General features: G+C 37.6%; 1 protein-coding gene and 1 non-coding gene across 3 annotated transcripts; both read right to left on the bottom strand.

Moving 5' to 3' along the window:
- Positions 1 to 15,220: 15,220 nt before the first annotated feature.
- Positions 15,221 to 46,975, bottom strand: Rlim (ring finger protein, LIM domain interacting). Of its 2 annotated transcripts, XM_077106975.1 has the most exons (5): positions 46,807 to 46,975; positions 44,943 to 45,006; positions 24,588 to 24,780; positions 23,269 to 23,352; positions 15,221 to 22,079 (listed from the first exon to the last, which is right to left on the bottom strand). In XM_077106975.1, exons 3-5 carry the CDS (start codon positions 24,754 to 24,756, stop codon positions 20,497 to 20,499), a joined length of 1,836 nt encoding a protein of 611 aa, XP_076963090.1. In that variant the 5' UTR covers positions 24,757 to 24,780; positions 44,943 to 45,006; positions 46,807 to 46,975; the 3' UTR covers positions 15,221 to 20,496. The 2 variants fall into 2 exon arrangements, with proteins under 2 accessions (XP_076963090.1, XP_076963089.1); XM_077106974.1 differs by lacking the exon at positions 44,943 to 45,006.
- A 7,948-nt stretch (positions 46,976 to 54,923) lies between these two features.
- On the bottom strand, positions 54,924 to 55,020 carry LOC143639602 (small nucleolar RNA U13). The gene has a single exon (XR_013154746.1). It is a non-coding gene; the product is annotated as a small nucleolar RNA U13 (small nucleolar RNA).
- Positions 55,021 to 69,750: the final 14,730 nt, after the last annotated feature.

The following is a 69,750-nucleotide window of genomic DNA, read 5'->3' as shown; positions in this document are numbered from 1 at the left end:
TCCACTGTAATATGTGAAATGAAGATTATATATAGAGTTTGGGCCTCTCTTCCCTTTGAGCAGATTAAGTTTTATCATTGAAAAATGGATTCTGCTGTTAAAAATTTAGGACAACTTTGTAGCAGGGTGTGGTGGTGTATGCCTGTAATCCCAGTCCCTCAAGGCCAAGGCAGGAAGATAGCAAGTTTGTGGTCAGTCTCAGCAACTTAGAGATACCCTGTCTCAAACAAAAATTACAAAAGTTGGGGATACAGTTCAATGGTACAGTACCCCTGGGTTCAATCACTAGTATTAAAAAATTAAAACAATTTTTAAGAATTACTTCTTTTAAGACTTATGCTTCTGGAAAGACCGATTTTATGTATTTTTCTCTGTTCCTTCCATGAAGAACAGCTTAAAATGCTACGTAGTATATAAAACAAACCCGAGACTCTGAAATGTGTAGAGAAGGCTGACCAGCTAGGGAACTCAGAACTTCAAGAGCGACTCTCCTGAGGTGAGTGCTCTATGTTTTCTTTTTGCCTCATATATCCTAGAGTTGGTACTAGAGAAGCCAGAAACCCAGAAATACTAATGGGAATAAAAAGCCCAAGAAAATTTTGCTTTCTCTAGCCAAGAACCAGAAAAAGAGCAGCCCGACAAGACTGAAAACTTTCACACAATAGCCACTCTACTCTTGTCACACATTATGGAAGAAACTGGTCCCATTCTCACTCTAGCCAACAAAAGTGAAGTGGAGAGCCTAGATTTCCACCTTCATCTTACTGTGACAAAGCACCTCCCCTCTCCATCATCAGGGTGGCATCACAGAAAGCCATACAGGGAGCCCAGACTTTTACCCCTGACAGTAAGGTGACATCCCTGCCCCTCCCAGCAGACTGGGTATTCTCAGTAAAGGCCTAATAGGGTGCCTGAGCTCCCACCCCCACCAAGCAGTAATGAGGAGTCCCTCAACAGTTGGATGGCAACAGAGGTCCCATGGGAATCTGGACTTCTACTTTGATTTCGCAGTAATGAGGCAGTGCCAGGCTGTCAGAGGAGTCCTGCTACAATAGAAGATTTAAATAAGACCAACAGTATTATTACATATCACTCAAAATGTCTAGGTTTTAATAAATACTCATCATACCAGAATATCTTACTAGAATTGAGAAAATATCAACTTGTAAGAAAAAAGACAACCAATGCCAACAGTGAAATGACACAGATGTTAGAATTATCTGAAAAGGAACTTAAAGCAGCCATCATAAAAATGCTCCAATGAGTATTTATGAACATGCTTGAAATAGATTAAAAATCAGAAAATTCCAGTAAATAAATAGAAAATATAAATAGAAAAACAAATGGAAATTTTAGAACTGAAAGCTAAAATAACCAAAAAGGAGCCAGCTATGGTGAGGCACCCTTGTAATCCCAGCTACTCAGGAGGTTGAGGCAGGAGGATGGCAAGTTTGAGGCTAGCCTGAGCAACTTAAGGAGACCCTGTCTCAAAATAAAAAATAAACAGGGATGAGGATGTAGCTCAGTGGTAGAGCACCCCTCAGCTCAATCCCTGGTACTACAAAAATATTTTTAATTAATTAAATAAAATTTAAAAGAGGGGTTGGCGTTATCGCTCAGTGGTAGAACACTTGCCTAGTATGTGTGAGGTACTGGGTTTGGTCCTCAGCACCACATTAAAAAAAATTAATAGGGGCTGGGGTTATGGCTCCAGTGGTAGAGGGCTCGCCTTGCACATGCAAGGCCCTGGGTTTGATCCTCAGCGTCACATAAATAAATAAGATAAAATTATTTTAATAATTAATAAATAAAGGTATTGTGTCCATCTACAACTAAAAAAATATTTAAAAATTTTTAAAAGAAAATAGACTGGAGGGCTCAAGTGGTAGTGCGCTCGCCTGGCATGCACAGGGTGCTGGGTTCAATCCTCAACACCACATAAAAAAATAAAATAAAATAAAGATTGTGTCCACCTAAAACTAAAAAATAAATATTTTTTAAAAAAGAAAATAAACTGGAAAAAATAATAGAAGCCAGGTATGGTGGCATATGCCTGTAATCCTGGTGACTTTGGAGGCTGAGATAAGAGGATTGTAAGGCCCTGACTGGCTAGGTTAGAATGAGATAGGATAGGATAGGATAGGATAGGATAGGGCTGAGGATGTAGCTCAGTGGCAGAGCACTTGCCTAGCCTCCACAAAGCCCTGGGTTCAACTCTCAGTTCTGAAAAAATAATTAGTAGTCCCTAAGGGAACTGTGGGACCATGACAAAAGATCTAAGATTCATGTTATCACAGCTCCAGAAGGAGAGGAGAAAAAGGTAAGACTGAAAAAGTGTTCAAAGAAATAAAGGCTGAAAACTTCTTGAATTTGGCAAAAGACATAACCCTATAGATTCAAGAAGCTGAGTGAATCCCAAATGGAATGAATTCAAATAAATCTATGCTAAGACATATCATAATCAAATATCAGAAAACTAAACACAAAATGAACAAAACTATCTTGAAAGCAGTGAGAAAACTAAACCATGACACCTTATAGTTATAAAACTATTGACACCTTAGTTTTAGGGAAAAACCAATTCAAATAAAAGCGGATTTCCTATCAAAAATTGTGGAGGGCGGAGAAAGATTTCACAATTTTTTCAAGCACTGAAAGAAAAGAACTGTCAGCTCAGAATTGTATCTTTGAGGAAGGAAGAGGAAATCAAGACATCCTCAGATGATGGAAAATTAAGAATTTGTCACAGCAGGCCTATCCTAAAATATGGTTAAAGGAACTTCTTGAAACAGAAATGACAAAAGAAGGAATCTTGGAATACCAGGAAGAAAGTATTTGGAAAGCAAAAATTTTAGGAGATCACTAGGCCATAGGGCTCTGATTTCACCAATGGATTAGTGTTCTTATAAAAGTGCTTAAGGGAGGAAGTGCATTTGGTCTCTTATGCTTTCACCTTCTACCATGTGAGGACATAAAAATGGCACCATCAATGAGACCCTCACTTGACACTGAGTATGCCAGCACCTTGATACTGGACTTCCTTGCCTTCTGAACTGTTAGAAATAAATTTGTATTGTTTAAAAATTACCCAGTCTCAGGTATTTTGTTATATTTGTTATAATAACACAGAATAAGACACACAACGAATCAAAATATGTGGGACAGAGCTAAAGTATTGAAAGGGAAATTTATAAAATTTATAGCACCAAATGCCATTAGAAATTAGGAATGGTGCTGGGTGTGGTGGCACATGCCTGTAATCCCAGCCCCTCAGGAGGCTGAAACAGGAGGATCACGAATTTAAAGCCAGCCAGCCTCAGCAAAAGCAAGGCACTAAGCAACTCAGTGAGACCCTGTCTCTAAAGAAAATACAAAATAGGGCTGGGATGTGGCTCAGTGGTCAAGTGCCCCTAAGTTCAATCCCCAGTACCAAAAAAAAAAAAAAAAAGAAAAAGCAATTAGGAATGGCCTCAAATTAATAATCTACATTCCTACCTCAAGAAAGTAGAAAAAACGCAAAATGAAATCAAACAGAAGGAAGAAAATAACAAAGGGCAATCAATGGAATTGAAGAATTAAAAAATGCAGAAAATCAATGAAATAAAAAGTGGGTCTTTGAAATGAACCCAGTATTATCCTGTTATCAAAACCAGACAAAGATAATACAAAAGAGTGACAAATCCAGACAATGTCCTTTATGAATATAGGTGTAAGTTCTTCAACAAAATATTAGCAAGCCAGATCCATTAATGTAAGAATTAAATGCCATTTGGGGTTTATTTCAGGGCTGGAAGGCTGCTTTCATGTTCCAAACTCAGTGAATTCAATTTACTGTATCAATAAGCTAATGATCTAATCAATTAATGCAGAAAAAGCATTTGACCAAACCCAATACTTATTCATAATTTGAAACAACAACTACCATGGAGGTGCATGCCTATAATCCCAGCTACTTGGGAAGCTGAGGCAGGAGGATGGCCACTTCAAGGCCAGTCTGGGCAACTTATTGAAACCCTGTTTCAAAATAAAATTTAAAGGGGGGCAGAGAATGTGACTCAGTGGTAGAGATCTTGCCTAGCATGTACAAGGCCCTGAGTTCAATCCACAGTAACACACACACACACACACACACACCCCAACAACAACAATGAAAAACTCAGCAAGTTAGGAATGGAGAAGAACTACTTCAACCTGATCAAAAGCATCTACAAAAAACCCTGTAGTGAGCATCACACTATATGAGGAAATTCTTTATACTTCTAAGATGGGGAGTAAGGCCATTCTGGCCACTCTTATTTCACATAGCACTGGAAAGTTAACAAAATGAGAAAAAAAGAAGTAAAATGTGTAAAAGGGAAAAAACAAAACCATTTGCAGGTGACATGATTTTTTTACGTAGAAAATCCCAAGGAAATCTACAAAAACTGTATAGAGCTAATAAGTGAGTTCAGCAACATTGCAGTATATAAGATCAACACTCAAAAATCAACCACATTTCTATATTTTGTCAATAAATATGCAGAAACCAAAGCTCAAAAGCATTTTGAAATCATTACAAAGAAAATTAAATACTTAGATGTACACTTAATAAAATGTACATGTATGAAGAAAATTTCAAAATACTGATGAAAAAAATCAAGGAAAACCTAAGTACATGGAAAGACATGCTGAGTTCCCTTATTTTTCAGACAGGGCAACTGAGATGCCAAAAGGCACATGGCTGACAATTGTTATGCAACTGTCAGGGCAGCACTGAGATCTTGCCACCTTTATTACTGTCCTAAGATCTAATATTCTTTGGGGCTCTCAAAACTCAGTAACTTGCACCAGTGTACTTTCCAGCATTAACTTGCCTACACTACTATCACATTCCTTCATTCCAAAGTTCTAGCTCTTCTTCTTCTTCTTCTTCTTTTTTAGTTGTAGATGGACACATACCTTTATTTACTTATTTATTTTTATGTGGTGCTGAGGATCGAACCCAGGGCCTCACACCTGCAAGGCAAGCACTGTACCACTGAGCTACAGCCCCAGTACCACTCTAGCTCTTCTTGCTGGTCAGATTCCCTTCTCTCTACTGAATTTCTCCCTCTGGACGGCTCAATCATTTTTGTAGCCATATACTTAAATATATATGGCAAGGGCGGGTTTTCTGACCTCCACTCATAACTTTTAAGCTCTGACTCAGTCATGTTCAACATTTCATAGAAACTTCCTGCCTGTTTCATGATATTTTCTGTTGTGCAATGGCCTAACAGCTATTCCTAACCATCCAAGCACACTGCTGAACACCACATGGTGCCAACTACCAACATAGGAGGAGGATATCACATGAGTCTAAAGTGCCCACAGAATGTTCAGATCAAGAAGTTCAGTAAACTGGGGGAAAAAAGGTGTCTAAAGTTCCAGGGAGGGATCAAGTCTAGAAATACAGATTTATGAGACATCAGGGTAAGGGAAATATTTAAAACCGTGTGTGTGAGGGGAATTTCTTCTGTAATCAAAAGATAAATAATTTTACATAAAGGAATGATACTACAGAGATAATAAAGTCAAACAGTCTTAACTAGAAAAAGAATGAAGGATCTAGTAGTGCTTTTTTTTTTTCTCAGCTATGATCACTGATGCCTTGAACCATCTAGGCCATGTTGAAAAAGTTAGCGAGTGGGCCTGGGGCTGGGGCTCAGCAGTAGAGCACTCACCTAGCACGTGTAAGGCCCTGGACTCCATCCTCAGCACCACATAAAAAATAAATAAATAAAATAAAGGTATTGTGTCCATAACAACTAAAAGAAATATTTAAAAAAGTTAGCAGGGTGGCATTTAATGAGGGGTTTCCTCTGGTGAGTTGTCTCAATGGGTGATCTTTTTTCCCAAACTGTCTTTGATCTGGTAGTAGCTTCACTCTTTTTAGAATGAAGGAAAATTTCAGTTCATCTCAGACCTGGGGATGCTGATAATAGGACTTTAGCTATGGTGCCTAAAAGGTTGTTAAAGGATGCCTAGGGGTTGCTGTTGCTAGCAGAAAGGACACCCCAATTGGAGAAGGTGAGACGAGAGAAGTTCTAGGTAAAATTCTGGGAGTTCCTGGTTTATGACAAAACTTTTCCTTGGGCCTAAAATCTATACTTTTCAGCAGAGGCAAGATGATGGCAAGTTTGGAGTCAGCTTCAGCAACTTAGCAAGACTCTGTCTCAAAAAAATGAAAGGGCTGGGATGTAGCCCAGTAGTAAAGCACCAGTAAAGTTCAATCCTCAGTACCAAATAAATAAATAAAATACAATCTGCACTTTTCACATTTCTTTTCCTTTTCAACCTTATCCAGCTCTATCAAAGATTTTCTTATGACATCACTCAGAGTGTAGAGAATCTTCGTTGAGACACATGCAAGTTTTAAAAGAATTGTTGCAAGATGATTCTTCAGCCAATTATTCTATTTTGCCAGCAGACTTCTTGGGTTGGTTTTTAAAATATATTTATTTTTTAGTTTTAGGTGGACATAATATCTTTATTTTACATTTATGTGGTGCTGAGGATTGAACCCAGTGCCTCCTATATGCTACAGGAGCACTCTACCACTGAGCCACAACCCCAGCCCGTTTTTTTGTTTGTTTGTTTTGTACCTGGTATATCTAATTATCTGCCTATCTAGCTCCTATTGTAGCCTCTAAATAGTAGCTAGATACTGAGCAAAAAAGAGGTTGCCATAGTAACAAATGTTCAGTCATTTGATTGTTGCTTCACAGTTAAGTGTAACCCTAGTATACCTAATAAAGCAAGGCCCTGTTATTTGGATTTTCAGTTTTTTTTCCCTACTGTCTAACAATGGACAGGTATTATTCCAGAGCAACTTTGTCTGTTTCCCTGCCTTTCACCATCACACAAGCCTCATAAACTTTCTTGAGCATCCAAAGAACATTGGCCAGATGTATAGCTTCATTGAAGTTAGTACCCCAGACCATACACTAGGTCTTTTAACAAGCTCTCAAAATCAGGGCTGAGGATGTAGCTCAGCGGTAGAGCCCTTGCAGAAGGCCTTGGATTCAATCCCCAGCACTGTCCCTGCCCCCCAAAAGTCTCAAAGTACAGACTTCATAGCCATTAGAGGTTGGCCTAGCCACCTCCTCCCCTGCGGGGCAGTACTGGTTTCTCACCTTATTAATAAAAGCTCATTAGAAGTTCTCTACATTTTGTGCTAGGGGATTGACATGTATGATCTCTAAGTATCCTTCTCCCTGCTTTGCAGAAAGGAAAGCTAAGATTCAGAGAGGGTTAAGTGTCTTATCTAAAATTATACAATTTGCTGGAGATGTAGCATCCGTGCTAGTGTGGGCTCAGCATGCAAAAGGCCCTGGGTTCAATCCCCAGCACCAAAAATAAATGAAGAAAAAAAAAACCATACAGCTTGTAAAAGGCATATGAACCTAAGCATGACTGGCTTTAAATCTTTTCAATATACATTTAGATCCCCCATTTCACCTCTCCATGGGCTAATTTCTCAATAGGATAATTTTTGCACATTACTTTTAAGCCCCAGAACCCTAATATCGCCTTGTTTTGGTGTGTGTGTATGTGTGCACGTGCGCGCGCAAAGGATCAAACACATGTTAAGCACACTCTCTACCAGTGAGCTATACCACGGGTCCTATATCATCTCTTAGAGCTCCTGGGGCCATTTGTCCTTATCTAGACATTATTCTAATAATTCAATTGGATCTGCAGGTGGATAGATTCCTTAAAAGGAGGAAAGATAGAAGGAAGTTTGAGGGGGGTGGGCAGCTACTGGGAATTAACTTTCCTAGGTGAGTGTTTTGTACAGGTTCACAGTATGTTGCAAATGTTATTTTCAGAGCCCTTGGTTAAAAAAGCTGTATAGACAGGGTAAGAGCTCATAACTTTGCACATACATTGAACTAGAGTCTTGTCCCAAAACTTGTTTCTTAGCCTGAGAAGACACCTCTGTAGATGATGCAGGCTCCACATGCACACATCTACAGTCCTGAAAAATCCTTGGCCTTTGATGGAGTCCAGAGGAAATATGGCTATGAAGTCATCACCAAACCCATGCTAGCCGTCAATAGTGGCATGGAGGAGATGATGCAGGACTAAAAGGTGGACCTCCTTACCTAGACTAGAGAAGCAATGTATCCCTCCATAACAAGCTTAAAAGGAGCAAATCTCCATTTAGCTTGGCCCAATTCCTATATTGTAGACAGCTACTGCCTTTCCTTTGGCACCATAGCTTCCCCTGTACTTTTGCTCCCATACCTGAAGCCTAGAAAGTGAACTAGGAACCTAGACACCAAGGTTGGGACCTCCAATCCCCATGGCCAGATTGGGCCCCATATCCCTTTAATAACTGGAAACATTCAATCCAGAGTGTTCCTGTTTTTCAGCTATCAGTTCTCTCAGGAGGACTTGAAATGTAGACCTGCCTGAATGTAGGCAGCTGGTTTGGGTGACTGTCGATCCTAAATGCCAGATCATATGAGCTAATCTATAAAAACTGTTATTTTTACTAGAGTCATCTGAGTTTGCTGAATTTAGATTACCCATAAAATCACTAACAAGTAATTACTGAGAGGCATCCAATGAAAGGGATTTGTGTAATCAGCTAGCTCTTTAAAAATTAAAAAAAAAAAAAAAAAAAAAAAAAAAAAAAAAAATCTTAGCGGTCCCTTTGGCTCACTATCTGGGCAAGCCTGCCCCCTACAGGTTTTAGTAATGAAAAAACATTAACAAAGGCCCAATTATCAGTGAGAGTGTTTCATTTTCTTTGTGTCTTATTTGAATTGAGAATTTCCTCAGCGATGGTCATTATTTTATCAGATTAGACCAAAATAAAACAAAGAACAGTATCATTGTTTGTATGCACCCAACAAACCAAGTTTTAGGAAAACAAGGAACCCTAGAAAGAGAAGTCTAGAGCACTGCAGAGTCATCTCCATGGTACTGTCCACCCAGCTTGACTAAACTTCCATTTGGAGAAGGAAAAGAACAGACTTGGGAGAGTCTTCTTTTATAGTGGCATGCAGTAACCCTCAGGTCAGATCTGCCTCCTAGCCCTGATTGTGCCATTTTATTTAAATCAGAGCACTTGACTCCTATGATTAAGACTTTCCAATAGCTTATCTCAGAATCAAATCCTATCTCCCTTCCTTGAGCTATAAAACTTCAGGAACTAGCCCCTGCCTTGTCTCTTATCCATTTCCCTGTTCAACACTGTACCTTTTCCTCCCTCCAAATAATGAGTGGTGCTCATTTCCTGGGACTGGAATGTACTACCAACTTGTATTCATTCATAGGCCCCAGTTTGTGTCATCTGCCAGAAAGTATCCCCATCTCAGTCCCAATCAAATCACCTCATCTTATTTTCTTCACAACATTTAATCACAACCTGACTTGGTATACACAAATATATATTACCTAGCTATCCCTATTAGAATGTAGCCTCTATGAAGGTAAGGGCTATTGTCTTATTGACCCCAGGATCTTCTGTATCTGAGACAGTTCTTGGGACATAGATTCCAAGAAATATTTTTTGAATGATCAATAACAGCAGTGGGTCCTGGAGCATGTCACATAACCTCTGATTGTTTCACTTATAAAATGCAAATAGCCAATTTCTCCCCAACTGAGTGTGAAATTAAAGGACAAATGTGAAAAGGCCTGACAGCTAATAAGTATACACATTTGGGGATGTGACTTACTCATCAATCCATAACCATCTCTCCACCTCCCTCTCTGCCATAACGGCAGTTCACCTTAACTTTTCAGAGTGTAGAGTGGTGGTGATTGGAGAGTGTGGGTGCTATAAATCATAGAATGCTTTCTCATGGGCCTCATGGCACTTTGGTTCAGTTGTGGATAGATATTGAGTTCCCATGATGCTGTCAGAAATCTAACCCATTCTAGGCTCTGGTTTTTAAACTGCCATTTTAAAATTTTATATATATATAGTAGGTGAACACAATACCTTCATTTTTATGTGGTGCTGAGATTGAATCCAGTGCCTCAAATGTACAAGGCAAGAGCTCTACCACTGAGCCACAACCCCAACCCCATTAAACTGCCATTTTTGAAAAGGTAATAAGGCCTAAGGCATGCCTACTTAATATGTGCTGGAAGCCAGGCTTGGTAGTGCATGCATATAATCCCAGCAACTCAGGAGACTGACGCAGGAGGATCTCAAGTTTGAAGCCAGTCTCAGCTAATTAGCAAGGCATTAAGCAACATAGTGAGACCCTGTCTCAAAATAAAAAATAAAAATGACTGGGGATGTGGTCCAGTGGCTAAGCTCCCCAGGGTTCAATCCTCAACACCAAAAAATAAAACAAAAACATATGATGAAGATTTAACTTATAGGTATTGAAAATCAATATACCAATAGCATGAATTGAAGAGAATACCTCGAGGTAGGAAGGAAAGAAAAAGGGCTTCTCCAGCTTTATTGTTTATTTCCTGGTGGCTTTGACCTTTTCTTTTTGTGGTACTGGGGATTAAACCCAGAGGTGCTTTACCACTGAGCTATCTCTCTAGACCCTTTTATTTTGAGACAGGGTCTTGCTAAGTTGCTGAGGCTGGCCTCAAATTTGAATTTGTGATTCTTTTGCCCTCCCAAATTGCTGGGATTACAGGTGTGTGCCACCACACAGGGTACTATTCTTTAAAAAAAAAACAAAAACGGGTGTCAAGCCAGGTGTGGTGTTGCACAATGCACTGTCCTTTCTTAAAAACAACAACAACAAACAAACAAACAAACAAACAAAAAAAACAGGTCAAGCCAGGTATAGTGTCACATACCTGTAATCCCATCAACTTGAGATGCTTAGGCAGGAGGATCACAAGTTTGAGACCAGCCTCAGCAACTTAGCAAGACCCTGTCTCAAAATAAAAAAAGAAAAGGGCTGGGGATGTAATTCAGTAGTAAAGCATCCCTGGGTTCAAACTCCAGTAACACAAAAAGGGGGTGGTGGGGGTGGATGTAGCATGTAGCTCAGTGGTAGAGCACTTACCAGGCCCTGGGTTAGATTCCCAGCACAAGAGCAAAAAAGAACAATCTTACACCTTCATGCTAACACTCCTAGACACTGTTCTGTTCTTTTCCTTCTCCCAGGAAAGAGCAGAGCCAAAGCAAAACAGAATGAAGTTTTGCTTGTAGAGGGGCTACACCCAAGGTTAAAAAAAAGCTCTCTGAGCCCAAATAAACCTTTTATCTAAAAAAAAAAAGCTGGATGACGGCTTCTTACAAATAAGCAGTAAGATTCTTGTGCTAGAAAGAGATTGGAATCACACTAGAAACCGACATCCATTCACTATTACTAAATTATTTTCAGATTCTTCCGCAGAAAATGTTATATTCACTCAGAAAATACAAGTAAAGCCAAGCCAAATGAATCAGCTTTTTCTAAAATCTCAGCTCCAAAGGTTCTTTCTTCACAGGACTGTTAATATTTCACTCCCTGTTGCCAAACCAAACCAAACAAAAAGCAATGGCATCAGAGAGATTTGATGTTGGGAAATACTTGATTTCACTGGATCTTTATTCTCATATTGTATACTTTTCCTATCCCACCCCAGAAAACTCACTTAAACTATATACTATCACTGTCTGACATAAAATGGAAACGTTGTAAATCCAGATTAGCGACTTCTAACAAATGCCAGGCATATTCAAATACAGGAATTTTCAGATGAACTGCTTGGAAATGATTTGTATTATTTTAACACCTATTAGGAAACTGAATTAAGAGAATCTAAATTTTGGGGTGCTTGTTTATGCAATAAATAAATGTAACAACTGATACTGACTGCTCCATAATGCTGCAGTTGTAATGGGTTTCCCTAACTAGCTAAGGTATTGTGGTAATTAACAGAGTTCAATCATTGGCAGGGGGTGTAGTCTTTTAACCTCAAAAGAGTAGAAAGATGGTAGTTTTGTAAGCCTGGATAGGCACTTTAAGCTAATAGCTTTGGTGCACAATTAAAAGAATGAGGCTTATTTAGTTCTTGGGTAGTGTGGATGAGCAGATAAGGTGTTTATGCATATCCAAAGCTGAACTTGTAAAGCTCACCACCATTTGCATTCTACCCACTTTATTCACTCTCTCCCATATTGTTCCAGAACTTTGCCATACAATATAGTAGCTACATGTGATCAATGAGCACTTGAGATGTTGATAGTCCAAATTGAAGATTCAGCAAGAAAAAAAAATGTGATTATCTCAAAAATTTTATATGGATCACATGTTGAAATACTTACTTTATTGCATTAAATAAAACATCATTAAAATTTCTTTACAAATTACCTTTTGCAATGTGGCTATTTAAAATTACATGTGACTTTATATTCTACTGGACAGCACTAATCTAGAACATTTGGTGCATATAGAGGACTGATTGTGAATCTTTTTTAAAAGTAGTCACCAAGACCATCCAGTGAGAAACCCAGCAATATTTCAGAGGCTTTAGGTCTCCATCCTGCCAAAAACAAAGGGACGAGAACCTTTAGACTAGCCTAGGATGTAGTTGAGTACAACACATATCTATTTCTATTAGTTGAGGAAACAAACTCAAAATTCAGGCCTGTCCTTGTTCACCCAATTATTCCTTAACGCTCCACCCAAATTTGAATATCATTCTAGCTCTAGCAGTTCTGATGCATTTGAATGGAGACAATTACAGAATGTATGTCCCTTAAGGTTTTGGTAATATTATCTACAAGTCTCCCCACTGAAATACCATTTCTTGTGAGTGCGGATTGTATCCTTGTTTCAAACGTTGAATGACTTGTAATAATTCTTTTTTTTTTTTTTTTGGTACTGGGGATTGAACCCAGGGATGTGTTACCACTGAGCTACATCCGCAGTTGCTGGCCTTCAATTTGTAATCCTCCTCTCAGCCCCTCAAGTCACTGGAATCACAGGTGTTGGGAACTACATCTGGCTGTAATACTTTTCTCAAAGTACTGACCCCAGCAGTTTACTGACCCCAGAATAAGTTTCCTTATTCTAAACACTTATGTACCTATTGTTTAAAAATGCCTCATTTAAAACTGCCTTTAGAATGTACAGTACATTCCTGAATATGCTTCAGGGTGGCAAACCTCTATCCATTGAGAGAAAGATGATTCTTGGAAACAGTTAAGATTCACCTCAAGGATGGCAAATAAAGTGAACAAACTGAATAGGGCTGGTTTTCTCAATGGCTTATAAAACTATTTCTAAAAGACAAGTTCCTATTATCTTTAGAGCAAAGATAACATTCTTAGAATCCCTGTGGCTGCCCAATGGAACTTTTTTTTTTTTGGTGGTGCTGGGAATTGAACACCTTGATAATTGTTTTTTTAAAGTACTAGACTGAATCCAGGGTTACTTTACCACTGAACTATATCCCCAACCCCTTTTTTGAGACAGGACCTTGCTAAATTGCTGAGGTTTACCTAATTTGCAATTCTCCTGGCTCTGCCCCTTCTGGTTGCTGGGATTACAGGCATGTGCCACCACACCCAGCCTTTGATACCTTTTGTCCTAGAGCTGATTGAAGACTCCCATTATTTGTAATGCTTATGTGTATTTTGTAATGCCTTATGTGATTTATCAAAATTTACATTTTTTTTGTGTGTTCTAGGGATTAAACCTAGAGGCACTCCATCACTGAGTTGCACCCCCAGTAATTTTTATATTTTGAGACAGGGTGGCCTGGCACTTGGGATCCTCCTAACTCAGCCTCTGGAGCAGATGGGATTACATGCATGCACCACTATGCCCAGCACATTATAATCTTTAATCCTCCCTAGAATGATTTGCTCTTGTAAGTGTCCCTTGGACAACCAGCCCTAACTGACATTTATTTTAAGAAATCATACCTTCATGAACAATTGACCCTAGGGCTTGGAAGGAATATTGAAACACAAGGTCATATGGTAGCAGGATTAAGGGCACCAAGAAGAAAAACTCTGGAATTTAATGAGTGGAAATAACATGGGTATCTCAGCTTTCACCTATGGAACAGGGTGGTAAACTTCCACCTCACTGTGAAGGTTAAATAACTGATACAGAGTATTTAACATAAAGCCTGGTAGACCAGTTTAGCCATTTGTAATATGGCTATTAGTCATCCATCTGCAAGGTTTTATATTTAAATCTTAACCAAATTCCAAGACCTTAAAAAAAAAATCTGGACTCTAGTAAAAGAAAATTTCCATTAAGGAGCTGGGAGTACAGTTCATTGAGAGCACATGATCATTAGTATGCATAAAGCCCTGTATTCCATCCCCAGCACCCAACGAAAAAAAATAGTTTATAATACGAGAAAAAAAAAACAGTTTATAATACACCCAAATTTATCAAATTCTGTTTTAGGTGTCAGGGTCCTTTTCACCAGCTTTTCCTCAAAAAGATGCCTATGTATGGGCATCTTACATTGTTCTAGTGCAAACTTTTTTAGAATTGTGAGTTACTAAAGAAGAAACCCCAGTCACGGGGCTGGGGTTGTGGCTCAGGGTACAGCGCTCGCCTAGCATACATAAGGCACTGGATTCTATCCTCAGCACCACATAAATGTAAAATAAGGATATGTGTCCACCTAAAACTTAAACCCTAGGTCACAGGCGAAGAGCTGATAATACCAAAACTACCCTGAGGAACTGAGTTCTGATGCCAATGATAGAGAGCTCTGTAGGCACCAGAGGCTAAATGGATGCCAAGGGAAGCCTTATCCAGGTGTCTGAATATGACGACCTACTTGGAAACAAAGAAATCTTAGTGGTTTAGGCAACATGTTTAAGAGGTTGGAGACAGGGGTGGTAACAAACTGCACAAGCACTCACACACACCTAGAAAATTTTTGTATATATGAAGACAAAGCAAGGGAGATCAGAGCAATGGTGAGAATACAAGAACAGCAAAGATGCACCTACTTAAAATGTCATTTACATAAATCTTCCCAGGATTCTTGTATTGGAATATACTTTAATCTTTTATTTTACCAATGATTAAGCCATTGGACTATACAACACAGATAAAATGGAAGTCTATCATATAAACCAGTACCTGCCCATACTCATAGCAGTGAGGTTGGAATAAAAATCCAGGTTGCACTCTTATTCCACTTGATTCTAAAAATCAAGTCTATTTGACATTGGTTTGAAGCAACACAATCTTTTATCAGAGTCCCCCTTTTAAAGAAAGCCCCAAGGAGATATGATCAAGCACAAATGATCACTTCATGCATTTTATTGATAGTCTATATTTTAAATCTGCAGTATGACATCTTACATAGGGAAAAAGCTTCTTCCTAAAAGATAACTATTAATAATCAAACCAGCTTTAATATGACTGACCTTCCAAGGTCTTGTTTTGCATTAAACAAGTTAATTTTTCGCAGGTGTAAAGCACTGTACAAAAAAAATAAGAAAACTGGGTACATTCTCAAAATTTAATACAGGGCTTCCCAACCAGGAGTTTGCTGGATACATATTGGAGAAGGGTGTTATGTTCAGCTTTAAATTGAAAGAAAATGAGAAATCAGATAAAACCACCCAACCAAATTCACTTCACTTTGTGCTCCTCTCTGCTTTTTTTGAAACTCTCTCCCAGAGGTCAGGAAGCCCTGGTACAACAATCACTTTAGTCTTTACAGAACATACATTTATGTGCTTCATGTTCAAAGACATAAAGGCAGCCTTTATTAATGTTCCCCCCAAATCCCTTCAGGTTCTTATAGGTTTCAGAAAGCTTTCCAAGACTGCTGCCCAGTTCTTTATGTGAATCCAAGTAAACATCTATACCAAAGCAGCTCTTCCTGGGAGAAGATAAAACAGGCACGGGTATATAACCAGGCCCACTGCGTACCTACTCAACTTGATACCTGATCACATGGCCCTATATCTTTAAAAGCAGCACCAGGGACAAATGGAGCTTGTATCAAGAGGTAAAATCCAAACATCGAACAGTTAAAACATCAATCAGAAGAATGTTAGTAGCAGGGCACTAAATACAGAGTTAAGGCTGGGCAGCTGGTTCTTCAACCAAACCTTGGTAATGGAGTAAATCTGCAGGATGAGGAACTGATCAAGGAAACTCTTGAGTCATGAGGCACAGTGGTATGGGGCTCACTTTCACTTTCACTACATGTCTTTAAGATAGCCACCACCAGAACCAAGTGGAACTTTTAGTAAACAAATCCTCATCAAAAACAAGTATCTGATTGAAATTTTGAGTGTTGCATGGTATGACCGTTTCTTTTAGATCTGAATCCAAACACCTATATAGACATGGAAAAAACCATAAAACTGATAAACTGTTGCTTTATCCCTTGAGAGTTCTAACACCCTCATAACAATTCTATTCTATGCTGTAGACTTTGAGATACAAAGTAGATTTAAATAACATTAACTCATTGAGAATATTAGATAATATTTTAGAACTGCCCAGTTAAAGAAAAAAATCATTTCTGAATGCTAAAAATTTTAAAGGCCAGGTATACTGAACTCACAGCTGATTTTAGCTGCTTATTAAAACTGATTTAAAAATCGAATACTACTTCCTCAGACCTTGCATTTTCCAAATGAAGCATGTTTCATCAAGGTACATTTCCAAATGTTTTTTTTCAAAAGCACACAATTTACTAGTTAACTCAATGAATTACAACACTGTTATTGAATATTAAACATACTGAAGAATTACACTAAAAAGAAAAAACAGACACTTCAACATGTGCCTTTATCAACTTCTTGGATTGCTAAGGTATAGAATACTTCAGAAAGTAGCAATTAGCAAAGTCTTAGAAGACTAGTAAAAAACAAAAGTGCCCTGAAAACATGGCTTCTGTGTACATAATGCTGGTAAAAATCTGACAGGGAAGCCAGTAAAGTGAAACATTTACAAAAAAAAAAAAAATCAAATAAGGCAAATTATTTTCATTCACAAAAGAACAAAGGGGGCAGATAAAAATGTCCATCTTTAAAAATGTTAACCACCACCACAAGGTGCCTCTATACTCTAGTAAGCTGTAAAAATGGTCTTTTAAGAGGCATTTTGCTGTATTTTTCTACCACATAGGTATTTTGGGAACTGACTGAAAATCATGGCTGATGCTTGACCCATTTCACATTGTGGACCCTTGGGAAGCAGGTGATTAAATACAAAGCATATTAAGTGATAACCCTTGATAAATGAGAGACACTGACACTAGGAGAGAATACTTGGCACGGAAAGGATGTTTTCCCGGGGGGGGGGGGGGATATTGAGGTAACACTTAGAGCTAACCAGTTAGTTTCCTATCTTAAAGTTTGGATGAATTCCAATAATCATGGTCTTAAAGATTATGTGTATTACCTGCTGGAGTTAAAAGGTTTTCTTATTAACTGTACAATTATTACTTACAATCCAACACTAATGTGAACAGTTTTCTCAGTCCCCACATCCATTAACACCACTGAGTGTAACTAATATGTTCTTTTTAGAGCAAATGTTCCAAATTAACACCACCCTTTTCTAGTGCTGATACAAATTGTCTGCAAACTTTTAATCTAAACTTGTTCAGTTTTGTTTTCTGATACTAGTAAATCTCAACCTTGTCAGCTGCTTGGAGTTAAACAAAACACTGCAAATGTTTCACACTACTAAGTGAATTAAAAAAAATCTGAAATATTCAAGGAAACTCAGATTTTAGTACTTTTCCCTATGCTTTGAACAATGTGATCTCCCAACATTGTTTTTGTTCCTACTACTGCATGAAGTTCAAAGTAGGTCTTAAAGACAGGACCTTTTTGTAATAAAGAAAAAGTGCAAAGATACAAAATGAAATGTAAAGTCTTTTGCAAGAAAATGCTCTCTCAAGTATAGGTGTTTGGATGCTGGTGGTGAAAAAGGATTTTTGTTCTCCATTGTACATCTGACACCTGCAAATGACCTTGTCTTCAGTGTCCACATTAGTAAGCATATATTAGTTATGGACTTTGCAAAATAAAAAAATTAAGTAGCAAATTCCACTAAAAATACATGTATTCATTCTATGCAGTCCAATGGATAAGAGTGCTAATGAAAAAGGTGTCCACATGCACATGTCCAGTATGTGCATTCTATCGAAAGCTAAAAACTTAAAAAGTTCTATTTCCAGTGTTTATGAAGAGCTTCAACATCTACATTCATGACCAGCATTCTGCTTGAGTTACCTCTTAGTTTTAATACTTCACAAATAAGTAATACATCTTGGGAAGTTAGGGAGGTACCTGTTGCCAATAACTCTTTTATGCTTAGAACGTGCTGCAGTTGTTTGAAAAACTATTTTAAATGACCACCCCTATGTTAATGGAATATTTTATATCAAGAAGAAAATGGACTTGTTTTTAGCCAATCAGTACTACCCTGCAGATATGAAAACCACTGATTATACCCTTAAGGGAAGGAGACAAGGAGGCTCACAAATATAAAGGAATCCTTACTTTTACATGGACATTTTTTTAAAAAGATAAAATGTATTACATAAGCGCCATAAACAGTGAAATCTGCTTATATTAAAAAAAATAAGTGAAGCTTTGTTTGGACATTATTTCCTTGCAAGAGCAGTACATATCCTTAGTAAACAACTACCATATTTACACAAGTTAATTTCCTTGATACTTAGGTAGGATTGAAAGCCAGAAGAAAACATGAAAGAATGAGTTTTGAAATAATCTTTACAGCTTAGGTGATAACGGTGAAGGTAGCCAGGTAATTCCAAAAGCAGACTTGTTTATTTCATACAGTATTTGAATATTTCTGGGTAGTTAGCTAATTTTGTTTAAGGCCAAGGATGTGTTCAGTCCCTCTTCTGGCCTGCTATTCCCAGAAAAACAAGTATCTGTTCCACAGCCAGACTAATCCTAACCTCAATTGGTCTCAAAAGAGAAATTAGGCAAGTGTACCGGGGTTACTAGTAAGAAAACAACATAAAGTGCATGTCCATAGATAGTGAGCCAGCAATCTCATCTTCAGATATGGGCAGCACAATTAAAAAATTTAATTTCAAATAACCCAACATGACTCACTTTCAACAAAGGATGAAAATTCCTTAATTCTTCAACAGGTCTTTAAATGTGACATGTTAGATCTGTGCTAGAGAGATAATAATGAAATATTAACAAGTGTGTACTAGTACCTTACAGGACAAATCTTGAAAACAAGCAAATTCGAGACTTTCCTATTAGCACACACATCTGAACCAACTGCAATTCTTATGCTAAAAGTGGTTTATAGTCTCTTTCCTCCACCTTTTTATTTTTGAGGAGCAGACTTGTAAAAACATCAATTTAACTTGTGTTAGGTGGTAGTGGTTCATTTTTCATAAACCAAAGAAAGCTCTGCCAAATTTGCTGGTCTTCTGCTTCATCTATTCAAGTAGAACACAGGGACAAGCTGCTGCTGCTCTCACAGCATGTAACCAGTTTGTGTCTGCATATTACTGTCTTCATGAACACTTCAAATTCTTCAGAGCAGTTTTCTTTACTTCCATCTTTCACTTCCTGCCTAAATCCAAGTTAATATGTGATTTCCATTGGTCTTTAATGTAGTTTAATTCTGCACGGTCCTTTCCTTTTCATGTCACAGTAGCTGTTCACATACATTAAATATTATAGATATGTTCTGCTCTTGACATCTACACACTTACAAAAGCAGCTTCGTACTTTGTTTGGTGTGTTTTTTAACTACGTTGGCTCACAAAAAGCAGTTTTCTCATTTCTAAGCATGGTACTTTACAATTTTTAATGCATTAATACAACAGTGCATTGGAAAAGTACTGAGCCTCTACAAAATAGCTTTACATTTTTAAACAAATGAATGTGATTTTTTTCACTTACACAAGCATAGGCTTTTTAATATTTCCACAAGATAAATATCTCAATTAAACTATAAGCTCACTCTACAGTGTGCCACAGTGATGGGCTTAGGAGACAGTTATACACTTAGAAGATCCTAACTTTAGTGTTATTTACACTGACATGTCCAGTATCAACTAGTCTGAAAGGTGAACAAACAATATTCAGAATGTGACTGAATTTGTGTCAACTAAACTGGGAATGGTATAGCTTTAAGTAATTACTTATGAAACACATACTGTAACTTAGTCTTAACTGGGAATTTCCTTTACCCCTCTCTCCTACAGCATGGGAAATGTTAAAGGTCAACAAGAAACAGACAGGAGCCATTGCTAAGGCAGATCTTTTAAAATAACAAAGGGAAACTGACAAGTATACATGATAAATCATCAGTAACAGAAAAGCTATTGATTCAACTGGTACTGAAGTCAGATTTTTAGATCCTAAAACATTGCTTTTTAAATATCTCATTCTCAAACAGAAACTGGAAAAAGGACATGATTCCTTCAGAAAGCAATGACTCAATTCAGGTTGTTCCTTTACATTTAAGCACCACTCAAAAAGTGGACATAAAGCAAGTGATTCCTATTTGCCCATCACTATATCAGCTACATAGCTGAGAGTTCAGATCTTAATTACACAACACTTTCTCTGTTACCAGAAGCTAAGACTGCTCTGCGACAAATAGGACAGGTAGAATTCTCAGATAACCAGCGATCGATGCAGTGGACATGGTACTCATGGGAACAAGGTAGTTTACGAAGTTTGTTGCCTTCTGTATATTCTGTAATGCAAACACTACAGGTTTTTAATGCATCGTTTTCACCAAAACTTCTCATTGCCAAGTTGTCAATCTGTTCTTTTGTGAGTCCTCTAGGTTGATCATCATCATCCTCATTTAAGAGGAAAAACTGAGCCAGACTAAGGAAAGGCAAAGAGCCACTTTCATCAAAAGTGACTGGGGCCCTATGTCGGCCCTCTCGCCTGACACCTGATGAGCCTGATGAGCTTCCTTCATTACTGCCTTCAAATACCTCTGAGCTAGTTTCTGAACTTTCACCACTAGAACTGGAACTAGGGCTGGAACTTGAACTGGAACCAGAACTGCTACCACCACCAGAACCCCCTCTTCCATTCCGTGACTCTACTCTTTCCATATTTCCACTTGGGACGGAGCCACTAGGCTCTGAATCACTATCACTATACATAAAGTAGCTTAGCTCACCAAAACCTGTCATTATCTGCCTTAACATGGTCTGAATTGCAACAGATGTAGTCTCACTTAAACCGGTATTTAAGATTCTACGAATGGGAATCCTGATGGTACTGACATAGGTTCTCACACCTGCCCGCTCAGAACGTGAAAACGTGCGCCTGAAACCTCCTCGCTCACTTTCATAAGTGACCGTATTGTTTGGTGTCTGAGACCTCGACCGAGTTCTGCTAGCTATACTATCTCTCTGGCGATATTCTCCAGGACGAACTCTTCTTACTTGAAGATCAAGGACTATGGTTGGAGGTCTCTGTCCTGATCCTGTAGATTCACCAGTGCCAGCTGTATCTGAAGAACTAGCTCCTTGAGAGGCATTTCTTGTTCCAGAAGCTGCAAAAAGACCTCTACTTAGCAATTCAGGTCCAGTTATTTGCTGTCTCAATGTTACATGGTGCCGGGTTCTAGAACTTCCCTCTGTCTCATTTACTAAAGGGTGCTCAAAAGTCTGAGATGATATATTATGATGAGATCTTCTTGGAATTTCACTCATTGGATGAAGGGGTGATCTACTTCTTTCAGCTCTTGCTCTGGTTCTCCGATGGTCTGGGCTCCTGCTTCTTGCCCGTCTTTGACCTCTAGGAGGTGGAGCTTCTCCTGTTAATGCTTCAGTTGAATTTCGATCAGACCTAGATGGTCTTGCAGATGCTGATTCAGATCGTGGATTTTCCACTTGCCTTTGGCTACTGTTTTCCATATTTTCTCCACTAGAACGCCTCACAGATGGCTCATTTTCATTCTCTGGGTTTTGGCTCCCATTATTACGGTTAACATTTATCTCTAAACTGAATCTGAAATCACCACTGTTTGGATTAGTCCGGCTCACTGCTCTCCAAGACTGGTTTCCTCTTTGCCCACTTCTTGTCGTATTTCCAGTTTGTCTGACAGAGTTCAGCCAGTCTATTATAGAGTCACCATTAGACACATCATCTGAAGAGTCTCCTCCACCTGTTTAAAACAAAGGGTAGGGAGAGGGAGAAAAGGAACTACTAAAATTAGGACAATCACATAATAGTACTCTGTAACTTTGTACTAAAGAACTTAAATATTATGACCAACTTTCACATTTGTAGATTTTTATAATCTCTACCACATAGATTTGCAAGTAAAAGGCAGGAGAAATTCAATTGTATTTGAAAACAGTAAGTTAATCCCTAGAGAAATTTAGAAAATGATTTGTGTGTGTGTGTGTGTGTGTGTGTGTGTGTGTGTGTGTGGTGCGTGGTGCTGGGGATTGAATGGCTTTTGTGCATGCGAAGCAAACACTCTACCAACTGAGCTATAACCCCAACCCAGAAAATTACTTTTATCTTTAAAGGGGACCTGAAGGAAGTCTATTTTCAGTATTTCATGATACACAGAGCCTTGCATAGCACTGTGGGATTGACAGAAGGCAACATTTTCTCAGTCCACTGTCAAAACACCAATGGTAGTATTTAGATACAAATTTTATTTCTGTCAAACTTTCATCAGTCTACATGACTTCTAAGCTCTTAGCTTAAGTGTCATAATCAAATTCCCTATTTCATATTGGGAGGGAAACACCAAACCTGAGGTTACAGCAGGATTTATTGGCAGTGGCACTCCTGACATCTTAAGCCAATTAATTCTGGGAACTATACTGTGTATTATAGGATATCAGGATGTTTGGCTACATACTTGCTCATCTTTACCTGCTAGATGCTGGCAGAAACTCTCTATTGTGTCAACCAAAAATGTATCTAGACATTGCCAATACTCCCCTGAGGGGGGCAAAATTACACCTTATTGAGAACCACTGGGACAGACAATGTAGCATTTCATATTGCTTGTGAGAAAGCCATATATTTATAAATAAGAAATTAAGTAAGGAGAAATTTCAACGGCCGTGGAAAACCAAGAGGAAAAAGGAATAACATTTTAAATAGGCCATTCCTCACTGTGTCCCAATTAATGCAAACAACCCAAAGGTGAGGCAGAAAAAAAAAAACATGTTGACATTCTCACCAAATATCAAGAAAATGCCACTTCTCTTTTTATGAGCAGTTACTTAGCACCAAATTAATTTGTGCCATTTCTGGATAATCTTTGTCTGACATTTACTATTATGAAGTGCTTATCATTCCATCCCCTACCCACCTCCCAAAGCAAAATATACCTCTATTTTCATCTGAGTTTTGGGGTGGTGGGCCCTCCTTAATTTGTTGTAGTCTTCTTAGCAACTCTTCCTCAGTACTTTCACCTGAAAGTTTAAAAATATTTTCCAAATTACAACAAGCAAAACATCATAGGGCAAAAATAAGCTTAGGGGAATAAATACTTCATCAGTGCCCAATGGTGATTTGACACATGAAAATTATAAGAAAAATATTATGTTTAAAATAGTTAAGAGCATAGTTTAAAAAAAACCTATAAAATTAAAAAAAAAGAAAACTAGAGATTCTTAAATATCTGAGGTGAAAACCAGGATGTAGCTCACTGTTAGAGCCAAGTGCTCAGTATTCTCGAGGCCCTGGCTTCAATCCCCAGCATGTACATATACAAAATTTCTAATTTTTAAAATACTTTTGCATATAATATCTAATTTTTTAAAATTGCAATTTTGGGAAGTAGATATTGTTATCTGCATTTTAAAATGAAAAAACAGACTGAGAGAGTGATTGACTTGCCAGAAGACACACCAAGTAACAGCAGGGCCAGAGCTCCAACTAAGGCATTCTTGACTGAAGTCTGGTACTGTTGGCTCAAAATGCAACCCCCACAAGTCTATTTTTTGTGGTACTGGTGATCAAAACCCAGGACTTTGCACATTCTAGGAAGCATTATACAACTGAACTATGTCCTTAACCCTTTAAAAAAATTTATTATAAGACAGAGTCTCAATAAGTTGCCCAGGCTGGCCTTGAACTTGTAATCCTCCTGCTTTAGCTTCCTGAGTTAGTGAACACACTCCCTCTTAAAAATCCTGCTTAAACCCTTACCTTTCAAAACATGCAACCACCCAAAGTGTAGTAGAAATAGAAATGAGGAGGAAGAGAGATGCTTAGTTTTAGCCAGGGTCAAAAGAGAGAGAATAACCAAAAGTTCTAACTGCTATTTTACCCATGACTAACTCTATAGGATTATATCTAGGACATATTTGGAGAATTGGAGATGACAAAATAAAGGTCTGTCCCAGGAACTAAAGTTTACATTATCTATTTCACACTTGGACCCATTTATATAAGTTAAAGAAAGCTAACTAAGAACAAAGAGATTGTCCAGCTCCTTTTTTGATTCATTTTGCTAAAAATTCATAATTTATAACTTTAAAATTTCTGACAGGATTTCCAAATAGAAATGAATAAAGTAAGAAGTACAGCAGTAAATGCCATTCTATATTCCTTGTATTAATCATTTTTTCATAATGACTAAAAAAACAAGACTTTTACAACCAGCAATTTACATATATAAATCCTTAAATTACATGCAGCATACCTGGGGTGCCTAGCAAATTGTTATCTCTCATAAGCCTATAATCTTCTTCACTCAGGTTATTTACAAACTGATAGAAAGCTTCTTCTCGATCCAATCGGTCCATCTGACTTCTGCGCTGTGCTGCAGATTGATCGCCACTTCCTTTATCGTTAGAATCCGAGTTTTCCATCTTGATGAACAAGTGGAAAATTATCTAAAAGGAGAAAGGAGACCAATCTTAGAAACAGGTCATTATGTATACTATTAAGATATCTTTTTTTTTTTGGTACCAGGGATTGAAGCCAGGGGTGCTTAACCACTGAGCAACATCCCCAGCCCTTTTTATATTTTTAAATTTAGAGTCTTGCTAAGTTGCTTAGGGCCTCACTACATTGTTGAGGCTGGCTTTCAACTTGCAATCCTCCTGTGCACCACGGCACCTGGCTTAAGACACTTGCCTGTTTCTATTCCCTTGCAATCCAAGAATGGCTTTCACATTTGGTGGGAGGGGGTGCTGGGGACTGAACCTAGAGTTTTGTATGAATGCACTCTACCAATGAACTACTGATCTCCAGGTTTTATATTTTTAAAGGATTAAAAATTAGGATATTTTATAATATGTAAAAGTCATATGAAACTCACACTTCAATGTTCATAAAATTTTATTGGAACAAAGCCATATACATTCATTTACATACTGCCTATGGCTGCTTTTGGGCTGTAATGGCAGAGTTGAGTAGTTGTGACAGACTGTAAGTGGCACTCTCACTGCTTTCCACTGCTGCTTTGTGCACTGTAAGCTGCCATGATGCAGTTAAAACTTGATAGTATTTCAGCTGTCATGTGTATTGCCATAATGTGACACTTTTGAAATTACTAAATTCATTATGTCAAATGAAAGAAAAAAGGACTTTGCATGGCATGCTTAAAGGAACATCAGATTATTTTCATCACATGATAAAGACTGTATTTATTACACAGACAATATAGATGTGCTAATGTAATACAGTATACACTTGATATTATTAGATTAAACACTTGTCATACTCTCAGTTCACAGAAAAGCCAGTCTTAAAAGATCAGAAAATTGAAAAATGAACCATTTCATCCAAAATATTTCTTTATTAAAAAAATGAAAACGAACCTTCAACTAAAGTAAGTTCACAAGTGGCTCATTTTTGCCTAATCAGGTAAAGCCATTTATCAGTGATAAATGGAATTGTTTTGAGAGCAGAAGTCTGCCCAGAGAAAATTTACGAATATTAGCTTTTTAGCTGGGCATGGTGGTACATTCCTGTAATCTCAGTGACTCAGGAGGATAAGGCAGGAGGATTGCAAGTTTGAGGCCAGTCAACAACTTAGTGAAACCTTGTCTCAAAATAAAAGGGGCTGGTGTTGTAGATCAATAGTAGAGTGCTTGTGTGTTCAATTCCAAGCACCAAGAAACCCCAAACAACAACAACAACAAAAAAACCCCAAAACAAATAACAATGTATTTGCCTTTTCAGGAATGTACTTGTACAAAAAGTCAAAGATAATGGAAGTCATATCACTAATCAATTGAATATTCATGCAAATGATGAAGTGGTTTTCCTTAGCTACTGATTAGTTGACAGATATAACTGATAATATTCAGTTGCTGTTTACTCAAGGAGCCAAGTGTTGATTATTTAAGGAGTTTGAACTAAGTGCAGAAGTAATCCCTATGAATAGTCTGCATGAAACTGTGAGAATATTTTTTTAAGGAAGTTGAGAAAACAATTCAGCACAACCTGAAGCAGATCCACTAAGACATGTTACAACTGAAATGATAAAAGTATGTATGGAGTGGAAAATGACCTCGTTGGACAATTTTATAAAGCCTACAAAAATGTAAGGCATTTAAAGTATGTGGTTATTCTGCAGGTACTATGCAGAAAATATTTGAATTCATCATGTTATTGAACCAAGTGGCGTCAATGGTGAATCTCACTTCTGTGAACTTAACCATCCTCAGTTCTATGAATTTTCTGTCAGAAATCTATACTCGCTCTATCATGTGGCATTCTGGTGGCTTAACATAGGTAAACTTTCTTGATTTGTTGTACTTAGGGAAAAGACTGAATTCTTTTTCTGAATGAGAAGAAACCACTCAATTACTAATTTCAAACAATGAATGGCTTGGGAAATTAGCTTTTGCTGTGGACTTGATAATCTTTCTTAATGAATAATAAGGCAAACAATGTTTATATTAAAAACCAATACTAATCAATCCAATAATAACTAGCACTGGCAACACAAATAATGTCAAGTTGCTCTATGTACTTGTTTGGCCTGTCAGAGAAACAAGAGCTCTATTCCCATACAAATTTACAGATTTATTTTTAGAGCTCAAACTATAATTTCAGAAGTGGTGTTTGGACCTTAATGTAAATGTAAAGGAAATTTCCTTATTTCAAAATCCATTTATCCATGCAACTGAGGAGCTTCTATGTAACATTCAATTGAAAATACTAACTGTGCTGTATGAGATCCTAAAAGATGAAATTCAAAAGAAGCTATCAAAATTCTGAAAATGCCTCCTCCAAGAGATGAGCATGCTTCATTAAAATCATATGCTTATGGGGAGGGTGTCATACTCAGTGTTTGCCTCATATGTGGGAAGCTTTGGGTTCAATCATCAGTACCATAAAAAATAAAACCAATTTACAGTTCTCTTTGCCAGGCATAGTGACACACACCTGTAGTCCCAGTGACTCAGGAAGCTGAGGCAGGAGGATTAAAAGTTGGAGGCCAGCCTGTGCAAATTAGTGAGACCCTGTCTCAAAAAATAAAAACTTTGCTGGGCATGGTGGTGTACGCTTGTATCCCAGCAACTTGGGAGGCTGTGACAGGAGGACTGCAAGTTCGAGATCAGCCTCAGCAAATTAGCAAGACCCTGTCTCAAAAAATAAAAAAGTACTGGGGATGTGGCTCAGTATCTCTGGGTTATATCTCAGGGTTAAATCCCTGGTATCAAAAAGAGAATTTTTGTGAAAATTTTACTTCTGTCTCCTAAAATTCACATGCTGAAGTACTAACCCTGTGAGAATGGAACCCCCATGCATGGATTAGTGCACTTTAGAAGAGGCCCCAGAGAGCCGCCTTGCCCCTTATACCAAAGAGGATAAAAGTCAGCCCTCAAGAAAAAACAAATTTGCCACTCCCTTGATTCCGACTTTCCAGCCTCCAAAACTGTAAGAAATAAGTTTCTGTTGTTTATAAGCCACCCAGTATATGATATTGTATTACAGTAGCCCCAACAGACAAGGACAATATGAAATTTGGTTTGTGGGGAAAAGATTAAGTCTATATTGGTACTAAGATTTAACCCCCTGCATACCTACATACAATATTTGAAGTACCAGAACATTTACAAATCCATTCTAAAGAGAAAAATTCTTTAAAAACCCCTTTCCAGATATAAACATTAAGAAGCTTATCTTGTCAAACTGCCTGCTTGCTGAGCCTAAGGAAACTTTAGGCTAGACATGGGCACACCTAGATTTACATTTTATTTTCCTTAGATCATTGTTCTTGTAAATATCCTAACATTATTTAAACAAATAAAAGTATGTTGAAGAAATGGAGGGAGTAGACCATAATATTTTTGGTAAGAGTTCCCTAATCCCATAAGTAAGATTCCTTAATTTTGATTAAGACTAAACAATAGAAATTTCTGACAAATGCTATCTTTATAACTTGAAACTTTTGGGGAAGACTAGGAAAATCAGCTTAAATAAACACCCATATAAATTATGTGGCTCAAGCACTAAAAACAAAACAACAAAAGCCATTTTTTCCCCACAATTTACTAACAGGAATAGCAAAAGCAAAAGCAACTGATTTGTTTAAAGTGCAGAGAGGCACAAAGGAAAAAGAAACTCCAGCTGTAATACCTCAAACCAAAAGAAAACCACCAGTAACATTTAGTGCATGTTCTTAAAGCAATTAATATTTTGAATGCCAATAACATGACAGGACAAGACCCACTTGTGAAGGATGAGTAAATAATTCTGAAAATAATTCTAGGATTAATAGGCTTTGCTGTGCATTGAGGCACACAGCTGTAATCCCAGGAACTTGGGAGATTAAGGCAGGAGTATTGCAAGTTTGAGCTTTGTCTCAGAAATTTAGTGAGATCCTATGCCAAAATAAAAAATTAGGACTGGGCCAGGCATGGTGGTACATGCCTGTAATCCCATCGACTTGGGAGGCTGAGGCAGGAGGATCACTAGTTCAAAGCCAATCTCAGCAACAGCAAGGTGATAAGCAACTCAGTGAGACCCTGTCTCTAAATAAAATACAAATTAGGGCTGGGATTGTCGCTCAGTGGTCAAGTGCCTCTGAGTTCAATCCCCAGTACAAAAAAAAAAAAAAAAAGATGATTAATAAGCTTTTAAAAAATACAAATCTTCTAGGCTAGAGGTACAGCTCAGTACTAGAGCATTTGTCTAACATGCTGAGGCCCTGGATTCAATATCACAAAAAAATTGATTAAAAATATAAATTTTTCCAACGAAGGTAAAAACATCTGGTAAGTTCTGACACTTCAAGGACATGAACCACAGATAACAGAAAACTCATATGCCAAGGACAATTAACAACAGTGGCACTAAGCCTTAAGAATAGCATCAAGAAGATTAAAGCCCAGAAGGAATAGAAACTTTCAAACATGTGAAGAAGATTCAAAAACAGCATGTGAAACAAGAAAGGGGTCTTATACTAAGCATAGGAGGGACTGACTATACTGAGAAGATGGAAGGTAGGGCCACTCAGCTTCTATTTTTTTTCAACAAGGAGAATTACCTTCTGATTTAAAGAATGAAAAAAAAAAAAAAAAAAACCAAACTTCTCAGAGAATTCAGAGCCAAGAAGAATGCATAACTTGTGCTGGATGTGATGGTGCATGCTTGTAATCCCAGGAACTTGAAGACTGAGGCAGAAGGACCACAAGTTTAAGGTCAGCCTTGGCAACTTTAGCCAGACCCCTTCTCAAAATAAGTAAGTAAGTAAATAAATAAATAAATGGACCTGGGATATAGTTCAGTGGTAGAGCATCCCTGGTTTCTATCCCCAGCACCACAAAAACACGTATAATTCCTAACAACAAAAATCTTTACAATATCATGAAGATGGTAAAACACTAGCTTTAAAAATGTTTCAATCTTCTGGGGCTGGAATTGTAGCTCAGTGGTAGAGCGCTTGCCTCCCATGCATGAGGTACTGCGCTTGATTCTTAGCACTGCATATAAATAAATAACAATAAAAGCCCATTGACAACTAAAAAAATATATATTAAAAATGGGGGGCTGGGATTGTGGCTCAGAGGAAGAATGCTCACCTAGAATGCATGAAGCACCGGGTTCGATCCCTAGCACTGCATAAAAGTAAATAAGTGAAATAAAGGTACTGTGTCCACATACAACTAAAAAATAAATGCTAAAAAAGATTATCTAATATCTTTTAAAAAATTATTCAATCTTCATAAAAGGTAAAGTCTAGAAATGATAGCACAGTAAAATGTAACAACAAACTTAGGGGACAGCTGGGAATGCAATTCAGTGATAGAGCACTTGCCTAGTATGTGCAAGGCCTTGGGGTCAATCCCAAGAAAACACACACATACACACACACACACACACACACACACACACACACACACACGGAAAATTCTGTAACAGACTATCAGATATACTGCTAACATGTAGAAGAAAACATGTCCACCAGAGGTGGAATTCACTGCCAAATTCTTATTGGCTTTACATAGGGATAGTTCTCAACTTTGGCTTGCACATTAGAATCACCTGGGAATATTTCTCTGGGTCAGACAGACATGAGTATTTTTGAAATTCCAGTTAATTCTATAGGGTAATAATGCTAACTTACTGATTTGTTTTCTGCACAGAATATGGAGTTTCTCTTCCTATCATGATGGAAAAACATGGGCTAGCCCAGTACTTCTTAAACTTCAGCATACATGTGAAAGATCTGAAAATCTTGCTAAATAGAGATTTTGATTCAGTAGAATGAGACCTGAGAATCTGCATCACTAATAAGCCACCAGGTGATGCTGATGCTGAACCTAGAATCACACTAAAGGAAGGAGCTTGATGATAATTCAGTTTAATAGATTCACGGCTGTTAATATGCTGATGCTGAACCTAGAATCACACTGAAGGAAGGAGCTTGATGATAATTCAGTTTAATAGATTCATGGCTGTTAATATACTACCCTCAAAGATTATGGAGCAAGCCAGGCATGCATGGTGGTGCATGCCTATAATCCCGGCTACTCAGGAGGCTGAGGCAGAAGGATAACAAGCTTGAGTTTAGCCTGGGAAACTTAGTGATACCCTGTCTCAAAATAAAGAGTTGAAGATGTAGCTCTGTGGTAGAGCACTTGCCTAGCATGTGCAAGGGCCCAGGGCTCAATCCCCAGTACTAAAAATAAAAAGATCATGGAGCAGTGTTAACCTGCAAATCACCCTATAAACTTGGCATTTAAAAATGAACCATTTGAGACGGGTGCGGTGGTGCACACCTGTAATCCCAGCAGCCCGGGAACCTGAAGCTGGAGGATCATGAGTTCAAAGTCAGCCTCAGCAATGGAGAGGTGCTAAGCACCTCAGTGAGACCCTGTCTCTAAATAAAAAAATAGGGCTGGGGATGTGGCTCAGTGGTCGAGTGCCCCAGATTTCAATTCCCGGTATCTCCCTGGGCCAAAAATTTAATCACCATTTGGACGAATCAGTTCAAGACATTCTCACCAAATACAAAAACAACTCAAAGTTGGGAGTTAACAGACGTACATAAGTAATATTCTGAATTCATAGTGAACTATGGGCTAAAATAAAATGACACAGTGATGATATATGTCCCACTTTGCACACTTTTATTAAGAGTGATCAGGCTAAAATAACTCATAGCAAAAGTAAAGAGTAGGGGAAGAACCTGTCTTGGCAGTTCACATGAAAAAGAACTCAAAAGTTCTTAACTACCACAAACTCAAAAAGCCTGTTTGACCTGGCTGCTAAGTAACTAACAGAGTCACAAGTTCCTTTCATATACTGCAGTGTTCAGGTAACAGCCCCATTGAAACCTGCTGTTTAGACTACCTGTGACATTTAAAAAAATATCTCCAAAAGGAAAATGACAAACACAAGCAAGTCTAGAATGACCAAGATGGTGAAAAACCTATAAACAAAAGAAATGGCAGGTCAAGCACTGGAGTATAGGCCTGTAATCCCAGCCACTCAGGAAGCTGAGGTGGGAGGAGAACTGAGTTCAAGCCCAGCCTGGGCAACACAAGACAACTTATCCCAGTCTCAAAAAATAAAATATATAAATTGCTTAATTACCTGGAGATGATTATCCTGAAGAAAGTCTAAAAAAGGACACAATTATCTTCAACTATTGAGAGGTATAACATAAAGAGAGTACCGGCCAGACTTGGTGGCACACACCTGTAATCTCTGTTACAGAGGAGGCTGAGGCATGAAGATCATAAATTACAGGCCAGCCTAGGCAGACCCTGTCTCAAAATAAAGGGCTAGCGATGTGGCTCAGTGGTAGGGTACTTGCCTAGCATGCCCAAGGCCCTGAGTTCAATCCTCACTACAAGGAAATAAAAAAAGGACTCAGGGTCCAGGCTCAGCGGTGCATGCCTATAATCCCAGCAATTTGGGAGTCCAGGGCAGGATGATTCCAAGTTCAAGGTAAGCGATATGCTATCTCAAAATAAAGTAAAGGGCTGAGGATATAGCTAGAGATAAGAGTACTCCTTGAGTTCAATCCCTAGTGCCCCAAAAAGGGATGGCGAGTGGGAGAAACTGGGGATGTAGCTCAGTGGTAGAGCACTTGCCTGGCATACACGAGGCCTTGAATTCAATCTCTAGTACTGCAACCCTCCCCTGAGAGAAAGACAGACAAGACACACCCACACCCACCCACCCACCCGAGAGACAAGCACACAACACTGTGTCAAATTAGAAATAGATAAAAAGGGCTGGGGTGGTGGCTCAGTGGCAGAGCATTCACCTAGCTTGTGTGGGTCACTGGGTTCAGTCCTTAGCATGACATTAAAAAAATAAATAAGGGTATTGTGTCCATCTGCAACTTTCTCTCTCTCTCTCTCTCTCTCTCTCTCTCTCTCTCTCTCTATATATATATATATATATATATATATATATATATATATATAGGGCGGCGGGGAAGGAAGGGAGGGAGGGACCAGGCACTATGGTGCATGCCTGTAATCCCAGTGGCTCAGGGGGCCGAGACAGGAGGATCATGAGTTCAAGGTAAGCCTCAGCAACAGCAAGGTGCTAAGCAACTCAGTGAGACCCCGTCTCTAATACAACAGTATGACAAAACTCCAAAATGGAGATGTAACCAGCCTCCTGAAGCAAGAAAAGTTATGCATCTCTGGAAATATTCAAGAAGATGCTGAATATTAAAAAGAAATATTCCTTATCAGGTAGGAGTAAGAACAGGCTGATTTCAAAAGATCCTTTGAACTAAAATGTCATTAAGGATAGTTCAGTTTCTTGGTCTTCTGCTCTGGGTAAAGGTCTTTTAAAGTTACATACTCCAGTGACACAAAATTATAGCAATTTCTGGGAAAGACCAATCTATTTTGGGTTGCCCCACCCCTGCCCAACATACCATATCCTTTATTCTATTCCTACTTTTCTTACAGATCTTCCTTAGTCTCTACCTATTTCAGTCACTCTTTCAAAGTCTATGGAATCTTACCTCCTATGAAGCTGCTACTGACTATCTCAGCTAGCAATTTTCCACCTATCTCTGCATACAATACTTGTCTGTGCCACCAGAGTGGCACTTCCTGCCTTCATGATGCTTTTGTTAAATGTTATGAGTCTTCTCTTCCCAAGTAGTTTCCTTTAGAGAAAGAACCAGACTTATAGTCCTTTTAAAACTCCTCCAAAAGCCACTAGCAAAATGCCTTACACAGTGTAGATATTTAAACCACTGAACCAAATCCAATGTGAATATTGAGTTCATTTCCCTTAATAACCTGTCTGAAGCAGCACAGTCCAAAAGAAACACAATGTGAACCACATGTAATTTAAAATTTTTGAACAGCCACATCAAACAAGTAAACTCTTGAATGGGAATATGGCTCAGTTGTAGAGCATTTGCCTTGGCACGCATGAGGTTGATCCCCAGCCCTAGAAACAAAAAGTAAAAAAAGGGTAAATTAAAAAAATGTTATTGAAGCTGGACATAGTGGTGCACACCTGTAATCCCAGCAGCTTGGGAAGCTGAGGCAAGAGAATCACAAGTTCAAAGGCAGTCTAGCATCTTAGCAAGACCCTGTCTTGAAATAAAAAAATAAAAAGGGCTGGGAATGTGGTCCAGTAGTAAAGTAATCCCAGGTTCAATCCCTGGTACAAAAAAAGATTTTGCTTAACAAAACCAAAACATCACTTTTCTTGTTAGGTGTAGCTCAGTGTTAGAGCATTTCTAGCATGCTTGAGGCCCTGGGTTCTAACTCCGGCACCTCAAAAGAAAAAAAAATCATCACTTTAATGTACTATCAATATAAATCACTGAGATGATTTTTTAAAACACTAAACTTCCAAAACAATAAAGTTGTGTTTAATGGAAAATCATTTTATTTTACTTTTTAAAAATATTTTTTAGTTGTCAATGAACCTTTATTTTATTTATATACGCAGTGCCGAGAATCAAACTCAGTGCCTCACACATGCTAGGCAAGCACTCCACCACTGGACCACAACCCCAGCCCCTGGAAAATCATTTTATACATTTTAGTTTTTTAATTTAAAATGAAATAAAATTAAAACTTTACTTTCATAGTTACACTAGACACATTTCAACTGTCCAACAGCCACAGAGTTAGTAGCTACCATATGGGAAGACACAGCTTTAAAGCATTTTTTTTTATTGGAGAAAATGTTGGAGATTGAACTCTGGACCCATGCCATTAAGCTACATCCCCTAGCCCTGCATTTGCTTTAAAGGTAGAAAAAGCTCAAGTATAGAAAGAGTTCCAAATGTTCCCAATATAGTGTTTATACTCTATAAACCCACTGTACATCCCCTTTGTTTTGAAAACAAAATAACAATGCTGAACACTCTGTAAATACACATAGGATAGACACTAATATTTTTCTTTCTTTTTTTGTGGTGCTAAGGATTGAACCAAGGGCTGCACATATGCTGGGCAAGCATTCTACCATTGAGCTAAATCCTCAGCCCTGGAATAAGTTTCCTATGCTGCAATGCCAGCAACTCAGGTGGCCAAGGCAGGAGAATTACAAGCCCATCCCAGGAACTTAGTGAGACTCTTGTCTCAAAATAACAAAAAGGACTGGGGATGTTGCTCAGTAGTAGAGTGTCCCTAGATTTAATCCCTAATATCAAAAATTATTCACTCTTAAATCTTGGAATTTCTAGTTTCCTACATGGAGACCAGAGACACAACATTATACGTCTGTTCCAAACTCTCCTGACACTAATTTTGGAGATTGGTGAACAAAAATTTTTTTAAAACAATACTGGTGATTGAACCCAGAGGCACTCTACCACTGAGTGACATCCCCAACCTTTTTATTGTTTGCTTAATTTTGAGACAAGGTCTAATTTGACAAGGCTGACCTGAAACTTGTAATTTTCCTTCATCATCTTCCCCAGTAGTTGGGATTTAAGATGAGATTGTTGAATCTTAACTCCTGCCTGGTGAGCCTGAATTTCATTCTACAAGAGGGGTTTTTTAGTTTATTCTTTAATTAAAAAATATAACAATGAGACACTCACAAGCATTATGCAAACAAACCTAAATTATTATTATTTCCATAATAGCATGCTGTTCTCCTTTCCCCCTAAATAATTCATATATGAAAAATCAAGGAAACTATATCCCCAAATGATGGAATTCCCGCAGCAGGATTTCAAAATTGTAACCAAACTGGCAAGGCTTCATTAAACACAACACAATGTTTTTGTTAAGGTAGAGACTTCAATCCAAGCAACAAGGTTAGTTAAGAGACGGGGAAAGAACAATCTGATTTAGTTCTCTACTTTTGCACAAAGTCTCTATCCTCTCAGACTTAATTCTGCATTTCCCCTGAACTAGGAATGCAGGTCAAATGTACCTCTATCCTTTAGGTTCAGAGGTCCCAAGACCATTGGTAATCAATCACATTTTCAAAGAAAATAAAATGCAAGCCATGTTCTCAAATGTCCTGAAAAATAATCTTACTCTCACACACCCAATGAACCCAGTCTCATTAAGCAGTCCTGTGCCAGTTAAGTGGCATAAAATGAAGAAATCTAATAAATATAAACCATAACAAGTTCTGCTTCTAGTAGATGTTAACACCACTATTTAATAAGTGAAAAAGAACATCTTAAAGGTTAAAGCATGACAAAGATGTTAATACAAATTATAAACAGACTTTTCTCCATTTTGGTATGAAAATATGAGAGAAGAATTCCGCTAACAAACGAAGAGGGCTGAAAAGATCAGTGGTAGATCAGTGGTACAGTGCTCACCTGGCATGCAGTAAGGTCCTGAGTTCAATCCCCAGCACAACTTTAAAAAAAAAGAGAAAAAAGAAACCATACATACCCCTAGACTCCTTCAACATCATCATAAAAGACAGAATTCTAGATCTATTTAATTATCTCACTTTCAAGTTATAACATTCATGTATATAAGACAAATTCTGGCTTGAGCATGACTAGCTTCATCCATTTTTAAATAATTATTTCTATTAAGAGAGTACCAATAAAACATAATTTAGACAACAAATTATAATTATTCTTATTAAACCATTTAGCTCTCTCCCTGGTTACAGGCAATACCCATCACCCTATATTTACATAGGGCTTTTACCTGTATTTCACTTAATTCTTACAACAATACCATTAAGTAAGAATCACTACCCCTACTTTACAGACGAGAAACAGAAACATGGCAAGAGGAAGTAATTTATCAAAGACATTGTGGCTAGGAAAAGGCCAATAATTAAACCCAGATGTCCTGATTCCAAATTCAGTCAACTTTTCACTAAATGACAATTGCCTCCCAATATATCCCAAACTGATGTATTTTAAAATATATTCCTTTTATCCCAACAGGCAAGACCAAACTATTCAATCTCACCATGAGTCTTTAATACCATGTTCACTCCTTATATGAAAACTTCCCAAAATGGGTCTGGGTCTGGGAATGTAGCTCAATAGCAGAACACTTGCCTAGCATATGAGGCCCTGGGTTCAATCCCCCAGCACTGGGAGGGAAAATCTTCCAAAATGACAAAACATCTTTTGATTGATTGCAGTGCCTCACACACAGGAGATCACTGAAGTACACCCCCAGCCTACAAAACATCTCATAAGCAGCAAGAACCTAGCAGGAATTATTCCAAATAAGTCAACTTTTTGTAATTTATCTGATTCCACTCCTAGAAACAAGGAACCAGGCTGGGCATGGTGGTGCACGCCTGTAATCTGAGTGACTCAGGAGACTGAGGCAGGAGGATAACAAGCTTGAGTACAGCTTCAGCAACTTAGTGAGACCCTTTCTCAAAAAATAAAAGAGCTGGGGATGTAATTCAGTGGCAAAACATCCCTGAGTTCTAGGCCAACCTCAGCAACTTGGTGAGGCCCTTTCTCAAAAAATTAAAAAAGAGCTGAAGATGAAGCTCAGTAACAAAGCATCCCTGGGTTCAATCCCCAGCAAAAAACCCAAACAAAACCAACCAATCAAACAAACAAACAAAACCCCCAAACAGACAAATCAAGAAAGCCACACAAGAAGCAAGGAGCCAAATTAAAGATTTTATCTAGTCATTTCAGAAAACTACTCAGGGCTAGGGATATAGCTCAGTGGCACAGTGCTTACCTAGTATGCATGAGGCCCTGGGTTTGATCCCTAGCTCTGCAAACACACATACACACCTGCCATGAAATACTATTCATCTGGTCAATAAATATATACTTGTATCAGATAAATTGAATTTGGGGTAGGAGAAACCAGTAAGAAAACCAATCCTGAGATTTATTCAGTAATTAAGTAATCTATAACAGTTCATTCACTCTGAGAATTTTATTTCTTGATTAAAACACATTTAACAAAAAAGATGTGAGTAAATAATAATATATTAAAAAGAAAAGGAATGAGAGAAACAAAACTTATTGGAAAATATTGGGGATTGCTAAGGTACAAACTAGTTACTTTGAAAATTGATAATTAAAGGTAAAAAAATTAAGCATTTTTAGGCCTTACATTTTAAATTGTATTTTAAGATTACCAAAATGCTTTTTTGAAGAAAAAACTACTAAAAAAGTTATTATGGACAAAATAAGAAGTGATAATAAAAATAGAAAATCCCTAATCACTACTTTTAAAGTCTGAAAATTAAATTAAAATACTCTTCCATTTTACAACTGCTTATCCTTATGAGGACAAATTTTCTTCATATAATTCAAACAAAACAACACACTGAATGTAGATGCAGAGACTTACCTGTCTTCTATTAAGACAGACATTAAAATGACATAAAAATGTAAAACAATTCCATTTTTCTCACTAAAATTTTTGGTTTAGAAAGTTAACATCTAATGGTTTTGCTATTTTTTAAATGAGGTAATTAAAGTTTCAAAACAATTATCAGGTCTAATTTCTACTATGATAATCTTGACATATATTTCAGATATGCAAAAGGTCTTTGGGTTATCAATAATTTTTAAGTAAGGGGGTGATGAGACCAGAGTGTATGAAAACCATACAACTGTGTAGGATTATCAAAATGTTCAAACTGAATCTAACCATATGGTTAAAAAAAAAAAATCAGACAAATCTAGATTGTGGACCTTTCTACAAAACATTTGGTCTAGACTCAAGATGTCAATGTGGGCTGGGGTTGTGGCTCAGTGGTGGAGTGCTTGCGTGGTATGTGTGAGGCACTGGTCTGGGTTCAATTCTCACCACCACATATAAATAAAATAAAGGTAAACTGACAACTAAAAAAAAATTGCTTTAAAAAAAGTCAATGTCCTGAAAAACAAAAATTAAAATAAAAAAATAAAAATGTGGGAGATGTTTTTTAAGAAAACTAAATACAGTTCTTAACCAAGTGAAATACACACATATTGGCTAAATACTAAATGAAAAAAAAACATATCTATACAGACATTTGGGGAATAATTGAAGAAATTTATATAAATATTTGGTACCAGGGATTGAACTCAGGGGCACTCAACCACTAAGCCACACCCCCAGACCTATTTTATATTTTATTTAGAGACAGGGTCTCACTGAGTTGCTTAGCACCTCACTCTTGCTGGGGCTGGCTTTCAACTTGCGATCCTCCTGTCTCAGTCTCCTAAACCGCTGGGATTACAGGCATGGTCACCATGCCCAGCTAGAAATTTTAATGCCAACTGAATATTAGAAAAATTATTGTATCAGTGTTAAATTTCTTGGGTATGATAATATTGTGGTTGTAATAGAGATTTACAACCTCCTGCTTTAGTCTCCTGAGTATTTGGGATTACGGTTGTAGTGTACCAGCTAAGTTGCAGTGTATCACTACAACCTGGCTCATATTCTTAAACTCTTACATATGTAAGAATACATGTTATTTTAACTAAAGAGTAGCAACTTAATAGACTTCTTCCCAAAAAAGGATAGACTTCAAAAAGGAAGTCTAGGAGTAGGGATATAGCTCAGTTGGTGGCAGAGTGCTTGCCTCACATGCACAAGGCCCTGGGTTAGATCCCCAGCACCACACCAAAAAAAAAAAAAAAAAAATGAGGAAGTCTAATGTTGGCTCAATTTTTATTTCTTGGTAGTGAACCAGTTTTGTAAGAACCACACCCTGAGAATTTTAAAGAATAATTTCAAAAAAGGAATTAACTTCTAAAACCATTACATTAATTATGCAAATTACTGTTTCTGACCACTGCTAATAGTATGATCTCATTCAATACACTTAGTCCATGAAAAGAACATTGTTATGATATTATAGTTGAAAAGTCATTTAATCCAGGTATGGTCCAGTACTCCTGTAATCCCAGCTACTTGGGAGGCAGGAGGATTGCAAGTTTGAGGCTAGCCTGGGCAACTTAGTGAGAGCCTTTCTTAAAAAATAAAAAGAGCTGGGGGCCAGGGTTGTGGCTCAGTGGTAGAGCACTTGCCTAGCATGCATGAGGCACCTGGTTTGATACCCGGCACCACATAAAAATGAAAACAAACAAAATAAAGGTATTGTGTCCATCTACAACTAAAAAATATTTTTAAAAAGAAAATTAAATAAAAAGAGCTGGGAATGTAGCTCAGTGGTAGAGCTCCCCAGAGTTAAATCCCCAGTACCACAAAAATTAAAGAGAGAGAAAATTCACTTATTATTATTTAGTATTAATGAGTCAGAAGATCTGGAGCTCAGTATAAATATGCACATAATAAATGGCTATACTACATCATAGTATCCTTAACTGTTAACAAAAAGCTTAAAAACTGTTAACAAAATAGACTTAAACAATCTTGACCCTGGGTTCAAATCCAAGCTCCATACACACAAAAAAAGAGGGCTGGGGTTGTGGCTTAGTGGTAGAGTGCTTGCCTAATATATGTGAGGCACTGGGTTCGATTCTCAGCACCACATATAAGTAAATAAATAAATGTCAACTGACAACTTAAAAAAAAACAATCTTGAAACATCAAGTTAAATGCTTGTGTAAATGCTGATTTTAAAATAAGCTATGTCTGTTAAGTCTGGAAGAAACTGCCTCTTTCTAAAAACAAAAAAGGGCTGGGTTAGATGAACGAATTAAAGTAATCTAACATCAACCAACCACTAAAATATGTTGAGCATCATCACCTTTTGCATACCTGTTCATCCAAGTTCCAAACTTGATAACATGCTAGAGTAGGAAAAACCAGTTTAAATAAAAAATTAATTTTGTTATGATATTAAGAGTTGAAAAGTCATTTAAGCCAGGTATGATGGCATACTCCTGTGATAATAGCAACTCAGAGGAGGCTGAAGCAGGAAGATCAAAAAATTCAAAGACAGCCTCAGCAACTTAGCAAGACCCTGTATCCAAAAAAAAAAAAAAAAGGAAAAAAAGACCAGGGTATAAAACTCATTGGTTGAGCACCTGTGAGTCCAATCCCCAGTACCAAAAGAGAAAAAAAATTTCCTAGCAACTTGGGAGGCTGAGGCAGGAGGATTGCAAGTTTGGGGCCAGGTTCAGCAACTCTGTGAGACTCTGTCTCAAAATAAAAAGGGCTGGAGATATAGCTTAGTGGTAAAATATCCCTGGGTTCACTCCCCAGAACTTAAAAAAAAACCTACCAAAGGATATAAGCATTAATGGCATGTGATCTTTTGTCAATAAAATGTTAGCTCAATAATGCCATCACCAAAATTATTTCATATAGTTTTTAAAAAGTTTTTATAGTTTTTAATAAAGTTTTTTAAAAGTTAAATCACTACTGAATTTGAGGTGAGGATATAAAGTATCATCATATGAGTATACACTGAAAAGTGCTGTCAATTCTTCACATATAGAATGTGTAATTAAAATTTATGACATTTTTAATAGACACATAAATGTTTGGTAACAACCAGATAACTTGTTTATTCTATACATGGGTAGCAGAGGGGAATTCAGCTCTATGAAAAAGAAAATAAAAATTCTAGTGCTGTCTGTAACCGGGCCATGTGAATTTTAGTCAAATCATTTCACCTCGTGCCTCAAGATCTCCCTCAACATTATACAATATTAGATTAAGCCATATACAAGGTACCTTCCATGTCAACGAATCTGTGATTTTGATTAAGATGCGATCTAAGAGGTTAAAAAAGTAAAACTTAAGAAATAACGTAAATAACATGTAAACTTAGAAGCTGTGCTTTCCTCACTGTAGATTTGGTCACTATGTATTTTTATCTCCCTTTACTTGATTACCTTATCTTTGTAAAACAAAATATAAAACTTTCTTAAAAAAAAAAAAGAAACAGGGTAAGGTTGATGTATTACTATCTCTACTAATTGCAAGATACCTTTCACCAACCACACAATTTGTTGAGAATTTCTAACAGTGGCCTATCAGAAGATGCTACAAAGGCATTCACCACTGCTACTACTACAGCAATAAGAGATTATAAATTATCTGAATGGCAGTAGTAGCTTAGCCTCACTTGTGTTATTCTATCTTTACCACCTGTAAAGGGCAGCAAAAACAAATCAAAAGGACTCAGGAATGTCCCTCCTGTGTCTTATCTCTTGGCAGGAAGTCTATTAACTAGCAACTTACAATTTTGACTACTACAACCCTCTAAAAAAGTTAAATTGAAACAAGAGAACTAAGAACTCCAGTAAAGTAGATCAAAGGACAGAAGAACATGCCATGCTGCCAATTCATACCATCAAGTCAGTTAAAGAAGAAAACCATTATGACAACATTTCATCTCATTCAAGTACCTTAGTGAATTTAATCTCATTACCCATTTCATGTTATTCTATTGAGTTACATCACTAAATCAGAATTTGGTCTTATTCATAAACTCAATTTTGATTCGCTGCTCTCATTGCTTCCAAGAAGTTAAAAAAAAGACGGTTCAAGTGTTTATTAAAAGTTATTAATGTAAAATCACTAATTACTGGCAATGCTAGTATTCATCATCAACTAACATACTATTTTAAGAACTTAAGATTTCCTATTGGGGCGGGGGGAGAGTAAAAAAAAGATTTCCTATTAAAAAAATCAACTTAAAATATTATCTACACCAGTCACATATTATTTGAGGAAAACAATTTGTATTTTGGACCAGCATTCTGTCAATTGTCCTTCCTGAACAAATGTTCCTACATAGACTTGACATGGGGATGTCCATATATGCCTGTTTTGTCCAGAAGAGTAGTGGTTCGTACTTGTGCTAAAATAATAATTAATCTGTTCTCAAAATATTTTAGTTTGGGCTGGGTGCAGTGTCACAAGCCTATAATCCCAGCGACTTGGGAGGCTGAGGCAGGAGGATCACAAGTCTGAGACCAGCCTCAGTAATCCAGCAAGACCTGTCTCTAAATAAAATATAAAATAGGGCTGGGGATGTAGTCCAGTGGTTGAGTGTCGATCCCCAGTACCAAAAAAAAAAAAAAAAAAAAAAAAGTATTTCAGTTTGGGTACTTAATATGGTCACCTTAGTTTTAACTACTATTAAAGGGAACTTTGATCAATGAAAATTATAGCTAACTTCTTCCTCCAGTTGTAAGATTAGGAGGAAGGGAACTTTTTTCACTCCAGAAAAAAATTTAAAACATTTAACACAAATATCTCCTTCTCTGCCAGAAAGTTTCATGTTCATTAATATTCAGACTCCATTAAACCATCAAACATTGTAACAGCAACTTAACCTGCAGTTGTAAAATTACAAGAGGCCCATAAATCTATATGTATACACCAGATGCTGTCTATAGATGTCTTGCACATATGTAGGTGCTATTATGATTATTGAAGAAAAAAAAGACATAAATATGATTGGTATCTTATACTAGTTATCAAAACTCTGTGGTGCACACCTGTAATCCTAGTTACTCAGGAGGCTGAGGCAGAAGGATCCCAAGCTCCATGGTAAAGCACCCCCTGATTCAATCTCAAGTATCCACAAACAAAACAACACAACTTCAAAGTATTGCATAACCTGGATACTTCTAGAAATCAACAGGCCATAAGGTTTTAGAAATCTTTGTGTTATACAAAATTTTAAGAAGCAGACTTACAAAAGCAACAGTTGTCCCCATTCTAGGCAGTGGCTCCAATTCTAGCAACTCACTGATCTTAGACAAGACTTCTCACATTCTAATTTGTAATCCACACTAAGGTAAATCCAGGAAATAGGAGGTTGGTCAATGATGTGTTCTATTTCCCAGACCACCAGAGCTATGGAATAAGTAATATACACACAGTATAATCCCATAAATACACATACCCCATGGTATTAGTTAACACCTCGCTACAAGTTCACTAATCTGAAAGATATTCATCAGCCTAATATTTCTAGGAATTTTACTATTAATTAACCTTTTCCTAAAACCTTTTCTAATTTTCAAATTAAGTTTACCAACCTGTATCAAGAGCGCTAATAGTTGAAACAAACAGTAACAGAACACCAACAACAAAAAAGCAGGGATAATTGCAAGGTATGTCTCACCTGCTTCATAAAGTAGATTACTTTTAACAGTTAACCTGTTTTTGTTCTTTTTTTTTTTTTTTTTGGAGGGGAGGCTGGGAGTACTGGGGATTGAACCCTGAGGCACTTTACCGCTGAGCTGCTCCCAAGTCCTTTTTCAAAATTTTGAGATAGGTTCTTGCTAAGTTCCTGAGACTGAACTTGAACTTGCCATCCTCCTGCCTCAGCCTCTCGTGTAGCTGGGATTACAGGTTATCACCACCTCCAGCTAAGTTAACAAAACTTTTTAGTGCAACATAACCTAGAGACTTATTACAACTTTTCATTTTCACTGCATTTCTGATGTAACTGGGCAACAGGGAGGTCTAGGGGCATTAAAGTTTGGTGACTTGAATGTGAGACAGACCTGAGATAAAATGAAGGTTCCACCATTCACTAGCTTTTTAACTGAGGACAAATTACTTAACTTTCAGTGCTCTCTGTAAAAATTAACATCCTCTCAGGATGCTTTGAAGTAGTACACAAGCCCTCAACAGAAGTTAGTTATGAATTTAGGCTATCCATCCCAGTTTGCCTATGATAATCCATGTTTGCACCTGTTTGTGCCAGAATAACTATTAATAATGTTCCTTTTGCTTTTAAAAGTGTCCTGGATAGGGCAATAAATCTATGTGGTTACTTTAACAATGGTGATGATAATAAAAGGAATTAACATCAATTAGGGTATTATATACCAATGATTTTTTAATCATGAAGGGAAAAAAAATCAAATACCACACACAATAATGTAAATTACATTCCTGTAAGATATTCTGATATTTCATTTAGCTATTCACTGAAATTAAAAAGTTATTTTATTTTTATATTTGGGTTGTTCTAACAATGATTTAAGGCAACAATTTTTTGTTCTTTCTGTTCTATACAGGTACTGATAAAGAGTAAAATTCACAGATAAAGCACTGGTGAGTTCAGGTACTGAGAAACATTACCCTTTGAATTCCCAGTGAAAAGTACCCATTCTCATCATGAAGAATGCCCAACACCAACTAATATATATCAATGAGCCCATCCAACCACAGGGCCTGTAAAACAGAACAATAAATATTTGTAAACATGCATTCTACATATAAATCATCAGGAGACGCAACAAAAAATAAATTACCTGACTGTTATGACATAGTATTGAATTACAATAAACTGGATTTTAGTTTTCTTCACACTCTGCTCTAGAAAAAAAAAGAATCCATTATTCTTCCTCTTTTATAAGATACATTTATTTTTTTGAAATAAGACACATCCTTTAAAAATACACATCCTATGTATTTTAGTTACACAACCATAACCCAACCTAACTCAATATTAGTACCAGAATATTTGGGGAGATCAAGAAAGTGAGAGGGAACCAGGAATTAGTATAAGATTTCCTTTACAGGCTGAGAGGCAATCTACTTTTTAATATAAACTTGCTTAAAATAGGCCTTTCCTTATCAGACCAGTAATTATTTTCAGATTCTGATAGTCACTTTCAATGCCTTATTTGGCACATTACACTAGCTAAGGCAGGGACTAAGATACTTTAAAAAAAATCACCACATTTGTGACATGTTTCAATAAGAGGAGTCTGTCCTAAAATTGTATTTTAAGAAGGATTTGGTTTCATCTTTTTGGGTATTTTAACTTATATTTTCACAGTTTAGAAAACTATGTGAGTAGAGGGCAGGCCTGTAACTGTGCCTGCCTGCTCTCAAGTCCTCCAGGACTAACACAATGTACCTGATGGAGGTGATATGAGTAATTACTCTGTAATCACGAAGAGCCAAAGAAATGGTTATTAGTACATTTATCATTTCTTCCTCTCTTCAATCATCAAAAGCACTGCGGTTAATTCTGCCCCAGGAATTGCAGGCTCCTTATTTCCAGCAAAAAATTACTGTGGGGCCTTGCAAATGGTGCATGACAATCTGATATAAATACTTCCTTTTGCCCCCAAACGAAAAAATGACCTAAATAACAAGTCAGGTAGGCCTCAGATTCCCGGACTAACCTGTGGAATAAGTATGGTGAAACTGTCTAGGGAAGGAACGTGGCTGTCTCCTCCATCTTGAAATTAATCAGCATAAGGGAAAAAGGGACTGAGTATTCAGGAAGCAGAAGCCCAACCGGTTAATACTAGTTACTTAGCTATGGCGTACGTGGCAGGTACCGCCCGCAGAAGCAGAGAGACCCTTAGGCTTTTTTTTGTGGGGGGGGAGGGGGTTGGGTTGTTGGGAGGATTGAACGGAAATTAACTTGAAAATAATTTGGCCAAACTCCCAACCTTACCCAGAGAAAAACAACAAACATGCAACGGCTTTTCCCTCCCTTTTGGGGGGGATCCTTCCAGTGATAACTGGCAAAGGATACACCAGGGTTATAAGAGCAAGGGAGTAAACCACAGTTGCCTCAGTTCCTTCAAGGAAGATGTCATCGCGGCCCCAGGGGGCGCCTAATTGGTAAAGCCCTGCATAAGGGCTCAAAATAGGGTTTTGTAAATCCTGGGAAAATCTAAAGGCCCAAAAGTTCCCAGCATCCGACTCGGAGCAGCCAGATATTACCCCTTTTCCCAAACCCGAGCCCGCCATGTAAAACGAGGGGTGGAGAGGGAAGCCTCCCCCCAAGAACAGAGAAAAACCCGAGGCACTGTAAGATTCTCACGCCCGAGGCCAAAACTCAAACACCGCCTCCCCTTAATTCTTAAGGCTCCGGAGGGCCCGGGCTGCGGCTCGCGGGGCCACGGAGAGGAACTACTACCCACCTCCTCTTCCCCTTCTTCAAAGAGCCGGACGAGTATACCACCCAACTAAAATGGCAGCGGCGACTACGCCACGGAGCCCCCCGCAGCAACGGGCCTGGGGTCCGGAGGCGGCGCTGAGCCTCTGCCACAACGCGTCACTCGGGCCATTTTGAGAGAACGCGGCAGCAGTGGCTCTGCTGTCTTCCTCTCGCTCTACATCCATTTCTCAGAGGATTCCCATGTCTTCACTTACTCGGTTTTAGGGTCAGGATCTCACTCGGTTGTTTCGGCCGTCTCCGCTGAGGCTTCTCCGCGCCTCCCCAGCCGCCTCTCTCAAGCCCGCCTCCGATGAGTCGCTGGTTGAGACCCGCCTCTACCCCAGCGCCTGCTCCGAGACGTTGCTCAGGCAGCCATTATCTTCCCCATTGTTACCAAGCAGCGACAGGAAACGACTGCCCACAACAGGAAGTGATGATGCCGCGTCTGGGCTCCGCAGCCCCACTCCCAGCCAGTTAGCCAATCCCAGTCGATTCCTTGAAAAGGCTCGGCGGGCAGAGGAGGGGGACGGCCGACGACGCGGCAAGGCGGGCGTGGGTTTGGAAAAGGAAAGCTGCTATGACGCCCACCATGTGACAGGCCCCACCCTCTTCCGCCATTTTGAATTGTGGCGAGAAATTCGCGTTCTGAGAATTGTGGGAACCTTTGCTTTCCCATTTTGTAAACTGAAGGACGTCACCGTCTGGCTGCTTGAAGCCTTTTTCAGAGAGCGAGAAATGTGGTATTAGTCTAATCTAGCATCGATTTACATAGTCAGTCCAGACCAGCTCATACAGCATCCAGCATTTAATTCAACATACATTTATTGAGCACCAACTCTAGGTCAGGCACCGTCGTGAATGTTGAGAAAATTAAAGTAGACCAAAATTTTAAAGTAAGAAATTAAAATAGACTAAAACCTCAGTTCTCGTAGCTCTTGATAATCCACTAGGATTTAAAAAACAAAACTATTACATTAGCCATTGATAAATGCTAGGGAGAAAATTTGGGTAAAGGGGGTAATGGGGATGACAAAGTATCCTGTAGGGGCAAATGGGAATTACAGTGTTTAAAAGTGGTAGAAAACAATCTAGGGTGGTAATTCTTTGAAATACTTGAAAAGGGTTGGGTGATGGTAAAAGAAAGGGAAAATCTGATAGGAGTGGAATTCATCAAAGGGTGGTTAAGAAAGCCTTTCAGATGGTAATGCCTGAAGGAATGGGGGGAATGTGCCCTTAGCATCCAATTCCTCCTCACAGTTAAGAAAAATAATTTTACCCAGGCTTTAGGGGTGCTTCTTGCCTCCCTCATTTTTCTGGTTTCTGATAACACAATAGCCAGGGTGACTTTTTTACTATTTTCCCAACAAACCTACTTGTTCCCACCTCAACTACTTGACCTAAGCTGGCATATTTTTCATTCTTTACTTTCATCATCCAAGCCTCTTAAATACTCACCTCCCCAGAGAAAACCTTTCTTGAGCACCCTATCTACCATACTAATCTCTCCCATGCCCCTACTTGCTTAGTTTTCTGTAAGGCACTTACTGAAATATTGGTTTACCCCAATCTTTAAGAGCAGCAATTCTCTGTTTTATTCACTGTTGTAGTCCCATAAACTGCGAAGTAGGCCCTTATATATTTTGGGATAATTGCCCTTTTAGTTATAATGGAGTTTCATGAGCCTGGAATATAAGCAAAATTTCATCCGAAGCCATTAAAACAATACCCCTTATATCCTGCTCATCTTACCAGCAGATTCGATATTTTCATTTTTGTCAATGTGATATATGATTTAGGTGCTGTATATCTACTCAGTTTTTGTCTTTTTTTCATAATAACTTACTATAACGTTTACCTGGAATGCGTGAAATGAATTCTTCAGTGACCTGAGACTGCCAGCCACTCCGTGACATATTCTTGAGGTGTAAGTAGCTTAAGTAAAATATAAAATCATCAAAGAAGTAGGAGAAAATATTGGTGAATTTCTTTAGCCTTGGGGATGGAGAAGGACTTTCTAAATATAATAAAAATCCATAAAGGAAAAGACTGATAAATACAATTTCCTAAATATAAGTAAAGCTTCAGAATGTTAAAATATAAGGTTAATAAAGTTAAATGACAAACTGAAAAAACTATAATTTCAACATGACATATGATAGCTAAAAGGTAATGTTACTTTATAATGAAACTAAAAGACAAATGACAAACTGGCAAGTTGAATATATATATAAAATACATGGCTAAATATCACTAGTCTATAATAATAAACTATTATGAATTGATTTTTTTAGTGCTGGGGGTTGAACCCTTCTGGCATCTAAACCAATGCTCTCACTGAGCTTACATGCCCAGCCCTGATTTTTTTAAAATTGAAGGTTTTAAAAACAAGAAGAAGCCACTCAAGTATGAATTGAATCATAAGTCAACTAAAATTTTTAAATAAAAATTCGTTTTTAAAAAAGATAAATGTCCCAGTTTTTAAAATATCTTTATTTTTATGTGGTGCTGAGAATGGAACCCAGGGTCTCACACCTGTGAGGCAAGCGCTCCACCACTGAGCTACAGCCCCAGCCCCAAATATCCCAGTTTTAAAATGTGCAAAGGGCCTGGGGTTTTAGCTCAGTGGTAGAGCTCTTGCCTAGCACATGTGAAACACTGGGTTCCATCCTCAGCACCACATAAAAACAAAAGGTATTGTGTCCATCTACAACTAAAAAAAATTTAAAAAATGTGCAAGGACACAAATAGGCAATTCAAAAAAGAAAATGCTTGACTGATAATCATATGAAAATATATTCAGCCTCTCTAGTAATCAATGAAAATAAAAACTGATTTCTCTTTTTTGCCTATCAGAATTTCCAAGATTTAAAAACTTATTAAGGGGCTGGGATTGTGGCTCAGCGGTAGAGGGCTCGCCTAGCATGGGCACGACCCAGGTTCGATCCTCAGCACCCCATAAATATAAAGGCATTGTGTTGTGTCCATCTACACCTAAAAAAAAAAACAAACAAAAAAAAAAACAATATTATTAAGTATTGGGACTGGGGCTGTAGCTTAGCGGTGGAGCATGTGTCTCGAATGTGTGGGGCCCTGGGTTCAATCCTCAGCACCACATAAATGAAAAATAAAGGTATTGTGTCTACCTACAACTAAAAAAAAAAACTTAAGTATTAATGAAGATTCTATGAAATGGACACATTTTTTAAAAAAGAAAGAAAGAAAAGAATGAAATGGGCACATCTGTATGCTTAGTGGTACAAATTGATATAACTTTTTACAAGCAATTTGATAATGTGAATCAAAAGCCTCAATATATCCATATTGTTTGATCAACAAATTTCCATTCAGAAATTCACTTTCAGGAAAGAAATGAACAAGTTTGCAAATATGTATTATATATTTATATATCTCAAAGAGGCTAATTGTAGTGTAGAATGAAAATGTTGAAAAATCAAGAAAGATAACTACTCAACAATAATTAGTTAATTACAGTTAGTTCTACATAGTAGACTACTACATAGGCATTAAAAATGAGTATCATTCAGCGCCAGGCACGGTGGCACAGGCCTATAATCCCAGGGACTTGGGAGGCTGAGATAGGAGGATTGTGAGTTCAAGCGAGGTGCTGAGCAACTCAGTGAGACCCTGTCTCTAAATAAAATACAAAATAGGGCTGGGGATGTGGCTCAGTGGTTGCATGCCTCTGAGTTCAATTCCTGATACAAATAATAATAATAATAATAATAATAATAATAATAATAAAATAGCATTCAGGCTGGGGATATAACTCAGGGAGCTGGCGTATCTTGCTAAAAGTCTTGCATTCCATCCCCAGCATGCCTCCGAGCTCCCATTGAATAGCATTTGTTCAGGTTATAAATTTAGTGAGAAAAGCAATTTACAAAAGAATATGTATGATTACTTTTTATATTAAAAGGTATGCATAAATATGCTTAGAAAAAGTCTAGATGAGTATACATGCAAATACAATATGATCTGAATCAATCACTGAATACTTAGTTTTCATTCAGACTAATTGCATTTCCCTTGTCACTTATATGTGATCTTCAAATGGTTTTTATTACTCTTGATCAAGTGACCTTTAAGAAAAAATAAAACAATGTCCTTCTGTTCATTTTAAGGATACCTGGGCTGTTTGGAAGGGATATGTTTGTACCTATAACAAGACCACACACAAGAAGACCCTACCTGTGGCAAGTCCAGACAAATACTTATCCAGGTAATTAACGTTACAAAGAAGACCTGTGTACAAATGGAAGTATATAAAAGGAGCCTTTAAGTGAGAAAAGCTGCCATTTTTAGCTGAGACCTGAAGAGAGAATGATGTTTCAGGAAGACTAGGGAGGAGCCTTGGGAGAGGGAATAGTATTGTAGAAATTCTCTGAGGTGATTAAGAGGAGCCTGGGAAACTAAAAAAAAAAAAAAAAAAAAAAGGTTATTTTCTGTAACAAATATCCCATTTTATTTTTTTTTTTTCACAACACTCATCACATTGGAATTTATCTGGTCTGTTTATTGATTTTATTTGTTTATAGTCTGTCAGTCTTTCCCCGACCTGCCCCTATCCCTCCTCAGGTAAGCTCCGTGGATACTGAGGATTTGCCCAATCCCCTCATGGCTGTTATTTTCCAAGCTTAAAATACCTAATAGGCATTCAATCAATATTTCTTGAATGAATTACGAATTAGCTTGAAGTTCATATTACGGATTTTGTATCCTATCAGAACAGCAATGGGAGGCTGTTGAAGAGTTTTAAAAAGAGGAGCTATATTATCCAATTAAAGTTTTTTTTTTTTTTTTAAAGTTTGGTGGCTGCTAGTGTTTGAAACTAAATTTTTCTTGATAGTGGATAAACTCACTGGTTTTAAGATTTCAGTACTCCCTTTAAGAAATTCTACTGGCTGTGTGAAAAAAAAGACATCCACAAAGTACCAGTTCATTTAGTTTAAGTACTGTCTCCCCTTACCTCTTTCACTACTGGGGATTGAACCCAGGTGTACTCTACTGCTGAGCTAACTCTCCAGGCCTTTTAACATTTTTAATTGTGAGACAGGGTCTTGCTAAGTTTCTGAAGCTGGCCTGGAACTTGCTGTCCACCTGTCTCAGTTATAGGTGTGTGTCACTGAGTCAGGGAGTGCTTTATTAAAAAAAAAAAAAAAAACTTTTGAGGGGAGTACAAGGAAGTACTAGAGACTGCAATGAAACAAATTATATTCCATGCATTTATGATTACATCAAAATGAACCACACTATTCTGTATAACTATAATGTACCAATGAAAATATTTTAAAATATTTTGAATTAGAATCACAGATCAAAGTCAATTTAACCAGAAAACAATGTCTACTGCTTGGCACTTCCATTTTACCAAATTTACTCTTTTAGGAATTCACATTAGATTAAAGATATGAACTCTAAATATATTCTTCAGTTTGACCAGAGGAAGGGGAGAGCAGGATGGAAAGAAACAAGATAAAATAATATTTTTTTATTAATTTTTATTGTTGGTTGTTCAAAACATTACATAGTTCTTGATATATCATATTTCACACTTTGATTCAAGTGGGATATGAACTCCCATTTTTACCCTGTATAAGATAAAATAATCTTTGATTAATTAATTTGATTTATTTATTTTGGGGCTTGGGGACTAAACCCAGGGCCTCATGCATGCCAGACAAGAGCTCTATCATGGTGCTACACCCCAGCCCTCTGATTCATTAATTTATTCATTTAACTAAGTAATTAATTCAATAAGTATTGTGTGCCCCATTGCTCTGTGCTAGGCTTTGGGACTAGATATACAAAAGACACAATCTCTGTCCTGAGCACAATTCACAAATCAGGCTGAGATAGAAGGATGGCAAGTTCGAGTCCAGCCTGAGCAAACTAGCAAGACCCTGTCTCCAAAAAAAAAAAAAAATTGTCTCTAGATGTAGCTTAGTGGTCGACTTCTGCTTTGATCCTAGTATCTAGTAAAAAAGAAAAAAGAGACCTGCTGGGAGAGTGGAGTTCAATCTACATCCATTTTGTAAAGAGGTATGGAAGCTAACACTGATGCATTTATTCCATTGCAGGGGCCCCAGTAACATGCTTTAGGAGGCAACTCATAGGTCTTAAAAATAAAGATTAGGGAATGAAGCACACAAAGCCTGAAAGTAGACCCCTTTTATTTCTTACCATCTGTAGAAGGTATTTTTAGCTGAAAAGCCTTAAAAACAGCATCTTGTAGATTTGCCTTAGGCTAGTAGTAAAGCTTACAATTGCTTTTGTTTCTAACAACAGAACACCCCCTTTTAGCTGGGACTATGTGTACAAGCCAAGGCACAGGGCAAATGCCTGGTTTAAACTGGCATTGTTATTGAAAATCTTTAGATTCAGGAGAACTCAGTTTATCTCTTTGAAAGAGTATATTGTGATTAATATTGTTTCTCCCACAAATAGCCTGTAACTGGATTAACTGGGATTGTTATCCCCCATGAAAATATACTCTAGAAATAGGAAGTACTATTGCAAATATTCTGCCAAAAGTAGAAATAAAATATGCTTGGCTAATTACATTAGTATCAGAGGAATTCAAAGTAGATTAACTGTCATGCCTTTTCCCCCCAGCTATTACAACAGTGATGAAAATTCTCTCTTTGTTCTAGGCTTTCTGGGAATTTAAAAGTAACCTGACTGGTGAAGCAGTATCACCCATCTTACCTATCCAAACATAAAGGTTCAGATGCTCTGGTTTAGAAAGCACAGAACAGTTTTACAACTCATACCAAAGCAACTAGAAAGTAATCTTGATGTAACTAATTAAAAGCAGTGCATAAGAGAAAAGACAGAGACATGGATTTATAGAAGACATATTATCTCCTATTAGTGATCAATCATATTTATTTGCAGGGCTGGGGATTGAGTAATCTATATTAATAAATGAGTTCTCTGACATTTATTTAAACTGTGAAAATAAGATGTTTAAATAAATAAATAAGATGTTTTGTTTCTAACAATAGAAGTTAGATTAGGTTGATTATGGACTATCTCTGACATTAAAACAACTACATACCAAGTTTCTCTTTGGAGACAAGATGACCCATCTCTGCTTCTTATCTTGAGTCTCCTTATTCACCATAAAAAAACCTCAAGCCCATCTGGTCTACGCCCACCTAAATTCACATTTCCATAGAGGTCACCTGGAAATCCACTTAGATCTTCACCTGCACTGTTCTCCACTCTCCCAATATCTTCCTCTGAGCCCTTTGGGGCTGTGCTTTCAATATAATATCTTCCCCTGCTTTCTCAGTGTCTTCATAGGAATGTCTCTCCTTTTAGCATTTTTACTGAAAATCACCAGTTTCCAAGAGACCTTCCCTCCCCCAAGGACTCAGCAAGAGAAAAATTCCAAGTGCAGATTCCCACCCTCTATATCTTAACACCCCCATAAGGGAGAGGTGGGAGGACTACTTAACTAAAATGCAGATTCTATCCATGTTGCAGGATTCTAATTCAGATATTTTAGGGTGGAAATGAGGATTATTTATCTACTTGTTTTCTGGAGATTGAATCCATGGGAACTTTACCACTGAACTACATCCCCAGACCTTTTTATTTTTCATTTTGAGAGAGGGTCTCTCTAAGTTGCTTAAGGACTCATTGAGGTGCTGAGGCTGACCTCGAACTTGTGATCCTCCTGCCTCAGCCTCCTGAAGTCACTGGGATTTCAGTCATGTTCCTCTATGCCCAGCTGGAATTTTGATTTTAAATAAACCCTGCAAAAGATTCAGACACAGGTTATCTACCAAGAAGTGTTTGGAAGACAGACTTTAGTTAAAATAATAATAGCTGCCATTTACTGTATTCCTACTATGTACCAGAAAAATGCACATTAACTCTATCAAAGACCTTGAAAGATGCTTAGAGCATTTTATAGTTGAGGAAAATGAAGCCCCAAGCAGTGAGAAACAACGGCAAAACCAAAATTTATTGACAATTGCATAACTAGTAAATAAGAGATATAGATTTGGACTCTTATGTGCGTGCTTTTTTTTTTTTTTTTTTTTTTGTAATAAAGGTTGAACATAGTGGAACTTTATCACTCAAGCCCTTTCTGTTTTTTCAAACTTTCAGACAGGGTCTTGCTAATTTGCTGAGGCTGGTCTCAAACTTTTGATCCTCCTGCCTCAGCCTCTGGAGTCCCTGAGATTACAGACATGTGTAGCCACTCCCAGATAGGTGCATGCTACTTCTAACAAACCAGATCTCTTAACTCCAAAATAGGTCTCAAGTGAATCACAGATTTAGAAAATATTTTTCTTTTTCACATCAGAGTGATAATGTGCCAATGTAACAGCAAGGTTTGAAGGAGGAACATCTCGTACAATAATGTGAACAATAAAGCTAATGAACCACAAAAGGATTGTGAAATTTTTTTCCTTTTTTAGTTTCTTTCTTTCATTTGTTTTGTTCTGGGGATCATACCCACCACCCTGCATGTGCCAAACACATGTTCTACCACTGAGCAATACCCCCAGCCAAAATTTTTTTCTCAAAGACATTTTAAAACATGAAATTCCCGACTGTGCAATTTAATTCCTCATAAATTCTGTGTATTTTGTAATTTCTAAATATCTTGAGTGGTCATGATCTTTTCAAATATAAGTTCTCTCTCCTCCCTTTCCACCCCACCCCTACTACCTCTTCCTCTCTATGTTTATTGCAGAAATCAGCCAGAGTCTGGTTATTTATTTGATTATGTTGGTTGCTTTTTTCTTGGTGGAACAAAAGCACTTGGAAATACCTAGAAAAAGAATGCAGTCAGTAAAGCACGGGCAGTGTTCAACTTCTTACAAGCCCTCAAGATAATCCAGCTGTGAGAAAATGGCTATCAGTCTTCCATAACTCTGTGATTCACAGAGGAAGTTTAATGCTGTTTAAAAATGCCCTGGTAATAAAAATAATATTTGTTATATGTTTCAAATGTGTCAGGCTGTGTATTAAGTATCTTATTTAAGGTTCACAATTAAATCTGTGACATAGGTATATTATAACCCATTTTACAGCTGGGAAAATTAAAGTTTTTAAGTATATCAGGCTAGGGGTGTAACTTACTGATAAGGGTGGATACTTCATATGCACAAAGCCCTGAGCTCCATCCATAGCACACACAAAAGGTTACTTTATCTGCACAATACAGCTAGTAAGTGGAAGAAACAGAATTATAAAATGACTCTTTCTGGCTTTAGTGTTCAGACTATGTGCTAACACATTCTGTCAAATCTCTATAAACCAATCTTTCAGGAAAGCAACACACATTAGGCAGAAAAAGACTTGGACATGCCCACATGATTCAGAATTGAGAACAGAATATTTTAATTTTGAATGCTTTTGTTTTTTTCTATGAAGCACTGGGCCAACAGATGCATCCTTTCTTCAAATATTAAATGCCCAACCCTTTATTGCTTTTGAACATTGAATGGTGGCCAACCTGCACTAGTTTGAGCACTAAGTGGAGAAAAATAAATAACCTCGTGCTCCTTTTTACTCAGAGCATCATCTTCTCTATCCTGGTTTCTCAATTACTCCCACACTTGGAAAGCACACTTGTGCTTTCAAGGAAAGGGTTATTGCTTAGATGGGCTTTATTTTGAAGCCCTACAAACCCTCCTTGATAGAAATGAACTTGTTCTTTAAAGAGTAAAGAATAGGAGTTTCTCTGATTCTGGATGCCAGAGGCTTGGTAACCTTGGGTATAGCTCAGTCTTGGGTGACTCTTCCATATTTTTTCTATTTCTTTCTTTCTTCTCCCCTCTGTCCCATCTTTTAATTTTTTTTTGTAGTACTGGGGATTAAACCCAGGGTCTCATGCATGCTAGGCAAGTACTCTGCCACTGAATTACACCTCTAGCTCTTTTTTTTAAAAAATTATTTATTTATTTATTTATTGTGGTGCTGAGGATCAAACCCAGTGTCTCACATGTGCTAGGTGAGTGCTTTACCACTGAGCCACAACCCCAGCCACCCTAGCCCTTTTTATTTTTTATTTTGAGACAGGGTCTATAATAAAAATAGAAAAAATTGCTGAAGTTCTCCTTAAACTTGGCAATCCTCCTGCCTTACCCTTCCAAGTTGCTGGGATTATAGGTGTGTACCACTAGCCCAGCTATTGTTCCATTTTTTTGAAGGAAATCTTCTAGAAAAAGACACACAGTAATACAAAGAAATATAACTGGATTTCCTGCTCCCTTTTTTGGTCCAGAACTTGATTCAGCAAGAAGCACAGAGTCATAAATAGAACATCACACTTAGGCATCAAGATAGATGGACATCATTTTCCATTAGTATTGTCAAAGGACAAAATTACAATATATTTAATTTTAAAAGATATTGGCTTTATTTGCAATTCTAGAATCAGGCAACACCTCATTCCATAAAATAGAATGTGTTCCAATGAACTGAGCATAAATAGGTGGTTTTATGAGCAGAGAAAGAACCAAAGAAAGCAGAAACAAAGAACCAAGGTAGACTGGTTGTTTCAAAGTCACTTTCCTTATGAAGTGAGGACAGGGAGGCAGAACAACATAAAAGTAACTGATAGGTTAACATCAGTTTAATTTTCTTTCTTTCTTTTTCTCCTTTCTTTTTTGCTGTGCCTCCTGCATGCTAAACACATGTTCTACCCCTGAGCTATACCCCCAGCCAAAATTGCCTTTTTTTTTTAAAGTAAGAATTAAAGCAGAGGGAACTTCATTGTCATCAAGTTGAAACTGCCCTGCTCAGGAAATTTAGCTATTATCTCTCCTGATTTCTGAGAAGATCAGACAGCAATTTAGTTTCAGCTTGGTGGTATGAGTGACTTCATTTTGATTTTTAATCTGATCTGTTGGAGCCTAGTGCAGGAGTTTAGTAAAAAACAGTGATCTCCAATGATTCATAGTGGGATAGGGAGAGGGAGCATTTTTTGAACACTTGCCTAGCATGCATGGGAGGAATAGATGAACTCTAGAGGGGTTGGAGGGGAAGGGAGGGGGCATGGGGTAATTAATGATGGTGGAAAGTGATGATTACTATCCAAAGTACATATATCAAGACACGAATTGGTGTGAATATACTATATATACAACCAGAGATATGAAAAATTGTGCTCTATATATGTAATAAGAATTGTAATGCATTTGGCTGTCATATATAAATAAAAATTTACATAAAAACAGTGGTCTCCTGTAATTTTTATTTAACAGTGTGGAATTGAAATTGTACAGCTTGACATGTTGCCCATTGAATAAATACAGTACAAGCCAGTACAAGACCAGGTGGGGAATCTAATAGACACCAATATAGTTAATATTAGCTCTGACCCTGAACAAAGTTGCCAGATAGGGTTTATTTTAGTTGTTCCTCTGGCATTCCTTCCTCAATTAGGCTTCCAATGATCTGTCCTAGAAGTCATTGTTAATGTTTAACCATTTAGTTATTCCTAACCATGTTTAAAAAGTTTTATTAAGGGCTGGGATTATGGCTCAGTGGTAGAGCACTTGCCTAGCATGCACGAGGCACTGAGTTCCATCCCCAGCACTACATTAAAAAAAACTAAACAAACAAAATAAAGGTACTTAAAAGATAAAGGTATTGTGTCCATCTACAACTACAAATATTCTTTTAAAAAGTTTTGTTGAAACCCCTTGCTGTCAGTGATTTTTTTCCCTTTAATTGATTCACCTCTTTTTCAGGGGGTGGTACTGGGGATTGAACTCAGGGGTGCTTTACCACTGAGCTACATCCTCAGTCCATTTTATTTTGAGATAAGGTCTCACTAAATTGTTGAGACTGGCCTCGAATTTGAGATCCATCTACTGAAGCCTCCCAAGTCCCTGGGATTACAGGTATGCATTAAATTGATTCACCTATTTAAATACAAATATATTTATAAAAAGTATTTTGCATAACTTATAAATGGAAAAATAGTATCACTTGTCACAAATGGAGAGTAGTTAGAAAAATCAATACATAATGATTAAAATACAGGATACTCATTTGAATATTATCTAAAATCAAGCTGGGCATGGTGATGCACACCTATGATCCCAGAGAATTTGGAAGGCCAAGGCAGGATTGCAGGTTCAAAGCCAGCCTCAGTAACTTAGAGAAACCCTGTCTCAAAATAAACAAGGCTGAGATGTACCTCAGAGGCCAAGTGCCCCTGGGTTCAATGGACAGGACCAAAGAGTAAATAAGTAAATAAAATAAAAAATAAAAACAGGTTGGGGATGTAGCCCAGCAACAGAGCACCTCTGGGTTCAATCCCCAGTACCAAAATATAAAAGTCCAAAAATGAATGGCAACTTAAGATCAAGGTATCTTTTTATTTTGAGACAGATCTTGCTAAGTTTCCAAGGCTGACCTTGAATTTACCATCCTCCTGCACCCAGCCTCCCAAGTATCTGGGATTATAGGCCTGATCCACCATGCCCGGCTAAACCACTTTTAAAATGTCAACATAAGCAAAGAAAGCCTTGCTTATGGATTGAATTTTCTGGCCTGGAACCCATTGCTGCCCAGAGGTTACTACATTTTGTTCCTTCCTTCCCTTCCAAATTAAGCCAGTTCTGTAATTTTTCCTCTTAAAGTTTAAGCCTCCTTGGTGGCCTATTTCAAAGTGATAATTAACTCAAATTGAATAAACCAATTTCCAGTTTAGGAGAAAGGATTGGAAGTGACTCTCTCCAGGCAATACATGTGACTTTTAAATCTTGCCTTCTTGAGGTAATTGCTGCCTTTTTTCTTAAAACCAGTGGTCTCCAAAATTCCAAATTATTGATCCTAGAGTGAATCTGATTCAGTAGGTCTGAGGTCAGGTCAAGAAATGATAAGGAGAGGAAAATTCTAATTATGCTGATTTGGTGAGTGCATACTATATGTATGTGTTGAAATCACATTGAACCCCATAATACATGTTAATAAAAATAAAACAAAACCCAAGTGATATGAATATGAAACCTACTTGGGAACTTTGGTATAACCAAGAGGTTTTCCTTAAGTTGCTGAGGCTGGTCTTGAACTTGTGACCCTCTTGCCTAGAGGCCCATGCCAGCATGTTCTTCAAAAATGGGGGGCTTTTGAGGGGTGATACCAGATTGGAGGGGAAGATATTTAAGGTGTGAAGACTTGATGTCATTTGTCAAATCACACTGTAGGCAGTTACTACAGGTAAGGTTGGTTTTGTAGACTTGAGTAACCAAAGAAAGAACTTAATTGGGGGCAACTCTTATCAGTTTAAGACAATTTCAAAGTAGTGTCAAATACAAGAAGGGATAGATTGTAGGGGGGAAAATAGAAACCTAAATCATACACAAATATTCCAAATAAATATCAATAAAGATGGCATGTATTTTTCTTCTTTCTTTTTCTTTTTCTTTTTCCTTTTTGGTACTGGGAATTGAAACTAGGGGCACGTCACCACTGAGCTACATCCCCAATCCTTTTTATTTTTTATTTTGATACATGGTCTTGCTAAATTGCTGAGGCTGGCTTCAAACTTGTAATCCTCCTGCCTCAGACTCACTAGTTGCTGAGATTACAGGCATGTACCACCATGTGACCTACCTTTTTTGAAGTGACATTTAGCATTATATCCCAAAAGCCTTGAAAATATTCATGAAAGGGTCCAGTCGCACACACCTGTAATCCCAGAGACTTGGGAGGCTGAAGCAGAAAGACTGCAAGTTTGAGGCCAGCCTGGGCAATTTAGTGAGATCCTGTTTCAAAATAAGAAAATTTAAAAAGCTGAGGATGTAGCTTAGTGGGGTATTGTCTCTTGGTTCAATCACCAGTCCCCTCTCCTCCCCACAAAAAAAATTCATGCAGGGCCAAGGGTATATAGGTCAGTGCTATGTAGAGCAAATATTTTATAAGCACAAGGCTATGGATTTGATTGATTCTCAGCACCAAAAAAAGAAAGAAAAATGTACATGCCCCTTTATGTAGCAATTCTACATTTGGAAATTTACCTTGAAGAGATAAGTGCATAAATGCACAAAGCTGAATATGTAAGACTGCCCATCAAAATATTGTTGTTATTGGGGCTGAGGCAATAGCTCAGTGATAGAGTACTTGCCCAGCACAGGTGAGGCACTGGGTCCAATCCTCAGCACCACATAAAAAAATAAATAAAATAAATTTATAAAAATATATATAGTTTAAAAATATTGTTGTTATTAACAATGCAAAACTAGAAAAATCTAAATATTTAAAAATATGGTATTGGTTACATAACTCATGGTGAAATGGTACAGTGAATTGTTTTGCAGATACAAAATCTGATTATGTCTCCCTACATTTATTGGTTTAGAAAGATATTTATGATATGTTGTAATTTAAAAATACAGGTTACCAAATATGATATACATTATTTTAAGCATGTATAACAATATATGTGCAGAGAAAAAAAGCATGGGAAGGGCATGGTGGCACACACTTTGTAATTCCAGCAATTAGAGAGGCTGAAGCAGGAGGATTGCAAGTTCAAGTCAGCCTCAGAAACTTAGCAAGGCCCTAAGGAACTTAGTGAGACCCTGTCTCAAACAAAAAGAGAGAGGGGGGGGGAGAGGGAGAGAAAGAGGGAGAGAAAGAGAAGAGAAGAGAGAGAAGAGAAGAGAAGAGAAGAAAGGGCCTGGGGATGTGGCTTGGGTATCAAGTGCCCCTGGATTCAATCCCTGGTCCCCCCCCCGCCCCCACAAACAGGATAAATATTCATCAAAATATTAATAATGTTGATCTCTGGATGGTGGGGTTAGAGGTAACTTTTCTTTTCTTTTTATATATTTTTTGAATTTATCCCCAAAATTGCAAGAATCAACTATTTTTAAAATAAGAAAAAAATAATAAAAATGTTTCTATTTTGTTCATATCCTTTTTGCTTGGCAGTTCCAATTTTAGGAATTTTTCCTAAAGAAACCAGCAGGGATATGCACATGCACACAAATAACAACCAAGGACTGTTTGCTGTGAAACTATTTATAATAGCAAAGAGTTAGAGCATCCTAACTCTTCAATAATTATGGTATTTTAAAGTTTGTTTTTCAGTTTTTTCACCACCTTCACCATTTTTAAATGTATGGTTCAATAGTATTAAATGTATTCACACTGTTGTGAATTAGGGTAGTTGTTAATCAATTGTAGCATATTTCATGATAAAATATTATAGCATCATTAAATGCCTATTTAGGAAGAAAATTTAATGACATGAAAAATGTTTATGATATATTATCAAATGAGAAAAATCATTTTATAAAATGATATACATAGCATATGTTATGGATACTGGCATTATAGGTGATTATTTTCCAAAGTTTTTGCAAAAAAATGTGCACTGCTTTGGTACTCAAGAGAAAAAGAATGTTACAAAAGAGAGGCTTTTATCTCTAGAGTAATCAATCTTTTCTCATCTTCCTGTGCATCACAAATTGTCCATTAGACTGTAACTATCATGTGGGCAGAGATTAGTTTTTTAAAAAAATTTCCCCTGGAACTTCCTGCCACATAGTGTTCTGCATTCAATAAATGTTGACTAACTGCACTTGTGCATATGCATACATATAAGGCTATGTACCTATGTGTGCCTGCATATTTAAATATGCCAACGTTTTTCTCATAAGTAATGAGAATAAAACTGGAAGTTAGGTTTTTGAAAAGTGCTTATGAACCCTTAGCCACATATTGGGAAAAGAACAGTGCTCTGTATTTGTCAAGGTTAAGGGTACAGAGTGACCGTTAGTTACCAATTTTGGGTCATACCAGTCAATTTGTCCATTTCAGACCAAGCAATTATTTTCTTGTACCACTTCTGGGTAAGATTGGGTCAAATTCTTTATTGGTTCTACTAATTAGCTTGTCTGGGAACTTTACTGGAAACGTTTAAATAGAAAAACTACATACCACTCCAATGGGTAAATGCGTCATCTGTACCCACCCTGGGCTCCTTGTTGCAGCCATCATTAAATCAGCTGAAGTGACAAGACCTTGTCATGTTGAGAGGCCAGCAAGCGAGACTGGCTCACAAGTCTTTAGTCATATCTCATTTGCTGTCTCCAGAATTCCATATTCTGCATCAAAACTGAGATAAGAGTACAGTTTGTACTTCAGGATGTCAGCAGGTGCCCAAGAGGGAATGAGTGTTAAAATCCCTCAAACCACTAAATTATTAAAAAGCTCTCAAACAGGCTCTTCAGAATCAGACAGCAGAGCTCAAGGATTTACACATTTGATATCAGAAATAGGAGGACAGGATAAAGACCGAATTTGAGCCCTTGATGATTTGATTTTTTTTTTTTTTTGAATAGTTACGGCCGTGCAAGGAAGGCATGGAAAGTGGAGGACATTTTAAAGGCAGATTATGGCTTATCCTTAATTATGGCTGCAGCTGAGCTAAGGAGATGGGTTGGGGCCTAATCATGACTCTGGCCTTCCCTCAGAGACACAGCAGGTAACTGGGTAGGGCTTCTTTTGCTTCCTCAAAGCCTCTGATGGAGAATTATTGATTCTGAAATCTCCTGCAGGAAATTTTTACACAGTAAAGTGGGGAGTTTAGAAATCTGGGCAGATTGACCAACTGTGAATTTATACTGCCTCATTATGTTAACCCGTTGGAGGTTGTATCTGGGGACACACTAATGCCACTGTCTTCTTACATATTTATTGGGCTGTCAAGGTAGAAAATGTCACTATTAAAATCAAAAGCACCATGCAGCAGACCTTGGCTTAATGTTGCCTCTGCTTATCAGCTGGCCAGCTCCATAAGTCTCTCACGCCAAAATTCTGGCAGCAGGCAGGATCCCTATGCTCAGCAAAGATTTAATAGCAGAGAGCACTGGTATGACCTCAGGTGACCCCATTCTACTACTTTTTCAAATTAACCAAAAAGTGTTATTTTGTGTGTGTGTGTGTGTATTTTGGAATGTGTATATACGTGGAGCTCAAACCCAGGGACTCACACATATAGGCAAGCACTGTACTACTGAACTACATCCCTGGAAAGTGTTATTTGTAAATAATTAAAACATTAATTTACTTTGAGGTCCCTCAACTACATTAGATCGTATGTGGGGAATGACAGCTTTAAAATAAGTTCTCCACTTTGCATTTTGTGGGGAGGTGCAGGGGGTACCCTTGTGATGAAAATAGGGACTAGCACAAGAATCAGTGAGAATTCTAGAATTTCTAAGCCATGGATTTACTAAAAAGAACCTTCCTGGCCCAAAAAAGCAAAGGCAGGGGCTGGGGATGTAGCTCAGTGGTAGAGTGCTTGCCTAGCATGCACAAGGCCCTAGGTTGAATCCCCAGCCAAAACACCCAAAATCCCCAAACAAAAAGCAAACACATAAGCACACACACAAAAAAGCTAATGCCATCATACACCTGTCCTGTAAACTTCTCATGCTATTGACAAAATCTGTACCCTTATAGAATATACTCATAGCCTCTAATGTTCTGACTCCATCCTCAGTCTTTCTCTTGCATAAGCACTATATTTTTGTTCATTTTTTAGATGAATGAATAATTGCATCTAGAAAGACGGTATTTTTCAAAGCCTGCTAATGTTAAATTGAGTATGAATGAGCTTTCCAAATTTGTCCATGTTAAAATGTGTGGCTGACCATACAGAATGGATCTTTGAAAAACAGGTTGTCCAGAAGTGACCACTGAGCATCTGAATACCTGCCAAGCACCTTGTCATATCTATTGTTGTTGCTTACTTGCAAATAAAATTGATAAATTATCCATAAAAGAAGGAATTTACTTTTACTTCCTGATCTATACAAAACCTCAGGCCAGGAATGAGGGAAGTAGTAGGGAATGATATTGGCCAAATTATATTATTATATTGTGTGCATGTGTGAATATGTAACAACAAATCCCATCATTATGTGTAACTGTAATGCACCAATAAAAATGTGAAAGAAAAAATAAAAACAAGCTGGGTACAGTGGCGCCCACCTGTAATCACAGAAGTTTAGGAGGTTGAGGCAGGAGGACTGCAGGTGCAAACTTAGCAAGACCCTGTCTCAAAAATAAAAAGAGATGGGGATGTGGCCCAGTGGTTAAGTGCCTCTGGGTTCAATCCCTGGCACAAAAACAAAAACAAAACCCCCAAAAACAAAAAAACAGACCAGGCTGTGGGTATTGCTTCATAGTAAGAGCATTTTGTCTACATTAGACCAAATGAAATTTTATTATTTCTTACTGTACATGTTCCACTTGGTGGAGTAAACTTGAAATAATCACTCAAGGGATAAGTCAGGTAAATGATGATCAGGCTTGATGGAGAAATGGAAATGTCACATGGATCACTGAGCAACATCCCCAGACCTTTTAATGCTGAGTCAGGATCTAAGTGCTGAGGCTGTCTTTGAATTTGCTGTCCTCCTTCCTCAGCCTCCCAAATTGTTGGATTACAAGCATGAGCCACCATTCCAAGCTTCAACTTTGTTATCAAATTCTTTCTTATATTTAAGTTTCAAAATTCATAGGTATAAGAGGGAGGGGTTGTAGTCCCAGCTTCACAAATATATGACTCTACTTTCAATATAGTCCCTGTCTAAACACATATGTGGACAAGATAAATAAAATCACTAAAAAGAAAGGAATCACTTTTTTTTGTGATGCTGGGGGTTAGAACCTAGGGCCTTGTGCATGTGAAGCAAGCACTCTACCAACTGAGCTATATCCCCAGCCCTTTAGTTCTTGAAATCTATATACCAGTTCCCTCTCTTGTCTCCTGAGGGAATTATTTTATATTCTCATATTTTATTTTTACATTATCATTAGTCTGGATTATGTCCACCCCTTGTTTATTTTATTCCTTTTCATCCTCATGTTCAACTCCCATTTACTTCCACATTCCATATAGTATTATTTTTATGTGTTTAATGTATGTATATCTTTTCATTTATAGATATTCTGGCAAAATATGTATTGTCCTGTATGCATGTGTTAGTATATGTAAATGGCATTGTACATCTCATTTCCCCCTCAGCACTGTGTTTAAAAGCTCTATCCATTTTGCTATTCTTCTTTATTTGTTTTTTTGGTACTGGGGATTGAACCCAGGGAGCTTTACCACTGAGCTACATCCCCAGTCCTTTATATTTTTTTGAGACAGGATTTCAGTAAGTTGCTGAGAAGCTGGTCTCCATCTGGGGATTCTCCTGCCTCAGCCTCCTGAGTCACTGGGATTACAAGCCTATACCACCATGCCCAGTTTGCATGTCTTTTGTGAACATATGCTTCCAGTTCTCTTAGATAAATACGTAGAAGTGAAATGGCTGCATTATATGGGAAATATGTATTTTACCTTTCTACATAACTACCAGATTGTTTTTCAAAGTGGTTATACCAGTTTATATTCCCACCAGCAGCATATATGCATTCTAGTTGCTCTACATCCTCACCAACACTTAATATTGTCAGCATTTTTGGCTTTAGTTCTTTATTTATCTGTTGGGTATGAAAAGGTGTATTCATTTCCTGTTGCTCCTGTATGAATTACCACAAACAATGTCTTAAAACAATACAAATTTATTATCTTACAGTTTTGGAAATCAAAAGTCCAAAGTAAGTTTTAGAGTGCTCAGATCAAGGTGCTGACAGAACTGCATTTCTTCTGGAGGCTGCAAGGGACACTCTATTTCCATGACTTTTCCATCTAAAGGCCACCTACATTCACTGGCTCATATCTTCCTCCAACCTCTGCTTCTGTTGTCACATCTCCTTTCAAGTCTGGTACACTGGCATCCTTCTTAAAAGGACCTGGCGATTATATTGTGTTTATCCAGATAATCCAGGATAATCTTCCCAGCTCAAACTCTTTAATTTATTCACATCTGGAACAGCCCCTTTACACTGTAAGGTGACATTCATTGGTTCAAGGGATTAGGACTTGGACATCTTGGGGGTGCATATTCAGCCTCCCACAGTCGATATTTCCTGGTGTATCAATATCTTGAAATACAATTCACATACCATAGAATTTACACTGTAAAAGTTTCTGTGTTTTTTTTAGCATATTCACAAAGTTGTTTACCTAGTACCACTAATTCCAGAACATTTTCATCACCCCAATAAAAAACCCCATACTGATCAGTAATCATGACATGTTTCCATCTGCCATTCCCTAGCTTTGGGCAATCATTAATCTGCTTTCTGTCTTCATGGATTTGATTGCTCATTTAACATAAATGGATCATGTAATATGTGGTCTTTCATTTCTGGTTTCTTTCACTTAATATGTTGTCAAGGTTCATCTCCTTTGTAGAAGGTATTAGCACTTTATTCATTTTTATGACTGAATAATATCACATATTCAGTAACTATTCATTAATAGACAATTGAGTTATTTTTGCTTTTTTGGCTATTTTGAATAATTATGCTACGAACATTACATACAAATTTTTTCCTGTGGGGATGTGTTTTAATTTCTCTTGGAATTTCATTTCTCTTTTAATTAACAGACTTGTGGTACTTCTCTATTTAACTGTTAAACTTTTTGAGGAACTGCCAAGTTGTTTTCTTTTCCTCCTTCTCCTTCCTCCTTCCTCCTTTCTCCTTCCTCCTTCCTCCATCATCCCTCCTCCCCCCTCCCCCTCCTTCTCCTTCTCCTTCTGTTTTTTTTTTTGGTACTGGCGTTGAACCTAGAGGTGCTTTTACCACTGAGCTACATCCCCAGTCCTTTTTATCTTATCTTTTGAGGTAGGGCCTCACTAAATTGCTGAGGCTGGCCTTTAATTTACAATCCTCCTGCCTCAGACTCTCCAATCTCTGGGATTACAGGAATGTGCAACATGCCCAATTTTTGTGTTTTTTTCCTTACGCTAGTATCACACTGTCTTCATTACTACACTATAGCTTTGTAGTACGGTTTGAAATTGGGAAATGCAACTTTCCTAGATTTTTCTTTTTATCAGTATTCTTTTTGAAAAATTTTTTTTGTACCACAGGATTAAACCCAGGGGTACTTTACCATGGAGCTACATCTCCAGCCCTTTTTATTTGAGACAGGGTCCCCATAAGTTGCTAAGGGCCTTCTGAATTGTTGAGGCTGGCTTTGAACTCCTGCCTCAACCTCCCAAGCCCTGAGATTATAGGTGTGGGCCACCATGCCCGGCTAAAAAAAAATTTTAAAAGGCGTGGCTGGGTACAGTAGTGCACACCTGTAATCCCAGCTACTGGGGAGGCTGAGGCAGGAGGATCACAAGTGCATGCTCAGCCTCAGCAAATTAGTGAGTGTCTCAAAAAAATCTTTAAAAGGGGGCTGGGAATGTAATTCAGTGGTTTAAGCACACTTGGGTTCAATCTCTAGTACAGGAAAAAAAAAAAAAAAGGTTGTGAGGTAGCTCGGTATAAAGCACTTGCCTAGCGTGTTCAAGGGCCTGGGTTCACTCCCCATCACCATACACACCAAAGGATTGTTTTAGCCATTCTGAAATCCTTGACTATCCATATGTGTTTTAGGATTAACTTGTCAATTGGAGGACGGTATTGCCATCTTTTTTTGTTTGTTTGTTTAAAATCAATCTTTTATTTTTTTTATTTTTATTTATTTATTTTTTATTGGTTATTCAAAACATTACAAAGATTGCAAAATCACATCGGTTACACATCCACATTTTTACATAATACCATAATAGTAACTGTTGTATTCTGCTACCTTTCCTATCCTCTACTATCCCCCCTCCCCTCCCCTCCCATCTTCTCTCTCTACCCCATCTACTGTAATTCATTTCTCTCCTTATTTTTTCCCATTCCCCTCACAAACTCTTATATGTAATTTTGTATAACAATGAGGGTCTCCTTCCATTTCCATGCAATTTCCCTTTTCTCTCCCTTTCCCTCCCACTTCATGACTCTGCTTAATGTTAATCTTTTCCTCCTGCTCTTCCTCCCTGCTCTGTTCTTGTTTGCTCTCATTATATCAAAGAAGACATTTGGCATTTGTTTTTTAGGGATTGGCTAGCTTCACTTAGCATAAGAGAGAGGGATGCCCTCTCTCACCACTTCTATTCAATATAGTTCTCGAAACACTGGCCAGAGCAATTAGACAGACGAAAGAAATTAAAGGCATAAAAATAGGAAAAGAAGAACTTAAATTATCACTATTTGCGGATGATATGATCCTATACCTAGAAGACACAAAAGGGTCTACAAAGAAACTACTAGAGCTAATAAATGAATTCAGCAAAGTGTCAGGATATAAAATCAACACGCATAAATCAAAGGCATTCCTGTATATCAGTGACAAATCTTCTGAACTGGAAATGAGGAAATCTACCCCATTCACAATATCCTCAAAAAAAAAATAAAATACTTGGGAATCAACCTAACAAAAGAGGTGAAAGATTTATACAATGAAAACTACAGAACCCTAAAGAGAGAAATAGAAGAAGATCTTAGAAGATGGAAAAATATACCCTGCTCATGGATAGGCAGAACTAACATCATCAAAATGGCAATATTACCAAAAGTTCTCTATAGGTTCAATGCAATGCCAATCAAAATCCCAACGGCATTTCTTGTAGAAATAGATAAAGCAATCATGAAATTCATATGGAAAAATAAAAGACCCAGAATAGCAAAAGCAATTCTAAGCAGGAAGTGTGAATCAGGAGGTGTAGCGATACCAGATTTCAAACTGTACTACAAAGCAATAGTAACAAAAACAGCATGGTACTGGTACCAAAACAGGCGGGTGGACCAATGGTATAGAATAGAGGACACAGAAACCAATCCACAAAATTACAACTATCTTATATTCGATAAAGGGGCTAAAAGCATGCAATGGAGGAAGGATAGCATCTTCAACAAATGGTGCTGGGAAAACTGGAAATCCATATGCAACAAAATAAAACTGAATCCCCTCCTCTCGCCATGCACAAAAGTTAACTCAAAATGGATCAAGGACCTTGATATCAAATCAGAGACTATGCGTCTGATAGATGAAAAGGTTGGCTCCGATCTGCATATTGTGGGGTCGGGCTCTAAATTCCTTAATAGGACACCCATAGCACAAGAGTTAATAACAAGAATCAACAAATGGGACTTACTTAAACTAAAAAGTTTTTTCTCAGCAAAAGAAACAATAAGAGAGGTAAATAGGGAGC

Source organism: Callospermophilus lateralis, chromosome X, assembly GCF_048772815.1.
Source record: "Callospermophilus lateralis isolate mCalLat2 chromosome X, mCalLat2.hap1, whole genome shotgun sequence".
Classification (NCBI taxonomy): Eukaryota; Metazoa; Chordata; class Mammalia; order Rodentia; family Sciuridae; genus Callospermophilus; species Callospermophilus lateralis.
The sequence above is the reverse complement of the archived record's forward strand: the minus strand, read 5'-3'. Positions and strand labels throughout refer to the sequence as shown.

Excerpts from the sequence above, each read along its gene's own strand:
- Rlim (XM_077106975.1), bottom strand. The coding sequence starts at position 24,756 with ATGGAAAACTCGGATTCTAACGATAAAGGAAGTGGCGATCAATCTGCA. Across the intron at positions 23,353-24,587 it reads CAATTTGCTAGGCACCCCAG|GTGAAAGTACTGAGGAAGAG; the intron begins GTATGCTGCATG and ends TTAAACTTTCAG. Across the intron at positions 22,080-23,268 it reads AAACTCAGATGAAAATAGAG|GTGGAGGAGACTCTTCAGAT; the intron begins GTATATTTTGCT and ends TGTTTTAAACAG.